General features: G+C 42.8%; 1 protein-coding gene across 4 annotated transcripts; it reads right to left on the bottom strand.

Moving 5' to 3' along the window:
• Nucleotides 1–16,958: 16,958 nt before the first annotated feature.
• On the bottom strand, nucleotides 16,959–53,662 carry NDP (norrin cystine knot growth factor NDP). 4 transcript variants are annotated; one of them, XM_053971633.1, is made up of 5 exons: nucleotides 53,591–53,622; nucleotides 35,994–36,134; nucleotides 25,894–25,950; nucleotides 24,886–25,240; nucleotides 16,959–17,774 (listed from the first exon to the last, which is right to left on the bottom strand). In XM_053971633.1, exons 4-5 carry the CDS (start codon nucleotides 25,102–25,104, stop codon nucleotides 17,547–17,549), a joined length of 447 nt encoding a protein of 148 aa, XP_053827608.1. In that variant the 5' UTR covers nucleotides 25,105–25,240; nucleotides 25,894–25,950; nucleotides 35,994–36,134; nucleotides 53,591–53,622; the 3' UTR covers nucleotides 16,959–17,546. The 4 variants fall into 4 exon arrangements, with proteins under 4 accessions (XP_053827608.1, XP_053827607.1, XP_053827610.1 ...); XM_053971632.1 differs by lacking the exons at nucleotides 35,994–36,134; nucleotides 53,591–53,622 and adding an exon at nucleotides 34,945–35,536; XM_053971635.1 differs by lacking the exons at nucleotides 25,894–25,950; nucleotides 35,994–36,134 and having other exon boundaries at nucleotides 53,591–53,662.
• Nucleotides 53,663–53,878: the final 216 nt, after the last annotated feature.

The following is a 53,878-nucleotide window of genomic DNA, read 5'->3' as shown; positions in this document are numbered from 1 at the left end:
TAATACTTCTAACCTAGGAGAAAGGGAGAAATCAACACAAAGCTTCCATGGAATCTTACCACTGGGTTTATTTTGTACATAGGATCTTTGCTCCTGAGAAGCAGCAGGAGGCTGTGAGCTCAAGATGACCTGGCTCCTTGCTCCTCCAGAAAGGTTGGGACTACCTTGCAAGGGTCTGTGTAGTCCTGCTCATCCTCAGTGCCCTGGGACAAAACTGAAACACCTTCCTGGGTGGGCACAAAGTGTCGCCCTGGTTTTTTAAGTTTTCTTAAACTTCCTGAGTTTACATTCTTGTAGTAAACTTTCTCACACACTTTCTGTAAATAATTTATTGTTTTTACATTTTTTATAGAGGTGGAGAAATTTGATAAACTAGTAGTTTGTTTAGTGTCGTTGGAGAGGTAACACTTTCACCCTCTATTCTACTATCACCTTTAAAAAACTATAAATACTAAAGTCAGAAAATAAATTTACCTTTTTTACCTTTACAGCAGCAGTATGTGTCGTATTTCTCGTGTCCTATTTTGTGTGTATATTGTGTGTAACACACAAATGACCCTTTAGTGTGGGAAGGATGGGGCCTTGCACACTTTTAATGTCATTGCACAGATTTTATGCACCCACAGACACGAGCAACATGAGCTGTGTGCTGGACCAGAATCAAGTTTTTATCTTGTAATTGCCCTTTGCACTCTGTGCTTTCTAAATACTCGAAATCCCAGCATTGCCAAGTGCTGATTTTAATCCAAATCTTTCTGTGCTAAATCTTCTGAGGTCAGGGCTTGATCCCATTCTTTGAGGTTTGGTTTAGATTTTCCATGCACATGTTATATTTTTTATTCTATATACAGTTTTCATTCCTTTAAGGCCTAAATTTCATCCAAAATCTTTAATTACCCTATAAATTCCAAACTCTAGCTCCTCATCAAATTTTCCTTGAATACTTCTTCCTTTAACTAATTTCCATAAACACAGACCTCCTCTAAACAATTTAAAAATTGCATATATATCCTCGTATTAGATGTACAATAGTTTAAAATTCATAGAGTCCGGATCTGACAATAAGCAGGGCTTTTCATATTCATGTTATTTTAGGCCCTCAAAGTATTTAGGACTAACTTTGCTTATTGTCTTCCATTTTATAGGTGTCTTTTTTTTGATTTTGATAAGCTAAACTTGCAAAGGGCTTTGTTTATAATAGCACTTCTGTGTTGGGCAGCTAGGATCACACATAAGTCTCTTTGTTTTCTGCAAAATGAGGCTGCTGTATTCATTTTATGTTTACACATCTCCTGTTGAAGCCAATCTTCTAGTATCAATGTAATAAAAATGAGTTTGGATACATCAGAATTTTAACTACTGTCCATACAGACACTGAACAATAGTTTTCAAATTGAAATATTATTCAATCTTCTCTCACATTTCTCATGATCAGTATTTTGGTTTCATGAGGTAGCCAGCACATAGTTAGCATTACTGTGGCTTGTCTTTTACAAATAGCAGATTTTAGAGGAGATCAGTACCAAACAGGGTATTTTAAAGTGCTGCTACTTTACAGATGTGATCAAGATTAGCCAAACAGCATCAGGGCCTCTTGTTTTGTCCCTTTCCTCAGCCCAAGGATATATAGTTTCTTGTTGCTGGTGACTGCATTGAATGGAATTGCCAGGGCTGAGGGCAACTTTGACTGTTTTACTGCAAGACCTCACCTGGTCTTGGCTCTGTCTTCATGAACTAGATCCTTGAACCAGAATATCACCTAAAGTCTAGAATATCACCAAGGATCTAGAATATCACCTAGGATCTAGAATATCAACCACCTAGGTTGCAATGTGAAAGCAGAAGCTTGTGATGTCCAAATACCTGACCCTACTGTCCTCAAGACTGGGAGAAGGATCGCAGAGATCCCCCACCTTGTGGCAATTGTCACTTCATGGCAGACAGCAAAAAAAAACCAAAACAAACAAACAAAAAAAAAACATTTCCTCTGTTGGGATTAAAGTCTTGGTCCTGGGCCACTGTGTGCATTTTTCTGGTTGACTCCTTTCTGCATGCAGTGGCCATGGCTTTCCCTCATGCCTGTCTAGGGAATGGTTGATACCTGATGGGGATGCGTCAGGTATTTGTAAATCTTTGTGTGCAGGCACTTGGCAGTAGGGTACTCTGCAGGGCTATTTCCATCCGCTTTCCTACTTCAGACACTGTTTTATTTAAAATCTTAGAATTGTAGAATATCCTGAGTTGGAAGGGATCCACAAGGATCATCAAAGTCCAACTCCTGGCCCTGCAAAAAACAGCCCCCAGAATCCCACCACGTGCCTGAAAGCATTGTCTAAGGTTCCATCAAAACTCCAAATGATACCCTGGGGTCAGACCATGCACTGATTTGGGTCTGTACTCTCTTTGAAGTCTTGCCTGCTTCCCTAACATCCTTTTGGCTTGTCTTGGTTTGCATTATTTACTTCTGGTTCCACATTATTGGCGTTCTCTCCTTTTATTGTGTGAGCCTGAACTCCTTCAGTCTTTACTCCCATTCTCTCTATGTATCTGCAACATAAGCACAGTGGTTGGCAAAACTGCTGTGGCATTTTGCTGAGAACAGTGGCACTCCTTACTGCTCTTGTACTTGTGGTTGGTCCAGCTGAGGGGTGATTCATCCACTATGTTTCCAGCAGTTTGGAGATAGGTCACAAAATAAGTTTCATTGTTTAGGTGTTTTTAATCTTGCAGGCTGTGGTGGGAGGGGCTGACTTTGCTGCTTGTGTCACGTATTTTTGCTTGACATGGTGCAGATCACTGATGTATTTTGCAATCTTGTTCTGGTGACTATCAAGGGTCAGAGGAGCGATTCCTGCTGCTGTCAGGGACTGCTTTCTGAAAGCCTCTGTTATGGTTTTTATTGCTATTCTAAAACAATTGGGTGTGAAAAAAAACTGTTTTGCTTTTCAGGTATGATTTTAAATGAAAAGAACCTTTACATGTGCAAGCAGACAGACATTTGTCTAAGTCATAGTGCTTTCTGGAGCTGGTACCTGTTCAGAGATACCTGGACAAAGGTACAAGAAATATCTCATCTAGTAATTCTTTTGAAAATTAAACATTACTTTTAATCTATGTCAGTCAAGTGAAGCAATTGAAGCAGTTCTGTCAGTCAAGTCCTCTGAATTCACAGTCATAAGTGCCTTAGCACTGAGGTAAAATTTTAATAAACCAAGTGTATTTGCATACTTTCATACTTGAAGAATGTGTATAGACAACACCAGAAAGAACTGGCCTTTTGAATACTGGTTAGTGATTTCAAATACCTTGAGTTCATTAGAAAAGTCAGCATTTCACCTAGGATTGACTGACCAATGAAAATAGTAGACATAAGCAAAGTAAACACACTATGATTAATTAGCAAATATATGTGGTATTTTGTATTTCTGAAAAAAAAAAATCCTGACATTTTCATACGAGGCTCTGGGATTGCACATTATATAACCACAAGGCTTGCTTAATGAAGGAAGGTATTCTGAAATGAGATACTTTGATGTGCCTGTATCTTTTAAACTGAAATAGCTACCTCGCCATGAACACTGGCCTTTGCTGCACAATAAGATATCATTCCCTTGAGAAGCAGGTATAGCTTTCCCCATGAACCAGGTGTTGCACAGATGGACTAGAGCAGCTCCTGGAGATCACTATGCATAAAACCCTCTTCTAGGTTCAGCACCTCTGCAAACTGTGTTGCAGAGCTGGACTGGCCAGTAGTGCCTGTATTTACTCAGGCTGATTAAAAGGTCAGAGATAAATTGACCTTTAAACCCATGCAGGCTTCATATGAGCTCTGTGTTGATGGAGGCCCATGCCTTAAACCACAAGACTCCTTCCAGGGAACTCTGTTCTGCTTTAAAGTTTGACTTTTCTCTCCCAGGTTATTGTTTGGAATTTTTCATAGGTGGTTTCCCTTTGTGCAATTCTTTGTGAACTGCAACCATGCCTTCTAAACTGGATTGTGAAATTTTGTTGTCTAGTTGTCATCTAGTGGTGATATGGCAGTGCTGCTGAGCCTACATCCACAGTGGTTTGCTGTTCCTGAGGAAGAGCTGGCAGATGTACAAGACTTTGGCAGTGAACAGCACACGGTGATGGAGGTAAAGCTGATTTATAAAAGACTTTATGGTGGCACCTCTGCAGGTACTGTAGAGGAGTGCAGGTAGTGACATTTAATTGATCCAGATGTGGAATATTGTCATGACAGCTGTTCAGTGTTGATTGATTTCTTCATTAGGAGTAGCTGATATTTGTCTTCCCTCCTCTCTGAAAAGTACTGATGAAAACAGCCTATGCAAGGTGTCCTGGGCTCCAGATGAGAGCTGACCAACAACTGCAGAAACAGGCATGGCACCTGTGAATAGGACATGCTCTAATAATGCCAGGCACAGGGAGATGGAAATTTAAGGTCCCTTCCAACTCAAACCATTCTATGATTCCGCAGACTCAGGATAATCTTGCAGGCAAGCAGTAAATCTTATTTGGCCAGGGCACTCACTTTCGGATTTGAGGACTTTCTTAAACTTGGGGACATTAGAACCTGTTTCTGAGGTTTATATTTTAAGATGGCATTATGCATTCATGATAATTCTTCCCCAAATGACCAAGGCTAGATAATCATAGAATCATTTAGGTAGAAGAAGACCTCTTATGATCATCAAGTCCAACTGTTTATATGCTGTAATGGACAGGAACTGTAAAATTTCTAAAAAACATTTTCTAACATTCATAGTCTGCCTTCATCATTCCACCAACTGTAAAGTGCATGCTAAACAAGGACCTGATAATGGTGTTTCTTATTGGCCATCAGATAATCTCATTCTGAATTCTGAATGCTCCAGCCCTGGCCAGGGGAAATTTCCACTCCTGCCCTTGGCACTGCCCACACGTCAGGGGAGTTGATCCCCCAGGAGAGGTGCCTTGGCTGTGGAGGAAAGTCACCATCACTCCTGTCTTCAAAAGGGGCAGCAAGCAGGACCCAGGAAACCATAAGCCCATCAGCTTCACTTTCATCCCCAGGAAGGTGATCACAGAAGCACAGAATCACAGAATCACAGAATCATGAGGTTGGAAGAGACCTCTAAGATCATCGAGTCCAACCTATGCCTTAACACCTCAACTAGACTATAGAACCAAGTGCCATGTCCAGTCTTTTTTTAAACACATCCAGACATGGTGATTCTACCACCTCCCTGGGAAGACAATTCCAGTACTTTATTATTCTTTCAGTGAAAATTTTTTTCCTATTATCCAGCCTGCACCTTCCCTGACGTAGCTTGAGGCTGTGTCCTCTTGTTCTGTCAGTTGCTGCCTGGTGGAAGAGACCGATCCCACCTGTCTAGAACCTCCCTTCAGGAAGTTGTAGAGAGCAATAAGGTCACCTCTAAGCCTCCTCTTCTCCAGGCTAAACAGCCCCAGGTCCTTCAAACGTTCCTCACAGGGCTTGTGTTCCAAGCCCCTCTCCAGCCTCGTTGCCTCCTCTGGATGCGCTCAAGCATCTCAATGTCCTTCCTAAACTGAGGGGCCAGAACTGGACACAGCACTCGAGGTGCAGCCTCACCAGCGCCGAGTACAGGGAAAGAATGAGCTCCCTGCTCCTGCTGGTCACACAATTCCTAATGCAGGCCAGGATGCCACTGGCTTTCTTGGCCACCAAGGCACACTGCTGGCTCATATTCAACTGGCTGTCGACCAGCACCCCCAGGTCCCTTTCCACCTGAACAACTCCTCCTGGATGTCATCTCTAAGCCTGAGGAATCATCACTGAGGGTCAGTAAAAGGTGAAGGTGCAATACCAGAAGCCAGTGAAGCTGCCCAGAACCCTCCTGGATTGGGATCTCAGAGCTACAGTGCTTTAGCAGGGACATACACACAGCATGGCTCACCCAGGGAAGGACTGGGATTCACCCAACATCTTCACTGACCCTTGGCTCTCTGCCTTCAGCAGAGACTCCAGTCACCCCCACAGGGCTGCCCTGGGGGTGTAGCTCCCTCTGCCTGCTCTCTATGCAACCAGCATGTGCCTGTTTTTTTGATTTTTGCTATGTAGTTCCCTGTGCTCACCACTACCTTCTCCCCTCAAAATATTTTCTCTTGGACTGTTTTGTGAGGTTTCAAAACACCTTTTCCCTTGCTTTTTGACCATCCCCTTTCCTATATAGCTTCACAGCTATAAAGCCTAAGCCTCTTATGATCTGGACACTGTACTTCAGACCAGTGGCACAGCTGTTCAGAATCATCACTCCTGGAAAGAAAAAGTGGGGAAAAAGGAGTAAAAGCACAAGTAGAGAGGCATCTTCAACACTATATGGGTTCAATCTATCTCAGACCTACAGCCACCTGCAGCAGGCACTGAGAGTTCATGCTCACAGCTGCAAGCTAGAGCTAGATTTTCTCTGGCCAAAGAACAGGCAGAAAAAATAGGGTACCTGAGCCTACACTTTAGTGTGCCAAATGTTGCCAGGCCTCTGCAGGCTGCCCTGCTGTGTGAAACAAATTCAGAGTATATTTACTTTTTCTAAATATTGTAGCTCTGCTGTCTTTTTAGCTCAGTTTTGGTGGCAGCTTGCAAGTGATTCTCCTTTTCTGCTTCCCAATCAGAGTCCTTTTGGTGTCATTTTTCTGCAGCAGCCCCTCCACCAAGGACATAAGCCTTGAGCTCCTCTGCTTAATTTAGCAGCACAGTTGTTTTAACCCTCTCCTTGGAAGTCATGCATCATGAGCTTACCCAAGAGAAAGACATTGTGACAAAATGCTCATGATGCACTGTTACACACCAGGGCATGGAAAGAAACCTTAGGAGATCATTTAATTAACTGCACCATCTGGAGGCAGGATTGGCTATACCTAAACATTTATCTAAACTTCCTAAAGGCACCTAAGGATGTGTCTTAACAGCCACCTACTGTATTTCCATGTTTTCTGTGCAAGAATGTTTCTTTCATTATGGATACTGTGAGTTTAATCCCTGCAGCTGCTTATGTTAATATTTTCAACAGATTTTTCCCTTATCCTTCTCTTCTCCAGACTGTACAGCCCAATTCCTTCAATTCGTTCTCGCAGGCAATGTTTTCCTGCCCTCTGATTATTTGAATTTCTCTCCTCTTTACTTTCCCCAGTTAGTGAACATCTTTTTTTGAGCTCGAAATTGATCCCACTAATCTGGTTGAAGCATCACTAACACTGAATAAAGTGGAAGGGTTGCTTCAGGTACCTCACAATGCTGCCTAGTATTGCATTTAGCTTTCACATAACAACATAATGTTGACTTATGCTCTGCTGTAACCCACCATAATCCCCATATCTCCTCCTGGAGAAGGTTTGTATTTGTACTGCTGATTATTCTTTCCTGTCTCGATGCATCTTTCAGGTTTCCCTTCTGTTTGCTTTAGGCAGTGCCTTCAATTTGTCAGGATTGCTTTGAATACTAATTTGTATTTGCAGCCCCTCCTGCTTAATGCCACATGCAAATACAAAAGGCATCCTGTCTATTCCATCATCTCAGTGATCAGTGGAAGTGTGAAGGGCCTGAACTGAGAAAATCTCACACTTGGACAGTGTTTGTGAGTAGCTGCTCCTGGTAGGTTCTCTAGGTGTTACTCACCTCTCAGAACATCCATCTAGATCATGCTTCCTCATCTTTTTTATGAGGATATCAGCAGAGAGACTACATTAACTGTGATTCCTATTGATCTCCACAGCTGCTCTATGGCTGTACGTGGAGCTGGTTTTTTTGAGTTAAAATTCTCCCTTTTTTTTCTGTACTGTATATTGATCTGCATCTGTGGCTTTCTGCTATAAGAATGATAGCAAAATAATAGATTAGAGTGATAGAATTATTCCTTCGTTTCTTTTCTTTTCTTTTCTTTTCTTTTCTTTTCTTTTCTTTTCTTTTCTTTTCTTTTCTTTTCTTTTCTTTTCTTTTCTTTTCTTTTCTTTTCTTTTCTTTTCTTTTCTTTTCTTTTCTTTTCTTTTCTTTTCTTTTCTTTTCTTTAGAAAGAAATAGGTTGATTCAGCTTGAAGATTAAAACTGGAGAGGATATGTCTACCTCTGCAATTGGTGTCTAATTTCCTGTTATAGACCACAAGCATCTAGTCAGGACAATCAGCCTAGAAGGCTACTCAGCTCACCCAGAGATATACACTGAATGTCTGCTCTGCTGAGCTGACTTTAGGCTCAGTTGTCTCACCTGGATCTTCTCCACCTGCAGGAGGAAGTCAAACACAGGCCTGATTCCGGGCCCCATAATTCAAGAGCCACATCCTGCCTCCTAAATTCTGTGTAACACACAGGATAGCACGCTGTCTTCAGGATGTTCTAGTCAAGTTTTGCTGAACATTTCTAGAATGTGGAAGAAAAAACAGAAAAATGATAATATTTACAATGCAAGTTGGAGTAATGCTGCACCACTGGAATTTGTTATTGCTGATCTCAATAGCTGCTTACAGTGGGGGGTAGTGACCTGTAATGTGAAAGGGGTTGTGAATCTTCCTAACTGACCTATGAGATCATCCTGAATTACTAGTGTTGCTTACAGGTATAGGAATTAGGCATTATCCTGTAAAAAAAAAAAGGGGGCTGGGGAGAAAAGTAAAGTAGTAACAGAATGAGAAGCATCACTGTTAAATTTGTTTCCCTTGTAACTGGATTTCCTTTCAAAACATCTTCTCTTGGGTATATGAGAAGGAGGTCAGGATGCTGGTTGTGAGAGATCACAAAATAGTGAAGAACTTTGGGCACAGATGTAGTTTCAGACCAAGTCTTTATGGGAAACATTACTAAACAATTTGCTTTTTCACAGATCTTCAGAACCATTAGGTTGTTGGGGGGTACAATTTGGGATTTGCACTTCTTGCACAAGTAGAGAAAAAGATGAAAAACGTATGAGAATCCAGCTGAAAGAAGCAGGCACTAAAAAGCAAGAAAGAAAAGTAGCATCTCCTGATCAGTCTGTGATATCCATGCAAGATCCTCACTATCCCACAGCTGCCAGCAGGATGCCCTCAGTGTAAAGTTGCTTCTGTGTAAGTTTGCTGTCCCAATCATCTGTTTACCCCAGGAAACCATTGAGAGTAAAAACATGGAAGGCAAAATTTGAGGTCGAGTCATGATCTTCTGTGAGTAGGGTGTGATGTTGCTGGCAGCTTCATGTGTAAGAAAAGTGGAATGCAATGATTTGGCCTTTTCATATTTTGCAGATTTAAGGACCATTCCTGTCCTTTACTGCAGTCTGGAGCTTTCCCCTGATGCTACCAAGGGCACTCTTGTTCTTCATCCTCCTAAGCTGACACAGGCCCTGCCTGTGATGCCTGGTGGCACTTTTACAGTGTGAAACAAATGGGCCTTTTACAAGCCTGGCTTTGTTAGACAAAATGCGACTAATTGCAGTCCCCAGTTGATTTGGGGTTTGCTGCTAGCACAGAGCTTTCTTCCACTTATTCCTGCTACTGCTCTCCAGCAGGCCAGATCTCACAGAAAGGCTGGAGGAATTAGGAGCCTTTTGCAGCTTTTTCAGCCCTTTGCAGCTGATTCCCTATGCTGAGCACAAATCCTGTCCTCCTATCCCAATCACAGTCTGCCCTCTCTGTCCCACAGCCCAGTGCAGCCTTCTCCAGCTGGCCAGTGGAATGTGCTGGGTGCATCCACTGGCCCGTGCTCCCATGCTCATAGCACCTCCAATCTCATTTTTTAGCTGGTGAAGAGCCTGGCTATTAACCCGAGCTGTGAAAATCAGGAGATTATTTCTGCTTTCTCTCCTTGCAGGGCTGGCCCAGGCCAGCTGTGTCCAGCAGGAAAAGCAGTGGTAAGTGAGCTCCACCTAAAGGCTTGTCCTCAGCTCTCTCCCAGAAAGGAAGGAGGGATTCACAGGGATTTGTTTCATCATGCCTGAGCCTCACGCTGTGCTCCACCTCCAGGGGAAAGTGTAGGTTACTCAGCAAAATCTAGGAGCAGTCAGTAATGCCTTTTGCCTCCATTGCAGCCAGGTGTGCTGCTGACCTAGCCTCATTTTCTATTTATCACCTTTTATTTTATTGTTTTCAAGGTCATTCATGCAGTCTTTTTGTCTGACAGCCATGGCACTGTCGAGGCTTAAGTGCATAAAGATATTCATGAATATGTAAAAGTAGGGCTGTGTGTGTCTCTGTATGTTTCTTTTTTATAACTCATTGAAAGTGTAATATAAATAATTTCAAAAAAAAAGCTGTGATTATCCAAGGCAAGGCTAGAAACTACAACTTTTTGCATCCCACAGCAAACACTGTCTCATCTTCCCATATCCTATTCCTGTATCTATCATTACAATTTAAGGGGAAAATATCACAACGTTGTGTGCTGAAGTTCTTGGTGCCTGCAGATGAAAAGCCACAATTAACACATATATTTCCCCCTTGAGGCTCTTTCCAAGCAGGAGAATACAGATGAAGAGTGTTGAACTATCTGCTCCTCATTGTTTAATGCCTTCCTTTAAGGAGAAATCGAATATAAACAAAGAAACAGCACGGGAGAAATCAGGGAGCACAGGAATGGCTTCTCCTAGTTCAGGGACTCTCCTGTGCATCAAAGGGAATGAAATATGTGAGGAGTAGCAACTCTAGTCCCTGGAGTGGTAATATTTGAACATATGTAGCTCATATAAGATTAGAATAGCTGTAAAGTTTGCACAGTCTTGCTGCAGCAGGTCACACTTCCAGTTAGTGGAAGTGTTTGGACAGTGTGGAGCTGTGTCTGACATCAACAGGGCGACTGTGCCCACGTGTTAAGAGGTGCAGGGTAGGTGAGGAGGAGCAAGGTAGGTCAGAGGGATGAAGAAAATGAATATAATTGTGTTTTCCTCAGTTACAAGCAGCTGACTTGTGAATATTTGATGCTGAGGGCTGCCAATATCCTGAGCAGGGTCTTTGCAGGAATGGATACTTCCCTTCTTGCCTCCTCCCTGAGCCTCAGGCAGGAGGCTTTGCTGGCCAAGCTTTGCTCTCACTGAATTTGCTGATTGCTTCTCTTCTGTGTGAATGAAAGCAGAGTTAAGTCAATATTGAGCACCCTTGGAAAATCCCACTCAGAATTAATTTAGTGTTTATTCAATTGAATATTAATGGTGGGATTTCTTTGGCTAAAGAAAACCCTTTACTGTCTTTTCATTGAAGCCTACAATATGTTCTCTTAGTTCCCCTAAGCATCGTCTGCTGTGTTTCATCTTCTGATGTATTTTTCTCCACCGTCACAGTCTGTAGAAGAGAACTACTTTTTAAAATATTGTTCCAGATTTGAGAAATGGCACAATTTCTAAACACCATAAAACAATTCTGTTGAAGTTCTAATAATCTCTTTGTCAGTGCTCTAAAGGAGAACAAAACAAGAGTTGGGGAAATCTGCATTTAAAAAAAATCAAACCCATAAAAAGCACAGATGGAAAGAGTAAACACAGACATGCAGTTTTGCATGGGATCACCCTGATCTCTTTTCTACAAAACATTATGTCTGGAATATTTATTTGGCTCCAACAAGTGACCCTTGATGTGACCACAGAGAGCTGAGGGACTCAGGAGGATTTGGGCACCAAGTGATGTTTCACTGCAGGAAAATGATGAATGATTCAGGCCACCTGCTTGCTAAATTTTGTCCATCTTGCAAATAGTGGTGAAATATAGCTGCTTTCTAAGAGCAGTGGAGAGGGTCTAGTAGAGGTCTTTGCTCTTCTCCAGGCTTTCAGAAATGGTGGAGGGCTGTGAGACTGAAGAGAGATGTCTGTGAAGTAGAGCCTTGTTTTGTATATGTATATGGACATACACATATACACAGGAATATGGCACAAAGATCAAGAGTTACTACTTCTAATAGTACCAAACTGCATCTTGGCAAAACTATGGGGTTGATTGATCTTGTGTTTGAGTTCTGCAAAAGCATTTTTAAATCATTTTCATAGAACAAAGCAGACAGTGAGCATGTAATTTCAACACTACAATACTGTTAGTGTAAGTTCTTCAAATCTAATTTCTGATTCACTCAGACACCTACCTGGGATATTTTCAGCCTCACAGTTTTAGATAAAAGTCTCTTTGACCAGCAGAAGTTGTCTCTGCCTTTCCTACAGGGTATACCTGGGAATGTGCATCTGCAGAAAACTCAGCAAACTCAAGTGCAAAGAGCAGCTTAACATTTCTGCCAAGCTGGGAGCCTGTTTAGCTCACTCAGACTGCACTGCATTCCTGACAACTGCTCTGGTGATTTTACCTCCTCACTTATGCACAGCTTCTGTGGGAAAACTTGATCACCCAAGAGAGTGGAGACTCATCACAGACCCTCGTCCACTTGAATGAGGGGGTTTGATCCCCACCTGTTACAGAGTTGGTGACTGAAGATTTCAGGATAGAGGATTCAGCTCCAAAAATTATTTTGGAGGCAGAACTAGATCCAAAAGTTAGAAGCTCTAGTGCTTAGGGTAGGGAGCTGGGGTAATTAATCCTGGCACACAACTTACTGCAGCTCCCCAGATTAATCTTTTTTATATAGTGATTGATTACAGTACAAAATATCAGTGCAAACGTCCATTATTTTTTATGTCTGAAAAGCCTCAATAGAATGGAAAATTATCAAGTCTTGAGATCCATGTAGAGCTTGGAATACCAATTGTGCATCTGAATGAAAACTGCTGTAACTCAGGATTTGCTCTTTAATTCTTTCAAGAATAAAAGATCACACTAATATATGTAGATTACCTGGGAATATGATTAACTCTTTTAATATTTCATGGGATGCACTGCTAGTTAACATCTAAAGGAAGTATTAATTCTGACTCAGACAAATTATAGATGTCCTTTTGTATTTTCATACATGTTTTTGATTCCTTGACCTTTTCTGAATGGTCTATTAGAAAAAGAAAAAAAAAAGACATAACAAAACACTTTGATATATCTTTCTTGGTGCAAGCCAGACAGGATTACTTATTCTCCTTAATGAACTCTAAATTTTCTTATCTTGATACACAAAGCATCTTTTTTGTTTAGTACCACCAGAAACCATTTTCAGTGCATTAGACTGCTTATTAACATCGTTTGCAGTTTACCAGTGATTGACCTCTCCCTTTTTAAAAAATAAATAGAAATTGTGACCGTTTCCTTGCAAAATAAAATTAAAAGACTCAAAATTTGGATTTCCAATCAGCTTATCTGTACACAAGTTTGCAACAGAGCAAACTTGACTGGGCTGCTCATTTCCATCAGTCTGCTGGACTTTTGTGAGAATATCTGTTAGCCATAATGTAATCTATCTTAGAAGGCAGTCAGCTCCTTGCTTTCAGATAATTACAGTCAAAGAAAACAAGACATACCCTCCCTCTCCCTCCTTACAGCAGCTTTTTTTTAATGACATTTGGATTTTTCGAAAATATTTATGGCCCAAGTCAGAGGAAAAATGCTCTGGTAAGCAGAACTATGTTTTGTGGGGGGCTTAATCCTACTTCAGGCAATTTCAGTATGAAGCTACTGTCACTAAGCAAGTAGAACTAGACAGTGAAAAAGAACTCATCCACAGGAGGGAGCTCAGGGGCTTCTCTTTTTCTCACATCAGGGACTAAGAACTGAGTTCAGACACACAGAGCAGCAGAGCAGCAGAGCACTGCTCCTATGGGACAGTGACCTCTCTTCTTTTATTCCCCTCCTCTTTCACAAAGACATTCTGCCTGCAAGTCACACAGTCCTGCCTGAGCTTCAGGGCTTTGTGGTAGGTCTGGAAGGGTTTGGTGAGCAGGTTTAAGCTAAGGCTCACATGAAAGCCCACCACAGGCTGTGGTGTACCATGGATGCCAGTGAGTTTTACCTCTCCTTTTCTGCATGAGCCCTGTGACAGTAACTTACAAAAGCTCTGACAAAGGCCACTGGGAGACAGCCAGGCTCAGGAACTCTTGGCCAAAGTTCTTCAAGGTCAGCAGGCAAGGTGAGGTGTTGTCAGGGGGTGAGTTATTCCATTTAATGATTCTTACAAAGGTTGAACCAGTATAGTGGCTTTGAAACTGGGAGTAAAATAATTAGAATTTACTACATCATGAGCTCTTTTATTCTGGCAAATCACAGATTATTTCTGATAGGCACAAACTGTGGGGGCACTGTAAGGCTTTTCTTACAAGCAAAGGACATCACCAAAGTTCTGGTGTTTGCTTCTGGTGGTCTCCATGCATGGGGAAATGACTGGGGATAGATAGTGATACAGACATTATAAGGGAAAATACAGCTCCTTCTCCCTGGACAGAATATGGTCAGCATCCCCAAATTCCCAAACAATCTTGGGGGGACTAAACAGAGGGTGGAGTGGAGTGGAGTGGAGTGGAGTGGAGTGGAGTGGAGTGGAGTGGAGTGGAGTGGAAATGCTACAGCTGGGCTCTGTTGAAACCCTTGCAGAGGAGGTGACTTGGTGGTACTTTCTGATAAGCCACACAGAATCTGAAAACTGAGAGACAGATGTCCTGTTGTTGAATCAGCAACTGTGGTGAAACCCCTCTCCTTGGGTAAGAACTGTATGTGTGTTGAATGATCTCGAGGTGGCTTTTACTGGGACTGGAGCTTGTTAGGATGTTGCTTTGAATTAATAAATTGTTTAAATAGTCTTTGTAGTCAGAAACAATCACCTGCAATCCTTTAAACTTAACCTGTCACTGTTTTATTAATAAAATTCATTGTTTAATATCAAGTTGCTGATATTTATAACTGGGTTTTTTTGCCATTTAAAATTTCTCTTATACTCCTTCCATACATGTATTGGACTCAACAGTTCAATTAGATAATGTTGAATTCACTTTGACATTTATGCCTGGCAACAGCCTTTAAGGTCACAAGGTGATGATTTTTCATCAGAGGAACCAAGCAAAAGTGGAAGGAAGGGGCGGGAGGGAGAGGGGAAAAAAGGGTTTTGTTGAAACACAAATTTCTTTTGTGAGGCTGATTTGAGCAGTTACAGTTCTGGGTCTGTGTTAGTGAGGGGGGTGTGGGTATAAACACCAGCCAAGCTCTCCTCTCACTATAGATATTCTCTTTTTTGCTAAATTGGCTCAGGAATGGTCTCTGCTGAACCCCGCTGGCTCTTCTTACCTGAGGACCACAATCAGTGCCATGGTGTTCTGCCAGGTCCCATCCAACCCTTTTAGGCACTTGCAGCACCCAGATTTTGTGTCACAGCCCCCCCCCCCCCCCATTTTGCACTGGCAAAGGAGACCGGTAGCAGCATGGCCCGGGGGGTGGTGATGCTGGATATAGCAATTATCCCTCAAACATTCCCCTTCCTTAGATAGCTGCAGAGTACTGCTGGTGTGCAGCAGTGTCTGTGAGCACACTTAGAGGTCATGCATATTTTGCAGTGTAGTTATTTGGCTGTCAAAGGTATTGCTGACGTTTTGAATGAGGACTGGAATTTGCTATATATAATTAACAGTAGGGGGTGGTGCTTTTTTGGATAATGAGATCTTTAGATGCTGGAGGTTGAAAGAGAGTGGAAAAGGGATGCACATATGATCTTTCATATAAAGCAGTCTGGTGATAATGCCCTGCTCACGCTCCCTGGACTGGCCCTTTGATGTTCAGACCATGTATCAGATGTGAAAGGAATGACTGACAGTCCTGGGACAACACATGGTGTCTAATGAGCTCACTGGGGCTCATCACTCCCAGTTCTGACATTTCAATCTGAGACCCCCAGCTTCTGGGGGTTGTGTTCACCCTTTAGCTTGCCCACAGCTCTGTGTCTTTGAAAACTGACCATCTCCAAGTCACCTCCAGAAGACAGAATTCCAAGTCACTTCCAGAAGACAGACTTCTTCCCATGTACCACAAACCTCTCTGAATGGTGCCTGTGCTCTCTCCTGTGCCCCCTGTCTTTCCACTGCCGGCTGCCATCCTACTCCAGGGTTTGTCTTGCAAGGCCAGTGGCTGTCACCTCCGCATTCACATCCCACACACATTCACCTGGAGGAGGCAGAGGCCAAGGAATTAGGCTTTGCCTGAGCAGCCACAGTAACCCCTGTTACTGAGCTCCCTGTCAGACCTTGGGGACTCCCTGTCACACTCAGCAGTGTGTGTCCTCGAGCTGCTGCGCGTGGCACCTGCTGCAAATGAACCGGGTGGAGCTGAACAGATGGGCTGAACTCTGCTCTTGGAAAGGACTTCCCCTCCTTCCGTGGGACCCTGCCAGACACTGCTGTGCATGGGAGCCAATCCAGTTTATCCCAGACAATAACTGTAGGATGGTGCTCACGGGTGCTACTGATCCTGAATCCTTACACAGCAAAGATGCTCTCAACACCCTCAAGATTTCTGCCAAAACAATGGCTCAGCCAGGTTTTGTGAACAGCACAGACATGCTGCTGGCTGACTGCATATGCTGCCATTTAAGGACATAAGAATTTTAATATGAGATAAGAAAAGTTATGTTGGTCCCTTGAAGTCACAATAGACTGTGAATGAACCTTCCTAAAACCTCATATTGATGGAGGAGGGAAAGAGTTTCTCAGCAAATACCAAATGCCATTCCTAAACTTTGGATCCCCTGTCATTTTGAGATTTAGAATTTCGGGATTGCCTGTCTTTAAAAGGCAAAATGGTATTTGCTCAATGGCCTAAGAACAAAAATGAAAATAAATCCTAGGTTTAATCATCATTTTGGTGGCTCTGGTTCTATATATCAACAGGTCTATTTAAATTAAGAAATTACTCCATCTAGTATGTGGCATTTTAGTATTTGATTAGTTTTTAGCTTTTGAATAATGGCTTTTGCAACAGATGTGATGTGTCACGTTTCCCAGCTTTTAGAAGGGAATAGTGAGTCTCATGACCTTTCCCTTCCCAAGAGTTGCTCAGCCACTGAACTCAGATGACACATGGTGCAAATAATTGTTTCAGCTAGGCTGGGTATTCCAAGCATGGCATTTTATATCCAGTTCACTTTTCAATGGTTTATTTGTAATTTCTGCTAAACCACAGTTAAAAGTTATCCAGCATTTGGCCACTAGGTCAGTAACAGATGACCCTTGCCAACAGCACAGATTGCTTTGAAGGCCAGTATAACTAGCAAACTGAGAATAAATTGATAGGTTAAGAGGTTTTCTGTGGGAACTGATGCCCATCTTCTGTCCAAATGTCAGTTTCCAGACTGCAGTGCTGTCATCTGGCTGACCTTCTTCTCTGTTCCCCTGCTGCCCATGGCCTAAAGTAAAAGCACCTCTCTGTAGTCAGAGCTGAGTCTGGAAAAGAAGAAACTCTCAAAAATATCCTTTCAGAAAAAAAGAAAGGCTTCTTAAAAAATAGTCCTCATGTTTTTGCCTTTGTCACAGCTCACACTGCGATACCAGCACCATCCAGCAACCCAGGATATTTTGTACTTCTGCTCTCAGATTCAATCCAACCTGGTTAGTCCTGTCCTTGCTGCAGTCCTGTGCTGGGAGCACCGGCCTGACCTTGGGTTGTTCCCTGGGGCTCTTTCCCCACAGCAGCACCCCCTTGTCCCCCTCTGCCGTGCCCCTTGGTCCCTAGGAGTTGCACTCCTCGCAGTGGCAGGAGAGGATGTAGCGGTAGGTGGCCGTGAGCCGCATGCCCCCCGAGCACCGCAGCCTCATGGCCTTCAGCTTGGAGGTCTGGGGCCGGCAGCAGTGGCAGGTGGAGCGGAAGGGCTGCTTCAGGACCGTGCTGAAGGAAACCATCGGCTCCGAGCGCGAGGTCTGGCTGCAGCGGCCTTCGCAGCGGGCCAGCAGCACCATCTGCCAAGGAAAACACAGCGGTTAGGAAACGTGTCCCCAGCACACAGCTGACACCAGCAGCGGGATCCTCCTTCCAGCCTGGCCAGGGTTTTGTCACTTCATCCCAGCCCCACAGTGTGCTTTGCCCCTGGGCTGTGTCTGAGAGAGTGGAGGAGATAACGTGGGCAGGAGGAAAAGCAAGGCTCCTCCTGAAATCCCTGGCACTGACACCAAGAAGGACTGCAGGACCTGGACTGACCTTAGGGCTCCAAATGATCACAGCCAGCCCTGCTCTCCAGACACCATGACTGCACCTGTGACTTGCTGACTCCAGATCCGTGCCAGTCAAGCCCTTAAATCATCAGCCAGGCTGATTGTTTGGTTGGGTATTTACCAGTGTTCTGAGTATACACACCAACAGGTTCTCATGTCTTGAGTTTAGATATATGAACATGTAAAGTAGAAATATAAAGAAGATGCTCCATTTATTGCTTTAAAGAAGTATTTTCTAGCTCATTCCTTTGATAAAGATCACCTTGGACATGTATTTGCAATTATATGTGTATCTATATATCATTGCATCAGTTGTATTTATATAAAATGCACTGCATAGCATAAAGCAGTGAAAATGTGAAAGAAGTTCAACTGGTTGCCATGAAGATTCCCTAGTGAGATTTTCAACAAACAGTGCAGCTCCAGGTTTCTTCTTCTGAGTTCAAATGTGAGCTGTGGCCAGAACAAGGTAACTTGCACAGCAGGAGGCACCAAGGAAGGAGAGTCCATAAGCAGTCACCTACTCCCTGACAACCCCTTGAGCAGAGGAGATACAGCATTAAGCACTACATAAATCATGGAAAGGACCCTCTAAAGCTCAGCAAATGATGTGTTAGAAACAGCTGTTACCACCTTGATAACGGGTGTTGTACAAGTTTGAACTGACTCCTATTCTTTCATGTGGACGGAAATATTAAATCCATGTCAGCTAATTTTGCTTAACCAACACAAACTTCAGTATCAGTTTATTATATCATCTAAAGTAGGCAGTAAAACACTTGTAAGTCTTTTTTATAACCAAGGGAGAACATTACATTTTAACCATGCTACACATGTCTCGTGTTTTTTTCCAGAAAATATGAACGAACAACTACAAATGTGACAGCAAATACTTTACAGTGTTCAACCTTTTTGGGCTTCTTTCATTACACGAGCTCAACTGGCTGCAAATCTCTAAGTTATGCAAGCAGGTACATCAAATGTTTAATTTTCTCTTAAGTCAGAGTTGTAAGGAAAGGTAAGATAAAAGAGAAAGAGAATATTCCTGAAATTAAGTAGGAAATGCCAGCACTGTCTGTGTCCATGGCAAGGGTTCTGATCATCCATTGTACAGTGCTTAAAAATTACTCTTGCATGAGTACTTGCAGGCTAAATGTTGTGCTTGAAAATGTATTAATGTATTAATATATTAACAACTGCTCTTCCAGTCAACACAGGTCACAAAGTAGATATCTTCATGAGCTGATGATCTGTGCTTGGTACCATCTTGCTTCTTAGTTAGAGATGGGCTTTTGTTGCTTTCTGACAAATCTGTCATCCTTTAAGATTTGTAGCATAAATTTATGGTCTCCTTCCTGTGGAACTGCATATTCATACATAAATTAACTTCAGCTGTTTGTACTAATATGGTGGGATGGAAATTTCAGTGTACTGTTGAGTCACACCTGAGTTTTAGACCCATCAGCTACACTAAGCTCCTTAACAGCAGAGTCTTTAGTGTATAGAGAACATGAAAGGGACAATCACTGCAGTGCTGTCACCCCATTACTCACAGATAAAGATCCACTTTTTTCCCTCGCTAAACAAACCTCACTTCCCAGGGAGACAGCTGGTGAAGGCATCTAATTAGATACCAGCTCTGCAGGTTTCTAATCCTGCCTGTATTGCAAAGGAAAGAAGCAGAATGGGACATTTGACCCAGTAATTTCCTTCCCAGCATCTTGATAGCTCTTGTTAGGTCCCTGCTTTGACCAGTTCACCAGGCTGTGCACTGTCTCACAGGCTGTTCCCAAATGAATCACTGAATCACAGAATTAACCAGGTTGGAACAGACCTTGGAGACTCAATAAAATTTGGGGGTGAAGAGCAATCCAACAGCACCTGACAACTGTTTGAAGACTTCAGAAACAACAGAGTTGAAATCTCCTCAGGAGTGGTGCAGTGGGATTTACAACAGCCAGAAATTGCTTTTTGGGAGGTTCAGAGTGTCCCTAGAGTCCACTCCAAGCAATCCTTTCTATAATTTCAGCCCAAATGTGACAGCACACACTGCTGTATGGTGGGGCTGACTTCTGGTGGTAGATGCTTCAGGAGCTGGAAAAATCAGTCAGGTTCTGGTACTGTTACCCTAAGAATTTTTCTAATGCATGTCTGCTCCTGTATCTGCAGGTACTTTCAAAAATGCCAATAAAAATAAAACATGCCTTCAAGAAACTGGCAGGACTATAGAAGAGTTATCCAGAGTAATTATAGAGTAGAATTATCTGATGTGCCAATATTTCTGTCTCAATATAAACAGCTGGCTTCCTAATGCAAACCGAGCCAATATTTATTAAATGTGCCACTGTATTTAGAATTTATATTTTACCATTTATAATTTCTAAGCCTCGTCTTTAAAAACTTGTTTTAATCTATGGAGGCTCTAATTTTAATCTGCAATTTTGCTAGCTACTTAGTTTTTCATAAGATAAGGTCAGTATTTGTATAATGTAGAATCACACCGTGTTGGTTTTATTCCTTGTTTTTGAATGACAGTGAAAATTCTTACCAATGGCACAAACCCAAAGTTATCAAGTTGAACATTCAGGCTAAAAAAATATCATATTTCCCATTTTCATAGCTTTCTAACCTTCTGGACTACCTAAAGTCCTAACCAAATTTACCTTCCTCTTCATAAATCCAGAACAGCACCAGTGGATTTTGGCAGGTGTGCAAATGAGCTGGATATAGCATGTACTTTGAAAGCTTTGCTTTGCCTTTTAATCAATTGCACCAGCTGCTTATTGCTTCATGTACTATAGTGCAATAGAGATTATCACCTAAAAAATTAGTCGTGCTATGATGCATTGCACAGTGATAGAGTGGGTGTGTAAATATAGTAAAAACATGTGGGTATTTTATAACCTGACATCTCTTGGCTCCCCTTGGCCCTTGCACATGTGAATTTGTGCACGTCACCTTGCAAGGCTGGATCCAGAAGCACAGTGTCCTAAAACAAGGGAACCATGTGGGTCTATGAGCAGCTAGGGAAGAATATTATTATCATTATCATCATCATCATCATCATCATCATCATCATCATCATCATCATCATCATCGTTGTTATCATTATCATTGTTATTTAAAGTGAATGGTCTCATAGGTACAAAAGAGAGGAACCTGAATCTAAGGCAATATTTGACTCTGATAATTTGAGCTCTATTCTGGAAATCCAGAAGCTGTGAACTGGTGTGTTATTAACAGTGTTTGTAGTCCACTTTCCTGCACCTTCAACAACAAGCTGAAGCTCAAAAGCAGATGGACTGAGATGCCTGAGAACAGATTTTCACACAGTTCCCGTGGCCTGGCTGCAAGCAGGCATTACTGAAAATCTCCTGAGCTACCTCAGGAGTAAATGTCTTCAAACATCTGCTAAATCTTTCTTCATCTGCTCTGTGTCTCCCTGGGCTGGATTCTCTAGTGTGAGACTGTCAGTGGTAGCACACTTCTGGCACATCTGGACAAAGCACTTGTGACAGACAAAACTGGAATTTCGGAGGCTCTGGGAGCAGTGAGGGAACCCAGCACACTGATGGAGACCACTGGGTCTCCATGACAGAGGTCAGGGTAAATCAAATATAGTCAGGAAAGGGAATACCTCATGAGTTGTTACAAACATTTCCTTGAAGACAAAGGAAATCAGTTTTTCTGGAACAAATGGCCTTCTCCCATCTCCCTTTTGTGTCTCTTTTGTACATTTTGTTACTATAATAGACTATGTTTCCAAAGGAGTTGGAAAACTGTTTTCATTGCCTGCCTGAGGCCACGAGCAAAAGGGATTTAAATGATTAAATTATTGGCTGGATGTTTAACAAAAGTACTTCCCATGTGGGTGCAATTGGCAGCCTCCACAGAGAACCACAGTGGACACAATCCTTTTTCAACCAGGACAGACAGCAAACATAATATGTCTTGCAATTTTTGAAGCCACTTTTGACTTCTGTAACTCTATGCTGCACCAAAAGGGAAAACATATGGAGTGAGAAAGGGTATCTCAGTCTATCACCCCAAAAAAGGGCAAAGTCTCTGCTTGACACTGTCATTCCAAGCTTCCACAATGGAAACTTGGTGGAAACAAAATGTACCACAATTCCCACAGCTACTCCCACAGAACTTTCCTTTTTTTGCCTTGGTTACATTTTATCACAATGTATATATATATATATATAAACAGACTTCGCATCTAATTTTAATTTGCATGTATAATATTCCTCTGTGTTTATATGCTACTAGATCCAGAAGAGAAGCCATATGTCTACCAGAATAGAATGATTCAGATACCTAAGAACTTAAACAAAAAATAGAAAAAAAACAACCCCAAAAAACAACAACAAAAAAAAACCAAAAAAACAAAACAAAACAAAAAAAAAAAACCAAAAACACCCGAACAAACAAACAAAAAAAAAAACCCCAAAACCAAAAAACCCAAACAGCATTAAAAAGCTTGAATTAAGAGAGCTTTCTAGGAAATTATTTCACTTTGTATGAAAACTGTTTTCATTTTCCACTTCATGAGAAAGTCCGTACAATTCACAGTATTCTTATAGAAGTGTTCTTGAAACTGTTGTGGGTTTTGGGAAGGCAGAATGTGTGATAATGCTTTCAAACATGATTTCCATTAAAGGCTTGATTTGAAAAGAATCACTGACTTTTGCAGCCAGAATTGCTAATGTTTATGTCAACAACTTTTTTTCCCTCAAAGTTCAGTTTTGAAATTATATGGTTTTCATTACAATGCTTTCTGTGTTCTTGCTTCCATCCTAAAGGCCTGATAGTTTTTTTGCTTTTCTCTGTCACTGGGGAAGCTAAAAAAAGTAATTTGTCAATGGGTTCTTTTCCTTCCTTCCTTCCTTCCTTCCTTCCTTCCTTCCTTCCTTCCTTCCTTCCTTCCTTCCTTCCTTCCGCAACTTCCGCAACTTCCGCAACTTCCGCAACTTCCGCAACTTCCGCAACTTCCGCAACTTCCTTCCGCAACTTCCTTCCTTCCTTCCGCAACTTCCTTCCTTCCGCAACTTCCTTCCTTCCTTCCGCAACTTCCTTCCTTCCGCAACTTCCTTCCGCAGCTTCCTCTTCTTAAGTCTAACAGGTGATCAGAAAGCTCCAGAGAGGGCAGGACTGGTGGCACACAGACACCTGTAAATGAAAGCCACCCACACACCTACACTTTGTCACTTTTCCCTCTTGCTGAAGTGTACTGTGCTAAAATCAATATTGCACAAAGGGATGCACCTCTGCAGTTCTCTGTGTTAATGCCCTGTGTCTCCCAGATGGTAAAGAGTTCTAGTCTAGCCTAAAAGCAAACCAAAAGACCTCTCCTGAATCTCAAGTAATGGATGGTTTTACTGTTTGGATTCAGAAGAAGTAGGGCAAAAGTCTCTGGGCTCCCACTGCTGTGAATCAGGCATGATTATGCAAAACCAGCAGACAGCAGTGCTGAGAGAAGGCAGCCCAGAGAAGAGCAGGATCCCTGTGCCAAATTTTGAGGCTGTGAGCCACTCTCTGTCGAGCAGGCAAGGATGAGCCTGGCTGCAGAGTTTTGGCCAGGGCAGCAGCTGTCCTGCTGCACAGAGCACCCAGCAGGTCTTATTTTCTGTGGGCATTTCTCTCTATGCTTTATTTTGGCTTCTGTGATTTGCAGCTACCTGTGGCATTCCCTCACCCCTGCACTGACTGTGGGAAGCAAAGGGACTTTTTCTGCACATAAAGCATCTGGGGTGTCTGCAGCCAGCACTGCATCCATCCCAACTCTGGATCCTCTCTCCTTGCAAATTCTCCCTGAGGCTGGGGTTTGCCACCAGGCAGGCACCCCTCTTGTGATGAACCCTGTCACACACTGGCCCCCCATCCCTCTCTTACCCAACACAGGGCTGGCAAAAGCACTGGAACTGGCAGTCCTTCCCCTTCCTTAATCCTGGGATGTGAGTGCCTGAGGCAAAGGCCTTCCCGTGGGACAGAGGAATGGCCCAGTCATCTGAATGTACAGACTGTGTTAACTCAAACAGAACAAATTAGGACAAGACAAAAGGGACTAGCAAGGATTTTCCCATTGTTTCTCCCAATTCTTTTTCTCCACATAATGAAATAAATGGCTGTAGGCTACATGCACAGGCTACTAAACCACTTTGACACAAAACTTTTCAGGCTTGAAATCCCAAATGAAAGTCTATGTATTATTTCTGTCTGCTCCTAAGCCCTACAGTAACCATCCAAGTGTCATTCTGCATGTAAAAAAAGACTTTGAAAAGGGGGTGAGCAGGGACAAAATAAGCAATATTCTTCATAACCTTTTTTTAATTACCATTTTACAGTTCGGTTCTTTTTCTCAGTACTTCACCTATAGTAGCTATGAACTTGCTCCAGATTAAACATTCATTTGAAAGATGGGGTGACTGGGGTGATCTAAATTTCCAAAGTAGCTCATCTCTTTGGGGCCATCAGCTGAGATCCTAAATGTGCTCCTTTCAATCTTGTCGTTTACTGCATGTAAGCTTTACCACCATTGTGAATTTCTCCATTTGAAAGGGTGAAAAGCGAGTCAAGAGCCTTTATGTCCAATCCCAGTTCTTATGTACACACAGGATATCTTCACATCTGTATGTCTCTGCTGTTAGATTCTGGATGGGAATAGGGATAGGGGTAGGGATAGGGATAGGGATAGGGATAGGGATAGGAATAGGAATAGGAATAGGAATAGGAATAGGAATAGGAATAGGAATAGGAATAGGAATAGGAATAGGAATTCACACCGAGAAAATCACCCAGAATGGCTCATTTTAACAACTCTTCCCTCGAAGCTGTGAGGAGGTGAGAGGAGCCTTACCTTGGAGCTGCACTTGTAGAGAGGGTGGCTGATGGAGTCGACGTAGTGGTGCCTCATACAGCGGCTGGGGTCGGAGTCCATCAGGAAGGAGCCCTCTGTTTTACTGTCCGTGTCTCCCATCATGACCAGCAGCGAGAGCATGGAAATCGAGGCCGCCAGTACATGATTTCCCATTGTCGAGGAACTTCTCGCTGGTAACAGCAGAGGGGGGTAGAGCATCAAAAACCCTCTAAATTCTGGAAGCCAGTTCCTTTCCAGGATGGTGAAAAGTCTGCTTTAAGTGTCTGAGCTGTCATTCTTCTTCTCAAGTTGGAGTCTGACGAGATTGTAATCCATCAAAGAATCTCCTGCGCAGCTGGAATAAAAGCAACATAAATCACAATCCTGAGCAAAAAGACCTCTAGAGAAAATAGACATACATAGTATTAAGGTACTCAGGACCTTTGCTAGCCTGCTCAGAGTGAGCCTGCTTAGAGTGAGCATAATTCCCACAGAAGGTAGGGAATATGGTCTTAAGGAAGGAGATGTCAAGGCCTTGTTATTTTTAAGCATTGTTCTATCATTTCAGGGAGATGAAATGATTTTTGACTTTCAACATCTCAAGTGGTGCAATGCCATTCTTTTCTACTTGGTGATGAAATTCATCAGAAATTCCTGCAAATCGGAAGGACTGTGTACCCACTCAGAGTGTCAAGGAGGGGCAAAGCTTGGCTACCTTCCACATTACAGATGGGAATGTCTGGCCCAGGTAGCACATGGAGAGGCTGGAGGCAGGTTCAGCTGTGGCTCTGAAGGCTGCCTGGCTGTGCCCTGCAGCTGCAGGGACAAGGGACAAGGGACACCCCCAGGGTGGAGGGATGCTGAAGGTCCGAGCCAAGGCATGAGCAAAGTGGTCTCCCAGCAAATTGCTGAGCACTGCATGAGGAACCACCCGGGCCTCTTGCTGAACTGTCCTGTCCTCTGAGCACCAAATTCCCATGCACACACATCCAGGCTTTGTTTGCTTACTTGTCAGGCAGCACTTTCTGGCTGTCAGTCTCTTCCCAGCTAATTAAAGAGCAGCATCTGAAAAATACATTTATTATTCCATAATATCCAAGTACTATCACAGCTATCAATTGGGAAGAAATATGTTCAGGTGGAGACATATGGCTATCTACCCAGGCATCTGGATTTCTGTTTCATGTTGGAGATCAGGAGATTCTCCAGGAAACAGGTACAGGACAGCCCCTGAAATGCTGCCCAGAGCTTTGTGCATGCAGGGGAAGGAGAATATCTCCATCAGCTGCTTCTTCACAGTCCCTTGATCCTTCTCACAAAGCCTGTAGTCCCAACTGGGTGATTAATTTCACTTTTACTACAAACAGATATAACTTGAAAGAGCTGTGAATTATCCATCTAAACACAGACCCATGAAGGATAGTCAAAGGATACTCATCAGTACAGTTAAAAGTGCAAAGACTTTCTGAAGAAACTTAAGATAAAACAGTTCCCCACTCACAAAGAAATGCTCTGGCAGAGCCTCTTGAGTATTTAAAGAGCTGATGTGTGCCTTTACTGCCTTATACAAGCCTCTTTCAAAATTGTTTTCTGGTTTGCTGGCAGTCCTCTAAACTGACTGATACTCATCTCCCAAACAGCCTCCCCACCAGAGTGCTTGATGATTTGTATATTGCTTTATATCCTCCTCCAGCACTTCTGTGAGAAGAGTGCCTAGCAGTGACAAACAGTTCCAGAGTTCATCCAAGTTGGGATGGTGCTGATGTGACATCCAAAGTCTCATGCTGGGAAGAAATGTTATTAGGGATGCTCTGTGTACAGTTAGAGAGACAAAGATGCTCTGTGTATTAGAGATTTTTGTTGTTGCTGTTTCAGGCTATTATCCATGTGCTTAAGTAGGAAAGGAAAAATTATGTGACAGTGGATTTAAATGACAATATATTTTTTTTCCCCCAGAGTCTGACATATGACCTGGTATATTTTCCTCAACAAATGCGGCATTAAAAACATACAAGGGCTTTGCAGTATAAAGAACTAAAACAAACAACATAAAACACTTAGGATCTCAGATACAATTATGCACAGCCTCGTTCATGTCAATAAATATCCCTCCAAACATTTCAGCAGCATAGGAGAGAAATCTCTTGGTCATGGGAGCTGGGACAGGCTCCCTCCCTGAAGTGAACTGTGCTACTCCAGCTCATGCAGATGATGCCCAAGGATTAGCTAACAGGAGGAGGGATGCACTATTTTTTTTCTTCATGTTTAACCTTTTACCTACATTCCTATTCTTTTTTATAAAGAGGCTGACCAAAACATGCTGCTTGGCAAGGTCTCCCTCCAACATAGTTAATCATTATTACACACCCAGTAATTCCCTCTCTGTCCAAATAAATTTAGTTGATATTAGACGGTCTCATTTCATGTGATACTACACCCAGGGATCCCCATTTCCCATTCTCTCTGTCCCACTGTTAATTCTGTGCTTCTATATCTTTCCATGGTTTTGATCAGTATGATTTAATACAGTGAGAGAAATCTGAAGTCCTGGCTCAGTTTTCAAAGGCTTATCTCCCTTGTTTTCTTCAGGAAATAATTGGATGACACAGAGGCTGCCTCATGAAAATGCTCTAAGAAAGCTGGAAAGACACAGGGAAAAGTGTGAGAAAAGGAACATGGCTGTACCTTCTTCAGGATAAGCACAGTACAAAAAGTATTAACACTTCCACAACCTTTTAAAATTGCCCTCATACTTCACTAACAAAGAAATGTAGCAGGTTTTGGTAACAATACTTTGAAAGCAGTAAAAAGTATCACATATTTATAAGAAAAAAGAGAGAAAACCATTGTAAGTATGATCCATCTCTTGTGAAATAAGAGGTTACACTTGTTTATAGGCACACTGGTAAAATGTATAGGTGTATCTCCTGACATTCCTATGGGAAGCATGCACATACATTTTTCAAGTACATATGCTATATATAACATATATAACATATATGGAAGAAAAAGTCTTAGAGGGACATTTAAACACATGGAAGTTAGATTTTTGATTCTGTAAAAAAAAAAATCAAAATATTTTCACTTAGGTACATCAGCATGATGAGGTATGTTGGCATTATATTTTCCATTTCCAGCTGATATTGTGCAATGGCATTTCACTTGAACTTAGCACCTTTTTTTTTCTTTAAGTTAAAAATTCCATTACTTTTGATATGCTGTCTGAAATTATAAAATCCTAGATAGCACATGCTATCAGGATTGGCTTAAGTAGTTTCCAGTCTATACTTCTGTCCAAAAAAACAGAAGCAAGTATAATTGCACTCATAAATCATCATTACAATGACATTTTGTTTCATTTGGAAAATACACTTTTTTATTAAAATCAACAATTTCACAGAGAATTTTTTTATTCTGTTTCAGCTGTTTTTCCTTACTTTCTTTTCATGCAAAAACTGTGGTAGACAGCTCATCTGCTAAGCTAACAAAAAGGAAGCCTAAACCCTCCCTCTTTACAGCATCCTGTAAAGAAAAGATGCAAATGTGACTTTATATCCTCAGGCTGAAAATTTGCTACAAAATGGCAAACAGTATATGGCCTAACAGTGGATGAAAATCACTACTTCACATTTTTTTCAGACTTCACTGAGATATGGGAAGTACATTTTATTAGCAATGGTTAGTTTCCTTTCCATATACCTAGTTTTCAGGATTTCATAGAGACATAACATACTAAAGCTTGTTCCAGCTGTTACCTAAATCTGCTACAGCTGTTAACCTAAAAACTTCAGGGAAAAATAGAAGACATCCCAAAGAAAAACCCTATTAACACACAGTCTAAGACTGTATTGCATGTGGATATAGGTGCAAAGTTAGGGTTATTTTTCCAAATCCATGTTCTTATTAATTGCTTTCTGAATAATACAGATTTCTTATCATAGTTTTAATGTCATTTGGAGAGTGGTGAAGGCTAAGGTTTTGTTTTGCTTTAAGGACAGAAGAACATTCCATCATCTGGAATTATTTAGCCAGTCACTTTGTGAGAACGTAAACAGAAATTCCCTTTTTGCTATGTATCTTGGAAAAAATAAAGAGCTGAGCAATTCTCCCAAGGTCTATTGGATCTGCACAGCTTTTACCCTGGCAGGTGGGAAGGGAGCAGTGGAAAAGCTCATTTATGGTGTACTTCTAGTTAGCTGTTCCCTCAGCCCCCCATATTAGGCAGGCATATATGTTCAGCTTGGCCTTCATTTTGCTGGGCATTTTCTGTGTTTGAGACCCCTGCTTGAAGATGAGGGTGCCATTTAAACCACTCAATGCTTTTTGGGTTTTGGAGGCTGCCAAAAATCCAGTTGAAGCAGCGGTGTGTGTATATAAATTAAGCCTGGCCTTGCATGCTGTGCATATTTAGTAAACACAATTACTTGGATCCTACCATGTGGTTCCCTCAATCTGAATTTGTTATGTAAACAGAAGAGTTGCAAGAGTACTAAGTTTCTCCAAACTCCAGACCTAAAAAAGTGTCACTAACCACGTATGTGTATATATATGTGCGTGTGTCAATTCACTGCTGCTGTTCTGACAAAAAAAGGCACCACAAAGTTCTTCATGAGACGAAAATGGATTCCTCAAGAACTTTACCAAATTTAGAAAAGTTTAGGTTTTCCAGGAAGATTAGGATTTGGGAGCTTCATTCTCCAAGGTCTTGATTGGAGTGGAAACAACTGTAATGGGTAAATTACTCAGTCAGGCTCCACGAGGGTTTGTTCTGCATGGTTAAATTCTCCACTGCCATGTCAAAGGCATCATGGTCTGTTCCCAAAGATCCTTCAGCACCCACAGCACTCAGGTGGCTTCCAGCCCACGTTGCCATCCACACCATGCCTGGGAACAGCTTGGGAAGCACTGTGGGACTGAATCACACCAGTGACAATCTGAGCCATTCCAAAGAGCAGTTCATGGAGCAGAAGAGGCAACCCCAGATGAGAGGCTGTGTCTGACCCTGCTTTCTGTAGAACCACCTCAGAGCCTTTGTCAGTTCCAGCATATCTTTTAGCTCTCTAAGTAAATGCAATTATCTTATCTAGGTATTTTACTGTGGTCATTTCTGTGCCAGCAGTGAAGGAGCTGGTCTCCTGTGCATGCTACCAAAAATCCTCACTTCACTCTGCAGCTGCCTGTCAAAACACCTGACAGAACCACTGAGTGGCCACATGGCAACCAGGTAGCGGCAGATGAACACAAGCAGCCCCAGTTGTCTGAGAAATGCCTCCACACAACATTTGAACAAGTTTCTTCCCATCCTGAGGCAAGGAAAATACCAAACCAAATATTTTGAGTGAGATCTTTACAGCTCTAAATAAGTGAATGTTCCCCCAAGGTCTTGTTGTGCTTAAGAGGTTTTGTTTGCCTGACATCTAGCTGTGCTGGAGCTTGTCCCCTTCCATGCCAAGGGGAATGTCTTCATCCATGGTCCAGGAGCTCATCCACCCATCACACAACAGGGCAGTGTGTGCCTGCATGGAGGGTACACAAACAACACACACTCCTGCCAGAGCTGGCAGCAGCTGGTGGGCAAGAGGGGAGGGGAAGGAAAAAGGCAGCAAGAAGGAAAACAGGCTCAAAAGAAGGAAATTTAAGCTTCTTTATCTGGTTGTCCATGGTAAAGAAGTCCATCTTCTGGTCCTACTAAAGCTGTGATGAGAAAAACCCCTGGAAATCATTTTTTACTGTGGGACTTCCTTGAGTCTTTCAATATTTCAGGAGATGAATATCTGTGACTGCAAGCAGACTGAAGAAAAAGAAAAAAATAGGAAGACCATGGTGTGTGAAGCATAAGAAGCAACATGACAATTGCAGCAAATATAATGGAAGCACCCTGGGAGCCTCAGCACACGTGGGATGAGCATACATGGGACTGGTTCCCTGGGCTCGTTTAAGGCCCCAAAAATGTTCCTGCCATGGGGAGCCAGTGCATGAGGTGGAACAAATCCAGCTGAATGGCACTTGAGCTGTCTGAACTTCCCTCTGTTTTTGAAGTTCCCAAGAATATTTCCAGCCCTTCAGGTACTAGGAGAGGGGGAGCAGGAGGTGCCTTCCTGCTCAGTGGTTGAAATAACAAACTCCAGTGGGTACTGCGGGCTGGCACCTGGCCAGCAGACAGGCACGGAGAAAGGGGTTTAATGTACTCGCAAAGAATAACTGCTGGGGGACAAAAGAGTGCTTGTATTTTTATTCTTTCCTTTTCCTGCTTCCAGGAAGCTTTAAATAGATTGATTAGGGGCATGCATGGGATATCTCTCTAATGAGGGAGTAGACCCTTTTAATGGTGAGGTGATGCCAGCCTTGGATTCTTTCTTTATTCTTGTGTCTCACTGAATAGCAGAGTAGTCATGGTCTCAAGTCTCAGACAGCAGAGGAATACAATTTTACACTTGGTCATCCATCCAGAGGGTGCTGGATGGGATTACTCCTTGGTGAAGCACCAGGTGCAGACTGAGCAGCCTAGGGCTGCCCATCCCTCTTAGGAGGCAAACCAGCAAGGGTGGCTGCTGGCTGCAGTGCAAGTGTTCCCAGCCAAGCATTAGCTATAGGGTTTGCTTCAGTAATTACCTCTACTTCAGTCTTATGACCCAACATGAGGCAAAATTACTCTTGGCCAAATTACAAGTTGCTGAGAGGTCTAGGGCATTCAGGCATGTGTCCTTTACCTGTTGGAGTGAGTTACAAGCAGGTGGGCCGTTTTTGTTCTCTGTCTTTTGCATATTTTCCAACGAACTCAAAGGCCTGTAGTTATCAATAGATGTGGGAGCAGGAATAGGTCTTTTTATTCTTTAACACTAAGCAAACACATCCCTGCCACTGGGACCAGCAGAGAGTGTTATGCATGCCGGAGACAGCACAAGATTGAAGGGGATGTTCCCTCTCTTCTGACCCCAGGGGCAAAATCCTTTCCTCTTTTATACACAGGCAACATTCAGACCACCATCCATATACCTCATCCTCTGATAATTAGGGAACCTAAATATTTGGCTCATGGTAACAATTCTATGTCTTCTAACAAGGGGAGCAGCATTCCCCTAGGTCCCACTCCTTTTGAGCCGTGCTGCTATGGCAGCAATGTGATTGTCACTGCCATGGTATGCTTAACCTTTGCCAAACCAGAGCTGAGGCATTAACTCAGATCCTCAACCCACATATCTTAAAGGGCAACGTAACCTGTGCTGCCTTGGCCCAACACAGTCTGCAGCTCAGTAATAACAAGCATGAAAATGTGACAAGCGTGAGCCATAAAAATGATTGATGCAACTAGAAAAATAACAAAGAGAAGCTGAAAAATAGCAATGAGGAGGAGGAATTCCTGGGACCAGTGTCTCCATGGCACCAGCAGCCCCCTACTCTCACATCAGAAGAGAGGCTACACTTGCCTGTAGTAGAAAGGATCTCCATACCACACAGTGAAATTCCAGCAAACAGGACAAGGACTGATGGTGTCTGGAAGTGGCAGTGTCACTGCTACCCTGATAATAGTTTGAATTAGATTATGTGAGAAAAGGAGGAATATATAGACGACCAGCTGCTCAAAGGCTTACTACAACCTTGCTTTTATTGTTCTGCTAAGTTAGAGGTGGGGCATCAGAGGGATTCCTAACATACCACTACTGAGAAATTTTAATATGTTCCACACTGACACATATAAAAAGGAAATAACAGCTGATCACAGCCAGCAGAGACTGCAACATCTCTTTATATGCATGCACAGAAGCATGGTCAAAGTGGGGTGCTCTTGGCTCAGACACCTGAGCTAACCTGACCCAACTAAACCTTTCTCTGCCACTGAGTTGAGTTTCAGCAAAAGGACTGTCAAGTGTGAAGTCAGGCAACAGAAAAAAAAGGTGATCTGGACATGGCTATTCATCCCATCCCGAGATACCAGGACATGGAGAAGGGCAGGGGAGCTGAGAGGCAGAACACTTAACACTGATGAAAAGAAACACGTGTTTACACAACCGACAATGATCCGGGGGAACAAGATATCACAGAGGGCAAAAGTTTAGCTGGGCTCAGCGAAAGGACCTGTTGTGTATGGGGGGTTACAGTCACAGGGGTTTCATTTCTGAAGAGTTTTTGGAAGGGTTGTAAACCCTCAGGACTCTGAGAGCTCAGTGGATGGGGTTAGGGAAAAATCCTTTGCCCCAGCAAGTTACCCCATAGCTGCTGCCATAGGGACTTTGTGTCTTTCTTTTTTGTGGCCTCTTCCAGAGGTGGATTGCTCAAATAGGGGGCTACAGTCTCATGTAGCAAAACCTTCCTAAAACTCACAGGGACAAATCTCTCCTCATACTCAGAAGAATTATAAGAGAGAGAAATTTGTAATACTTACAATACAACTATCAAATATCTATAATTGTAATTAAAATAGTGCTTGGGAGGTGGGGAGGGGGGAAAGACAGCATCTTGTTTTCTTTCAGTTAGATAAATAATCCACCAGACAAGTTGCAAAAATTGTCTCATGAAAGTGGTTTCATGAAAGCTTTCACCATAGATAGTCAATTCTCTTCAAGTTCCAAGGACAACCTTGAGCACTTCCTAGTGCATCTGAGAGCTGACAAGCCAGGAAGGGAGCAAAGTCAGCCCCAGGAGAAATAGGAAATGAAGTCAACCATGAGAGGATTTGCTGTCAGATGAGTCACAGCAGGCATCAGTGTGAGGTCCCAAGGAGGTGGCTTATTTCCCTCCCACCTGGGCAAGAGAGACTGCAGTCCTGGCTGGTCAAGAAGGCAAGAATATGTAGATGCTACCACAAGCCTCAAAGGTGAATGAGGGATGGTTCCAGTGGGGAAGATGGCTTTTATGGAAATCAGCCATCATGCCTAAGGAGCTACCTGGGGTACTGCTGCTGCAAACTGTACCCAAGACTGTCCATAACAAATATCCTGCTCTGCAAAGGCCAGTCATCAGCACACATTAATCTGATCCAAACCAGGCACTGCACAAACCCAGGAAACCTACATGGGACACCTTCAGGTAGAGAAATGAGCCTGTAACTAATCATCAGCAGCCCCTAATTATACCCTGTCCCTAAATCAAATTGCATTTTACTTTGTAAGCTTGAAATACCTATTCCTTCCACATTTGTTTTTAACTGGAAAATCTTACAGCATTGTTTTATAATACAAAATAAGATTTCATTAGCAGCAAGAGCATATCAGTGTATATATAAGTCACATTGGGAATCCCTGATTCAAGCTAAGTAGTTACTCACCAAATAGTTCTATTTAGGTCCAGGAAATTATTCATATGTATAACTACTCACAAATATGAGTAAGGTCCCCCAGCAAGAACAAAAGTGAGCATTATTAGTAATTCAAAAGGAAGGGGGAAAAATAATAGGTACAAGTCCTAAAATGTAGATCTATTCTTTCAAGGACGGACAAATAACAGCACTGTGATTATTACAGCCACACTTATTGCCACACCAGGCAGCAGGATTGCTTCTATTAGAAAATAACTTTGCAATAAAGTACTGATTTCAAGTGAGTTTGTCCCACCGTTGGTTTTAAATTATCATTTGCCTTCAAGTGAGTTTGTCCTATTACTGTTTTTGTAAAAACACTTTGCCAGTCCTTTTTCAACAGGCAGAGTTCCTTCCCCTCAGCTATAAAGCTTTAGGAACTGTAAGTACCATGCAGAATATAGGAAATATATGTTTCATCTCTAAAGAGCTGCAGAAACTTTAAGGAGTTCCTTGCCATGCTGTCTCTCCCCGGAAGAAACAAGTAAGTTGTGTTATAGGGAGTCTATGAGAGAAATTTCAATGAACTTGCAGGGTAGAATAAGAAATCTGCCTGGCAGTCCCACGAGAGTCAGTGCACACACAGGCACACACACACACCTCATCTTGCAAATCCAGATTTGTCACAAGAAAATCGCCCCCCCAGCACACGCTGTGTGTGACACCGCAGCAGTAGCTAACCCAGTCCTGAGACTGGTCTTTGTTACTGCGTTCTTTGCTGCTGGACCCATTCACTTGGACTTTTACAGGATGAGTTCACTCACCTGAACGCCAGCAGGGAGCCGGAGCTCTTCGTCAGCCGCGCTCTGCGGGCAGGGTCGGTTCCCGAGCCCCGCAGTTCCACTACGCTGACACTTGCTCACCGGGCTCACAGCAGCGAAATGCTTCTTTCGTCCCAGAGAAACAGAGAACAGTCGTGCTCGTGCCTCTGGCGCTGACACACAGGGAAATGATCTGCCGGGAGCGGAGGAGAGCCTCCCTCTCTCCTTCAGCGGGCGGTCTGGGGTCGCGCATCCTCCCGTGTCAGCTCCGGGCGGCACAGCCACGCCGCGCTCCGGGTCACGCCGGCCACCTACCAAATATACCCCGGGCACCACAGCAAAGCCGAGCACTGGGGCTTTCCTCACAGCTCTCAGCCAATAAAGAGTGTGTGCTAAATCTGTCCTAATCCACAGCCAGCGCTGTCCGGTCCATTGGAAAGCTTTGCGGAAGTTAGGATAAATAATAATGCGCGAATTATGAGTGCTCCCGCGAAGCGTGAGCCACAAAGCTAGAAATAAATATTGCCTGTTGTTTCAAATTATTCTGAGCACTCCAGCAGATGACTGGCAAGAGAACAGCAGGCGTAAGTGGTGATAGAAGTAAACAGTCCAACTTTAAAGTAGCAGGCTTGCCCGTGTTCTTAGAGCCCTATTGTAGTGGGACAAAGTGGGTGCTGGCGATAGCAGCGCTCTCTCGGTGAATTCAGGGCAGAGCCCAGCATGTACACTCACTCCAGAGCCACAAGCCGTGACCAGCACTGAGCTGCAGACTGGAGCTCAGCACACTCACAAGAATAGGTGTTTAACCAAGTTGCTCAGAAGCACCCTGGGCCACCTATTTGACCACATACAGGCAACCTTCAGACAGGAGATAAGGACACAAGAATAAGGAGACACAGGGACTAGAGCTGTGTTGGTTCCATTTAAACACAGTTTAATTAAAAAAAAACGGTACAAGGAGAACATGTCTTTGTCAGATAAAGAGATTAAGCACACAGTTTAAGTCCATGTAATACTCAAAATCTGTAAGAATCTCTTATTTGCATGCTTACCTTTGGAAAATGCACCACTCCTTTCCCTCAAACTCTTTGGAGAGCTAAAAGAGGTCCTGTTACTTTCAAATGCTTTTGTTCTTCTGTCCCTCAGTCACATGGCTTGCCTTTTATATTTGCAACACACAAAAGTAAGGGCTGCTGTTTAAGAGAGAGAGGGAGAGAGAGGGAGAGAGAGGGAGAGAGGGGGAATGTCAAATGGAAAAGTGCCATTGCAGTCATATATCAATCAGGGCAGCAGCAGCAGCAGCTCACTGGCAAATGGGAATTCCACAGAAATGTGAAGCTCTTGTTATCTGAGAAATCACAAATCACCACCAGCCAAGCTCCCCTCTGCAGGGACTTCTTATTATTGGCAAGCCAGGAAATAGAAGGAAATGTAGGCGCTTTTTTAATTGCTGTTATTGTTTCAGATCTGGAGATAAGGACGCTGTGGCATGTGTAAACCAGTGGAATATAAAGCCTGAATCAAATTCCTTCCTAAACAAATGGACCATGTGCAAGATAAAGCAAACCACTGTGAAGCGAGGCAATGGAGCTAAGTGAAGAATCTGACAGTAATGATTTAAAGAATTTGATAACTGTTTGCACTTGGAAAATATCCATAGAAAAACTACCTGCTCCCTGGATTACTCATTAATCTCTCTCTCTCTTTTTTTTTTTTTTTTTTCTGACCTGTTTTTCTTAGGCTTTTTTAAACTGTGATTGATCTCAGATACCCTTAATTCAAGATATGCTGCTTCACTATAATTGGTTGACTAAATCATCTGGCATTCCCTGGCTCTCCAATTGGGTAAGCAGGCAAGCATTTTCTGTATAAATACTTCTCTGCAAATCTGCAATTCCCCTGCTTCTGACGACCTGCCCTGCAATTCTGAAGTTTCTGTCAAATAAAATCAGAATTTTGCTCAGAGAAGAAAACAGTGTCTTTCTACTTTACACACCTTTCTCTGAAGAAGGCCAAGTTTGAAATAAGTTATCCTTAAAATATTTTATAAAATATTATAGGTATATGCAGAAAAAAAAATGCCCTGAGAGGCTGAAGGCACTGGAAAACCCTGCTTAGAACAAGCACATCACAGCTCTGGATGCACCAAACCCTCTTCTCTGCAGAGGAGGGTGTTTCACTTCCCTGTGGAGTGCCGCCTAGTCATCCTGCAGGATTGTGTGAAGCACAGACCTAAGCTGGTTAATTAAAAAATAGGCAACATAGCTGGCCATTCACAAGCTGGATCTGTTCAGAGGCACTGGCCAGCAGATGGACAGGGTTCTGTGTCGATTGTGTTTGAACTCTACAGGCAAGTTGGTATTTGATGGATGATGTTATTAGCTAAGTGCCTTATGTGGTATAAGATCAAAGAACAGATGGGAATTATGCCTTAAAAATAGAATAATCTAAAAGGGGAATGGCTTTTAGATGAGTAAGCATCATGGAAACAATAAAGGAGACTTTCTTTGGCTTGCTTTGCTGCACAGCCAGGTTTGACTGGTGGGATAAACAAACAACCCACTTAGGAACAAAATTCTTAAGATGTCAGTTTTGCTGCACGTTTTCCCCTTCATATTCAGTGTTTACATTGTTTTGCTTCTTGAGTGAATCTTGTGTTTCTCTTTCTGAACAAATGTGTCCCAGCTCTCTGTTTCCTCGCAGATGCCACTGAGGTCACCCAGGGTGGGTGGTGGCAAAGCTCAGCAGTGCCTTCACCTCACTGCAGCCACAGACTGAGACTGCTGCTCTGGCACAGCTCTCACCTTAAACAGAGAGACTACACACAGAAACCTTTGTTAATTTAGCAAGCACCCTCCTTTAAAATGAAGGCTATTGGTCATTGTACTGCTGTGTTTTCTGTCTTTTTCTGCTGTGAAAAGTGATTTAAATACTCTGGTTACTCTCACTAAGAACCTCTCATGTGCAAGACAAAGTGGCTTCTGGATGAAATCCTCCAGGAGACAGTGGATATCCTACTCATGGTCCTCACTGAAAATGGTACTTTAGGTTGTTTTTACTGGCACCACTTAGGCTTGTTATCTTTGTGTCATCTGCAGGTGACAATATATGTATTATTTTTTTTCGTTGTGTGCTAAGCATACTAAACAATTATCAGTAACTCCTCAAACAATGGTATTTTTGAGATGTAGTGCTCAGCAGTTTGCTACCACAACACAAATCCTTAGTACAGGAAAATCAGCAAAAGTGACTTCCAATTTTTTTATCTTCATCTTCCAGACTCCGTTTGGCAGCCAGTGGAAGTTAATCAGCAATTAATTGACCGCACAGCCTGGTGACTTATAAACTGACACTCTCATTTGTGGCCTTCTGAATGAACTTGCACATGATCACAAGCTCAAAAGCAGAAACATTTAATGTAGCCTCCCCCCAACTCAAGAACACTGTGGTCCATAACTTTTTCATAGCTGCTCATAAATCTTCAGCCTCTCTCAAACACTGTGCCTTAATCCCACCCATAAAACCAGACATTTTGAAGAAACAAATAAAAGCAGAAAGAACAGGAGCTCAGAGCTCAGTTTTCAAAGACCACTAGACATCTGAGATGACCCCAGATATAAGATAATATTTCCGGAAGATTTAAGGTATTCTGCTCCCATCAGCTCTGATCTGAGTTCCCTTCAAAAGAGGCTTATCTCACTTAGAAGTATTGGCCTGAAAACTAAATTTAGGCTCTTCCAGAAGCAAATGTAGAGCTTCCATTCCAAATTGCTTCCAGTCCAGGCCCAATTCAGATCGACATCAATAGCAGTTTTTCTCTCTGTAAACAACCACAGATTTTCTGTTGAACAGTTGAACTAAATATATGCAATTTTTTTTGAAATACAGAATCAGGTGAGATAAATCCCTTCCTTGTAGTCTCAGGATGTACTTTTGAAGAGATGGAGATCCACTACTTCATGGAGTTCTACCAAACTCCCTAGTTCAATCCCCATAAAGTGCATTGGAGACCTGCAACTCTATTCTTTATTCCACCAGCACTATATGACCTGCAAGACTCATGTTTGTCCTCAGAAAAGCATTGGACTGCCCTTAGCTGCAGTTCAATGGGACCCAAATGTTTGCCCTGTTGGCACCATCAACCCCATGTTCCTTCTTCAAAGGAGCAGGATTTCACCTCTCCGTCATTCATGTGTTGTGAAATGCATTCAGACTTGTGCAGAAAACTCAGTATTTCATTTTCATCTTAAGGATTTTCCAGTGCTGCCACTGTAGTCATTCCCCAGGCAATTTTGACATTCTGAGACAGCAGGTAACAGACCTCAAAATCATCAAACGTTCTGTCATTGAACAGGCATTGCTTGGTATCTGTTCTGGTTGTGTCTGCAAAGACCAGGAAAGGAGTATAAACACAAGGACAACCTTTAAATATAGATACACATTCACACACAGGCAAAACCATTGCACCCTTTTGGTGGAAGCAGTTGGAGGGAGTGGGATGCACAGGAATGCAGTTCAGGGAAAGGCCATGCTTTGTTCCATTATTGAATTGATGAAGGAGGGTTTATATCTGTGGATTGACCATCAGTATTCCTCTCATAGTTATGAATGTAGGAGGAACTGAAAGCATTGTAGTGGCAATCTGCAGCAACAAAAAATGTAACACTTCTAGAATGAATTTATACTTTATATATGTAAGAGGTACTCAGAATTCTCAGAGGAAGTTTTTTTCTATCATTTTAATAATAAAAATAAATATTAGGCAAATAATATTCCCAATAAATAAAACTACATAACTGCATACAGCAAGGAAGGAGCAGGTGGCACAGAAGTCTGTTTAGACACTCAAAGCTTTTCATCTTTCTCCCCATGGTGCTTTATCTCAGATTTGTTATGCAGGGATATTTAAATACCTAAACACATATAATCTTCTGTGAACTAAATGAGTCTCTTCTTTCAATGTTTATATGTATTAATGAATGTGTGCTGTTAAGAAACAGTAAATGGAAATGTTTATTCAGTAATTTACACAAATACTCTTATTACAGCAAGACTCCTGTCATGTGGGGATAAGGCTGCTATGGAGAAGTCTGTGAAAATTAGGTCTAAATTAAATGCTTATTAATTTTAAGACAGAAAGACATATTGCCTGTGGACAATACTTAGCCTATAGGCTGACTTGAAAATGCAGCTGCAGGAGGACCAGAAGTTAGTGTCCCCCTGGCTTCTTCAGCAGAAAGAAGCAGTTGGCCAGGTAGGGTCACCTCCTCAGAAGTGTGCTGCCCAGAAGGCACAAATTACTGTGGACTATCAGTGCTTAAAAATGACAAGCTGAGGAGCTGACAGTGCAAACAATGTGCCAAGGGGAGATCCTGGATGAACAAGGTCGTGGCCATGTCTGGGGGACAGGCGGGCGATGCTGTGGCACGGGAAGGTTTTCATGAGTGGTTCAGGCACACAAAGTCACAGCCAGGCTGCCCTGCACTCACCAGGAGCCCGATGGACAGTTTGCACAGGACAAGTGAAGAAGCCTGGATTCCTAGGTATTTTTTCTCTATGTCCCTCATGGTTACCCACTCAGATTTTCCCCTACATAACCATCAGCTCTTTGATCCCCACATCTCTTAATAATGTGGATTTAAACTCTTTGTCCTTTGCTCACTCCCACAATTTTTTCAACTGCTTTTAAAGCCACTACAAGACTGCTGGCTGAGCAAGGGGCAGCACACCCTCACTGAATAGCAAACACATCCCGTAGCTTCTTGCCTCCTCAGGCTGCAAATTGTGGGTGTTTTGGTTTCCCTCTGCAGGACAGCAATAGGATGCAACCTTCCTGCCCAAGCACCACACCTCCTCACATGTCCAAGAAATTGTCCAGAAACTTAGTTTTCTCTGTAAGATCTCAGCTTTGCTGTTAAAATTGATTTAATTTGAGCAGCTGGATGAAAAGCTGCAGGGAGACACTAACATCAGGGCCAAGAGACAAAAAGCAACTCAATTCTACAAGAAACTTGTAAATAAGAGAGTAAAAATATCTGTTCTACCTTCAGGCTGCTGCAAGGTGGAGTGCCTTTTCCCTAGAAGAGACTGTTGTCACTGTGATCCTTGTCCCCATCCCCTTTGGATCAACTGGCTGCACCTCTCTGATGTCCTTTGCCACTACTTTATGCTTAATGGAGAAAGAGGAAAGCTGCTGCGTTTCCCTGAATTTCAACAACATGGATCAACAGCTCTGCAGACACTTGTGAGGTTTATCCACCCTTCCTGAAGGCAGCTGTCTCAGTCTCAGCTGGGCTCCTCTCTGTCACTGGAAACCACAAACAGGTACTGCCTGAAGGGCTGCTCATTTTGCTCCTGATGGAAGGTGAAGCTCCCTTTTGGCAGTATCTGTTTATCTCTATTAATAACAAAAGGAGCCAAGAGTCAGCTTGATTTAGTAATCCAGCTGTTGAACAGCTTGGTTAGGGCAGATGAATTCCACCTTCAAGGTTGTTTCAAATTATCTTATAAGCACGTGCAGTAGATGCTTAACCTACCAGCTAACAATCTACAGTTGCACATAGGTCAGTGTCAAATATCACACCTTTTTCCAAGGCTGCAGGGAAAGTTTTGCATCAAGCACTGTGGGATAATGACACCTGATGTGCAGTGAGCAATTTGCACCACATGTCTTCCACCTGATAGAGAGAGAAAGAATCTCTCTGTGAAAACTTGTGATATGTCAGATGTTTATCAGAGTACCAAAGAATGTGGAAGCTTGCATGTGGAAATTTCTCCAGTGTCTGCATCTCCACTTCCCCACGTGGGTGATGTGTGGTGCACCTTGGGTATCAACAGTGATCCCCCTACCCCACTGTCCCAAACCACAAACAATAACCTTTCTGCTGATTCCTGTCCTCAGTGTTTCTCAAGAGGTCTGAATTTGTCAGAAAGTCCTAAACAGCACCCAGTGGCACAGCTGGAAGTTTTGCATGAATATAAAATGAGGGTTAAGGATTCTAAATGTGGTTTGAAGTAGCTTCCCTCAGCAAGGGTCAGATCCTGAGGGCTCCCTTGAGTCTTGCATGTCACTGAGCATCAAACTGCAGCTTCATTTCGGCGATGTTTTGCACACGATGGAGAAAACTCTAAGGTAGCAGGAATATCTCCACTCAAGTGAGAAAAGCATCATTGCCTTCCTCAGGATAACATCAAGTTGTGATTGTGGTTTGAACAACATTTCCATAATGACTGAAAACTACCCATAAATTTGCTTAGAGCTGTAAAACTGACCTGGCAAGATACAGCCAGCTACTAACAATAGCAACCTTATTTTATTGCAGTCTCTTGCCAATACCCACACAATATTATTTTCTTGCAGTAAAAATGCAATAAGCAGAGTGGAGAAGATGTTTTTCTATGCTATGAAAATTTTTCTATGCTATGAAAAATTAAAGTGAAATAATTTGTCTATGGCTCAGGTTTGTGTGGCCACTCCCTGTGCAACACCTCATGTTTTAAAAGGAAGCACTAAATGAAATTCAGTCTCAGCTAGCCAGTTTGGGTTAAATCTGCAGGGCAACTCATCATATGGGAGGTTTCTGAGAAGAAATGCTATTTAGAGCAGGAAATTGGTGATTCATAATTGACATTAACTCCAGTTACCCTCCAATGTTCATGCTGTACTTCATGTGAAATTATTATAAGGAAAGAAAGGCCATTCCCTTGAGCAAGTTCAAGTTAATGTTTAGGAAACCATTTAAGTTATTATTAGGACAAAAGTCATTACAGTGGAATGGTCAGATGCTCAGACTGCACTCCCAGCTGCAGAGCCTGTGCATTTTAATACCTCTTTGCAGGTAGCTCTTCAGACATTTGGTCATTTTGGCCAATTCGATGAAATCCTGACTTCACCAGTGTCCCAGTCAAATCTCCCACCCACTGGACAGAGCCAGAAATGAATCCTTTTTTAGCACTAATTGCACTGAAATCCATGCTGGTGTCCAGTTTCACACACACAAGTCCCTGTGATCCTGGAGGAACTCCTGGAGGAGATGAGAGCAGAGCCACGAGGACATTCCCACATGTGGGCAGCTCACGACAACCTGGCCTCAAGGTAATATTGGAGCCATACTGGCAGATACCAAAATTACAGAATGATGCAATTCAGACAATGGAATGAGACAGCCCAGGGCTGGATCCTCACCTAATGAAAGCCAGCAGTGCCCTATGGCTTTTGCTGTAGCTGTGACCTTGCACCAGGGGCAAATCTGGTGCCACTCCTGCTTGGTCCTTGGCAGCTGGGTGCTTTGCCTCTTGGTGTCTACAGGTCTCTGAAGTTCCTCAGAGTACTGCCTTTTATTCAGTCTAAAAGGACATATGAACTCAATTATTCCACCATAACATTAGCCTAGAATAAGGAATTAAATAGACCTTGTTATGGATTTTGGTTTGAGTAAAGCTTTGGCATCTTATGGAATTTTTTATGATTTTGTTCTTTTCTGAATAGAAGCAGAAATGTCTTTCTAATATAGAATATGCCTTAAACTGTGAGTGTAAATCAGAGGCAGGCTTCAGGTAAAGAAAGAGATTAAAGACTCATGCAGTTATAAATTTAAGTACCTTTGAGCTTGAGAAAAACACTTTAAACCACTGCCTCATTATTACTTTTAGAAAAGAGGGATTTGTATTCCTCTCTATAAGGAAAGATGCTCTGCAGCCCCAGTGCTGTGACTGACCAAGGACCCCAGAAGAAAAGTCAGTCACTCTCCACAGCTGCTCAAGTTCCTGGGGCACAGGGAGGTGACAGGTGATGGAAAGCCAAAGCATCCACCATCCTCTTTGAGCCACTAGTTGGGCTGTGATAAGTGAGACAACAGAAGGATTTTTTTTTGGGGGGGTAGCAAGAGCATCAGCATCCAGCCTCAGGAGCAAAACAAACTGAGAAAACATCTTTGTGTGAGACCAGAGGGGCAAAAAGTCCTGGCAGGGCTGAAGCATGCTGGAGTTGAAAAGGATACCACAAAAGAGTATAACCTGTGGTGTACTGAGAGTGATCATAGTAAAGGCTGAGAGAGATTGCAAGACAAAGACAGAAGAGGCAGGAGAAAGAGCCATTCATTGGTGGTTCCAAATAGTCTTCAGTTCTGCTGGGTAAAGGAATCATTGTAGAAATGTGAGCCCTGTACTTCATCTGAAAGCTAAAAAGATAAATAAGAGGTTATCAAACAGAGGCTGGAAAGTTTGCCTTCACCTAGCAGAGCCAAAGCTACAGCACAGCTCCATGAGCTTCAGGAACACACCCCTGGCAAGAGCCTCTCTTGGAATTACTGCCTGGGTTAGAACTTGGAGGCTACTGCAAGAAGCAGAATTAATTCTGGAGCAAGGAACTAAGATTTCCCAAGCAAAGGAAGTCAATCAGAACAGGCTGAGGCTGATGCAAGGATGCACAGAGACTGAAAAGAGCCCTGAAATGGGAGGCAAAGCCCAGTCTGCTGCAGTGGGAGACACTGAAAACCACATATCATGTACATACCTTAGCAAGCCACAGCTGAGCGCAGCATTTGGGAAATGAGAAACAACAGATTACTTTTTCTGGGAAAGAATCAACATGAACCTGTGGTGCACAGCATGGGAGAGAATGGAGACAGCACCATTAGAGGCAAGGGGCTTATTTACAGGAGCCATGAAAAATGCTGTGATGCTGTGGGGCAAGATAAAAGGACAACCAGCCCATAGGCAAATGGCAATAATCAATTTTCAGCTGGACAGAGCTGCACAAGCTGATAAGGGTCTGACAGGGTTACGAGCACTGAGAGAAAAGCTACAGGCAGCATAAGGGAAGAGAAGAAAGGGCTCAGAAGGACTGTTCCTCACTGAAGGAGATAAAGGCAAATGAAAGAGAGAGTTCATAATAATGTCAGGGATTTTTAAAATGTCACATCCTTGACTTCACCCCCAGGGTGAGCACACTGGAACAGAACAACAGCAGAAATGGCTGGGGGACTCTCTAAACTGCAGAAGAGAGCACAAAAACACCTCAATGTCCCCATCTCCACAGGGGTGGCTGGAGCCTGGCACCCCCAGCCCAGGGTGAGGTTTGAAGCACACTGCTGTGAGAATCAGTGCTCCAGGGAGAAATTCAGCCCTGGAGACACTCCACATCCATCCACAGGAAGAAATGTTGCTTTCTTGCAAATAAGGAAAACTAAGTCATTATGTGAAGTTAAGAGGGCAAGTTTTCCTCTCTGCCCAGAGGGAATGGCTTCTAGGAGAGAGCTGACAGCACATACAACACCTGGCACACCCAGGAGTGCTCTGGTATTGAGAGTCCAGAGGAGAGACATGAAGATGGTTAGAGGGATGGAACACCTCTTACAGAAGAAAAGGCTGAGAGAATTGGGATTGTTCAACCTGGAGAAGAGAAGGCACCAAGACAACCTTATTGCAGCCTTTCAGTGCTTGAGAAGAGATTGAAACTGGAAAGGAACTTTCAAAAGGCATATAGGGATAGGACAAGGGGTGATGGCTTTAAGCTAAAAGAGGATAGGCTCAGATTATATATTAGGAGGCAATTCTTTGCTGTGAGGGTGGTGATTAGATTATATTGCCCAAAGAAGTTGTGGGTGCTTAATCCCCTCCTCAACTGTACCTCCCCTTGGCTGCACTGAGACTCTGGGTAGCTGCAGCTTCTGTAAGCCTTGGTTTTGGTCACAGTCTTCTACCAGCCTGGAACATCTCTTTGGAATGACTGCAGTGATGCTTTGGAACTGGATGGACTCATCCAGTTAAGCTCACTCCTTCCATTTGAAAAGGCCAGGCTGTATCCCTTGTTTGCAAAACTGGAATTCACTATCATGAATTTCACCAGCGAGTCTCCTAAATTCACACCAGCTCTAAGTTTCCCCTTCCAGCCATACAGTGATAGTACCTATTTTGGTATTTTCAATACTTATTGGTCTAATAAATCAAATTAATGGGATGGTGCAATTGCATTGTTTCAGTGCTTAAAACTGTAGGATGCTGATTTCTCGTGGTAATCTTGGGAAGGAATCATGGCTGTGATCTGAGCTTCCTAAAATCCTCTGGAGTCTGGGACTATGGTACCTGCATGTACCTCCAGTTTACTGTACTGTTGTTGATCACAAAAAAAGGATGATCAGTCTGTAGGAATTGTTGCTTTTTTTTTTTTTTTTTCATTTTCAATGTTCTCACTTAAAAAATGAGAGGGCTTCAAAACTGGTTGTTGAAAGAGAGATACACTCATACCCAACAAGACCAATCATTTTAATGCCACAGAGCAGACCATGGTACGATGAAGGCTCTTGGAGTTGTGCACACAGTCAGTGCACTTTGGTCCCTGCTAGCACAGCTGCAGTTCCTGTGTGCCTGAGCTGCCTGTCCTCAGATCTGCCACCTGTAAACAGCCGTGAAAACTCACCTTTCTGGTTCTTCTGAAGTGGGAGGAGTTAAGGCTGTAGGGCCACACTGGAAGTAAATCAAGCCCATACAACTATGTGGAGCACAAGGAACTGTAGTGCAGGCAAGACACCAGCATCTCTGGAACTGTGTCTTCTGAAGTTGCTTACAGGTAGGAGAAATCCCTGTCCTCCTTTCTTCATCCAAATCTCTCTCCTGTCATTACTGGGGGTGAATTGCAGCTTCCTGATCCAGACTGTAGCTTCCACAGCAGTGAAAAGTCATAGTACCAAACCCCTCAGAAAGTGCTGAGAGCAGAAGGGCTTTGCCACCATGGCAGGGCAGCACAAACACCAACCCTGGTGCTGCATCCTGCAAAGGCTTCAAACCATGAGGCTGCTCCCAGGAACTGCCCTCCCTCTGAGCTTGGCTGCTCCTCACCAGCAGCATCCACTGCTGGTCAGTGTGCAGCAGGATTCTGGCTGGATGGACATCTGCCTGGTGCAGCACAGCCACACCTAGGGCTCTGTGATTGATGCAGTAAGATGTGTTGTATCGTGGCACAATCGTCTACTGAGTTAAGAGAATCAAATAGAGAAGTCCAAACGAAATGGTTTTGCTTCTTCAGAGCAGAAATTCTCAAAATAATTAAAATCAAGCCTTCTGATACAGAAATGCAATATCATGGTTTGATGACTTTGTTTTTCTAAGGATTTGGGTTGCGGTTTTTTCCAAGGTTATTACAGTTTCACAGATCATTTCATTTGCATTTATGCTGTATTTTCCTGTAGAAAATGATGACATTAGAAAAAAAAATTATGTCTTCTGGAGTTTTGCAATAGTAAAATTGCAATTCAGATTGTCTGTAGCTGTAAATCAAGCACACTTATTTTAATGGCCTGCTCTGCAGAGCTGGAGAGGCCAGCCCTACCCATGCAGTTTGTAATGAATTGATGAACATCCCTGCTCCCCACAGGAATCTCAGACTGCTCATAACACTCAAGCATTGATGTCTCTATATGAGCAGTTTCTTTAATTACCATTGCCAATTCTGATTTTCCAGGTAAAGGCAGCCACCTTGCTCAAACGTTGGAATCATTTATCACCTGTCACGAAGGAAAGAGTCTCTTGGCATCCCCCTGTGCAGTAAGATATGCTTTGATCTCAAAGCATTCTGTCTACGGTGTACTAAGACAAAGCACCACCTGCTATGAAGCTTGACAGACTATATAAAATATAATTTACGTACATTACCATCTTGTCTGACATAAAAGAATCACATAAGAGAACAAGATGCAAAAAAAAAAAAAATGTTGTAACTGTAGTCACAGGCACAAATATCTTTAATTTATGACAGACTTAATAAAATAGGTTTTCTCCCAAATACACGACTCTTTCCAGGAGCTGTGCAGTGACTTCATTTATATGGTCTTAAATGAAAAGAATGCCTGTAGTCAATACAGTGCTACCAAATGAAAAATAAAAAGATCCAGAAGATCTGATAAACGTGTCTGGTCAGTCTCATGTGTACAAAGGACCAGAAATCTAAAGATAAGGGCTAAACCCACGAGTCAACATGTAATTAATTTTCAGATCTTCAGGTGGTAGAACTCCATTAGCAGCAACACCCCAGTAGCCTCCCAGATGCACAGGGATGAGCAGGAACATTGTCAGGAAAGATGAGTTCCAGTTCCCAGTAATGGACATCACCACATCCAGGTCCTTCAGATGATCCAGAGGTGCCATCCAACTCCCAAAGGGAAACCAAAATCCTTCCGTTCATTAGCAGATTCTAGGTGGGCAGGGGCCACCTTAAAAAATGGGCAGAGGAAAAGGAAGTGTTTGCTGGCAGAGGAATCTGGTGGGATGGGCTTGGGGGTTGTAGTGTCAGGGTGGGGCAGCCCCAGCAGCACTGTGCAGTCACTGTGCTGGGAGGGTCCAGGCACATCCCCTCATGACATGCAAGGCATCAGGATCCTGCACTTCCATTCCTTTATAGACATGGCATGTTTGTAGGGCACTGTCTTTCAGGCAGACCAAAGAGGTACTACCACAATTAATGCAATGCTCACTTCTCATTTAGATTCAAGCCAGAAATTGGTAGCAAGGGTTACTCAACCCTGCAAAGTCGAGTTTTTTTCTTGTTTGCTTTCCAAATGAAAAATATTTTTCAGTTGTGTTTTTGATGGGGAAAACCAACACATCTATCACCCCTGGCACATTTTCTTATTCCCTCAGTAGTAAACATCTGTCTTAATGCAAGAACTTCAAAGAAAGCCAAAGTGATTTTTTCATATTATGAATTTGCCCAGACACTAAACATGTTTAAATGTCATCTTCCGTTTTCTGTCATGTCCTTATAAATAAGATTATCCTGCAAATTTGTTTACAGGAAAAAAATTCCAAGCCCCATTTCTTGCTTTCTACTAAAGTTTGAAGTTTGTTCTTAAAAATTCTTGGAAGCAGAATAAAAATGGTTCAAATTGTCACTTGGTTGGAAAGAGAAGTGAAAGGGAAATACTAAGAGCAAACAAGGCTAAATAGTAGTCTTGTACTTACTGAGTCTCTAATTTTCGAGTGTCCAACCTACAACTGCTACTGCCAGCCAAGCCTGACGTTTTTACATTTTCTTTTGACATTTGAAGATTAAGTAAATCATGTTTATGTGCGATAGTACCAGCACACACTTGACTCCAGTCTCTCCCCACCTCTGCAGGACCTGTCACCAAAGGAATGCTATGGAAACAGCGTCAGGTGGAGATGGCCAGGAACACACACCCATGCAGGAGACCACCACAACTAATTAATCTCCTGATTAAAGGGAGCATTGACAAAATCTCCAGCTCTTCCCTTCTGTGCTGAGCAGTTGCTATTGGTCTATGTTCACCTGATAGGCATGTACTTGTTATCTCTAGATTTGTGTTTATTTACCTCTTCAGTTTTTTAGCGAGGATACAATTCAGGATACCAGCTCTTGGCTGCTGTTTGTTTTATAAAGTAAACATGAAGCAATTGACTGTAAGTATTGAGTCTGCAGTGCTTTACTGAGGTCTGATTAGAAAACCACTAAAATCTCCTTAAAGGCACTCCACTTTCTAAAGGTTTCTCAACGGTATCTGAGATTGCCTTGCAGAAGCAGAGTATTGAGCTTGCCTTTATTGTCATTTACTTCTGATCCTGCCTCACATGCCTGCAAGTTCATTCCATCAACTTTTGCTGATGGTGAGAACAGACTCGAGTTCTTTTTCCTGAGGATTCCCATTCTGTATGGAGAATGAAAACAGTTGAGTGAGATATGGATGAAGAGAGGAGTGGGAGGGGGAAGGAAGGGAAGGAAGGAAGGAAAGGAAGGAAAGGAAGGAAAGGAAGGAAAGGAAGGAAAGGAAGGAAGGGAAGGAGGGAGGGAGGACGGAAGGACGGACAGACAGAGGGAAGGAAGTTGCAGAAGAAAGAAAGAAAAAAGAAAGAAAAAAGAAAGAAATAAAAGAAAGAAAAGAAAGAAAGAAAAGAAAGAAAGAAAAGAAAGAAAGAAAGAAAGAAAGAAAGAAAGAAAGAAAGAAAGAAAGAAAGAAAGAAAGAAAGAAAGAAAGAAAGAAAGAAAGAAAGAAAGAAAAGAAAGAAAGAAAAGAAAAAAAGAAAGAAAGAAAAGAAAGAAAGAAAAGAAAGAAAGAAAAGAAAGAAAAAAAAGAAAGAAAGAAAAGAAAGAAAGAAAGAAAAGAAAGAAAAGAAAGAAAGAAAGAAAGAAAGAAAGAAAGAAAGAAAGAAAGAAAGAAAGAAAGAAAGAAAGAAAGAAAGAAAGAAAGAAAGAAAGAAAGAAATGCAAAGAAGAGAAATGCAGAAAAGAAAGTGCAAACTGTTTTATAACCTTGATTTAACACTCAGTCTGAGCCAGACCTGTTATACAGAATATGTTTCCTTGGGGGTTTATAATGCAACTACTACAGAGAAACCAGCATGATCTGACACAGCATGAACTATTCAGCAGCCTAGTAAAAATATGAATAGCTCATAATGACAGGAGAATCAAACTGTTGCTGTCTGGAATGTGAGATTGTAAAACGTGAGATGATAAAATATCATGATCCAGATTGAAAATCAATATATTTGTTAAAGTTGCCAGCAAAGGAACACGGGCTATTGGAAATCAGCCAGTGCGTTCCCTACAGTTGCTACCAGCAATCTTTGGATAAGGCGAGAAGTTGCAAGTTTAAACTAAAAATAAATTAAAGGGTTGTTATATCAATCCAAAGTATTCAAAAATAGAAAATTAAATGGGAAGCAAGTAGTGAAAATTCAGAGTGGAGGGCTGAACAGAGTGCAGCACTGATATCTCAAAAACAGCAGGTACATTACCCTTACATGGAGGGGTTTTCAGAAGGCATAAGGCAATGCCCTTGCAATTTAAAGGGATTTGCTGTTAGAAGCTCTTGGATTAGGAAATTTTGCATACACCAAGTGAAATATCAAAGAGATAACCAGCCAACCTGTCAGGTTAGTCACTGGGGTTGGTGCAGGTAAGTAATAGCAGTGAAGTATCCCTGCTCAGGTAAGAACTTAAACAAATGTTTAGACTGTGCATATTGCTCAAGTGTTTATTTAAGCAATTTAATACACCCAGGCCACACTAATGAAATTCAGCTGCTATTCATCCCACCACACAAGGGTGTCCTCCATAGCATAGATATGAAAGCAAATAAGATAAAAGGAAAGGTGAAATAAGAAAAGAGGTGCTACTTACCTGTGCTATGCATTTTGTCTTTTTTTTTTTTTTAATGGAGCCATTTGTAACCAATCTTTAGCATGGTTTGTATTAAGTCTGGATCACAAATGACACCTACCATGCAGCTGTTTACATCTGGCTCACAGGTGTGTGACTGGTATTTGCCAGGGGCAGATGGATGCTTTAGAGGGACCTTTCAGCAGAGACAGAGAGGAGGAAAGGGGGAGGGTCTTTACTGTTCCCTACCTGCGTTCCCTCCCTATTACACCTCCTGTTATGATATACAAGTCAGTTTGCATGGAAAAACTGATTGGAAAAAGCTCCAGATTTTCCTCTAAAGTAGTGAAAAGTGTAGTAGTGAATACACGAAGGAGTACAGCTGACTAGAAAAAACAATATTGTTTGGCAATCCAGGTAAAGCTTCCAGCAACAGGAACTCAGGGTAGAGCTGTGCTGGGATTGCAGCTGTGCTGTACTTTGGCTATGCTGGGATTGCAGAGTCCATTGTCCTGACTGTGTCCTGCCCCAGGGGACTGAAATGGGTCCATTAGATTAAGAATCTGTCAAGTGCTCCCAGACATCTGGCACTGTGGTTTATACCTACACCAAGGATCCCTCCACATGGGCATTAAAAACCCCTGTATGATGCAGAGCTCTGTGCTCCTGTTCCCCACAGGCTGAGGGGCCAGCCCTGGTTCTGAAAACCTATTCACCACCATCTGCTCAGAAACCATGTGCTGGGTCTGACAGAGGACAAACCTAGAGGCTGAGGGGAGACCTTAATGTGCTCTACAACTACCTGAAAGGAGGCATCAAGTCGCACTGGGGGAGGTTTTCATTAGATGTTATGAAAATTTTCTCCGCAGAAAGTGTTGTCAGGCATTGGAACAAGCTGCCCAAGGAACGTGGTAGATCACTGGAAGTGTTCCAAACACGTGTGGATGTGGCACTTGAGGATGTGGTTTAGTGGTGAATATGGTGGTGATTCTAGGTTGACAGCTGGACTTAGGATCCTAGAGGTCTTTTTCCAACCTTTGTGATTCTATGCTTCTATGCAAACCTGACTGGAGTGCAGGACTTTTGCACGCTTGACAATGTGGGGCCTATGTAACACACGGGCTGCAAGGAGGATAAACCACCATGTCTTGCCTGTGTTCTCCCACCCATCATAGCCTGAAAAAGTAGAAGGATGCAGCAGGCAGGATGGGGTGAATGAGCAGGAACTCACCCCTTGCATTACCAGCCTGGCACTTTCAGAGCCAAGAGCATCGGGGCTTTGGCAGGAGAGTTTTGTTGGACAGGAACAATGCCACAGACACGGGTGTAACAAAGAGATCTTTGTGAACACGACTGGCCTGCAGCACAGGATCAGGACTTCTTTTCAGGCTGGCTGCCTGGAATACTGAAGGAGGACAAACAGCTCCCCAAGTCAGAATAACATGACCAAAAATCCCAGTACATCCCCCGAGCTCCCTGCCTGTGCAACTCCTCAGCTGTGCAGCAACTTCTTCCTGGGTGGGAGGATTTGAATGGAAAAGAGGGGGAGATGTGGGGGCTCAGACAGTGGGCAGAGCAGGAGCTCTTTGCATGCATGCACACGTAGCTCTGGAGCCTGGCTGCTGGCAAAGCCTGCCTGGCTGCAGAGTTTGGGAAGCCCTGCGGCACACAAAGGTTGCACTGAGACAACAATCCTAAATTCAGTGCTTTAGCTCTCCTGAGCCAAAGAAAAAATCCCCCCGCCCCCAACTTCAGCAGATCAACTGCTTCCAGATTTTCTGATGAATTATCACAAGGAAGAGAAATCATCCTCAGCCCTTTCTCACTCAGATGAGGATTGTTGGATTTTTCCCATGGTCTGTGTAAAATGAAGTACCCCAAATTAGCACCATTCATGCTGCCACAGCCAAGAACTGCCTGTGCAACTAAATCCTCAGTAAGAGTGATGCACCTTCTCTTAAGAATCTGCCAAATAAAATGTACCCACAGATTCGCAACTCAAACACACCACCAAACTCACCTACTGCATCTCTGACTCTGCCAATTTTTTTTCTATAAATTTAGGCCATAGGAACCTAGTTTACCCCAAAAGATTCCGACTTCTTTATAAACCAACTTCACAGAAGATTTTTCTTTTTAAGTAACTATGTCACCAAGCCTATGTTTTAACCAACAATCAGAAATCACATGCTCACCAGCTGGATTGGAAGCCTGTATTTTATTTTTAGTTCCCATCGCAAATTCAGTCATCAACAGTGCCATCAAGCTGTCTCTGAGATATTCTTACACCTCTATCAACTTCAGTGGCACTGTCACTGGTGAAGTGAAACCCTAAATCTTCCATGCACAAGCATGCCTGCAGATCAACACGGATATTGCCACTGAACTTGCAACCAAACATATCCAAAAGATACCACACTGCTGTGCCTTAAAGGAGGTTCTCAGGGACCACTGGTCACTTGGAGGAGAGCAATGATGGCACTTGCTTTGCTGGTGTAAGACTGGGCTTTGCCTTATCAGAAAAACTACCCTTACCTCTCAGTGATTCATTGTGTCTCCAGCATCCTCATGAGGGATGAGGGGCAGGCACTGATCTCTTCTCTCTGGTGACAGGACTTGAGGAAATGGCATGGATCTGAGTCAGGGGAGGTTAAGGTAGGATATCAGGAAAAATTTTTTTACCCTGAGGGGGGTTGAGCACTGGAACAGGCTCCCCAGGGCAGTGGTCACAGTACAAGCCTGGCAGAGCTCAAGAAGTTTTTGGACAATGATCTCAGGGTACATGGTGTGGCTCCTGGGTGTCCTGTGCTGGGCCAGGAGCTG

This window comes from Vidua macroura, chromosome 2 (assembly GCF_024509145.1).
Source record: "Vidua macroura isolate BioBank_ID:100142 chromosome 2, ASM2450914v1, whole genome shotgun sequence".
NCBI classification, from domain to species: domain Eukaryota; kingdom Metazoa; phylum Chordata; class Aves; order Passeriformes; family Viduidae; genus Vidua; species Vidua macroura.
The sequence above is the reverse complement of the archived record's forward strand: the minus strand, read 5'-3'. Positions and strand labels throughout refer to the sequence as shown.

Coding starts and splice junctions, on each gene's coding strand:
- NDP (XM_053971635.1), bottom strand. CDS start 25,104: ATGCTCTACCCCCCTCTGCTGTTACCAGCGAGAAGTTCCTCGACAATG. Junction 17,775..24,885: donor TCTACAAGTGCAGCTCCAAG/GTAAGGCTCCTC, acceptor TTTCCTTGGCAG/ATGGTGCTGCTGGCCCGCTG.